At 41.6% G+C, this 72,089-nt stretch overlaps 1 protein-coding gene across 1 annotated transcript; it reads right to left on the bottom strand.

Moving 5' to 3' along the window:
* Positions 1-13,554: 13,554 nt before the first annotated feature.
* On the bottom strand, positions 13,555-47,380 carry LOC132118950 (LIM domain and actin-binding protein 1-like). The gene is made up of 15 exons (XM_059528703.1): positions 47,259-47,380; positions 40,603-40,648; positions 36,315-36,701; positions 35,933-36,026; positions 33,741-33,907; positions 32,042-32,099; positions 24,038-24,222; positions 23,259-23,330; positions 23,146-23,159; positions 21,959-22,082; positions 21,412-21,505; positions 21,134-21,211; positions 16,187-16,263; positions 15,725-15,858; positions 13,555-14,855 (listed from the first exon to the last, which is right to left on the bottom strand). Exons 1-15 carry the CDS (start codon positions 47,378-47,380, stop codon positions 13,679-13,681), a joined length of 2,829 nt encoding a protein of 942 aa, XP_059384686.1. The 3' UTR covers positions 13,555-13,678.
* Positions 47,381-72,089: the final 24,709 nt, after the last annotated feature.

The raw sequence follows: 72,089 nt of genomic DNA, 5'->3' as shown, positions 1-72,089 counted from the left end.
GTTCGCTCTTTCTCTCACTAATCAACTGATTCTGTTTTCCAGGCTGACATCAGGAGGTGAAAGAAGTGAATCCCTGTAAAAAAAACAATCTCTTTGTTACTGCCGTTACTATATATTTGAAACCGGTAACAAACTGTGGGGGCTCGTCCGGGATCTCTCCTCATCACAACCATTGGGGGAGCAGATCCAGAGATACAAGAACCACGCGACCAAGGTGACAAGACGCTGCTGCAGGCCAGGAGCCAACCCGTGGGTGTCCGAGGAGGGAGGCCAAAGAGAGAAGGGATCTCCGTTTCGCTTGGGAGCCGCACTGCTGATCCTGAGGCCAGCGCACGCTACTTGCCGTGGGGCCAGCGCACGCCACTGTCCGGAGGGCTACACGCTGATCCAGTCGTCATCGCACACCAGCATCAGAGATCTCATTTGTGATCTGGAGGTCGACACGCGCACACACACACATGCCACTTATTAAGACACTACATCGTTGATTTACTGAACTCACAAGCCACAAGGGGACATCAGAACTATACACCATGTCGTCAGCTCATAAAGAATTAGTGTGGGCCATCAAGAAACAACTATTCAGACTCTCAAGTAACGACATCTATCAGGTTGCAAAAGACATTGCAATCAACAACAGTAAAAATGAGGAAGAGCTGAATGCGAATGATGAAGAAAGCTGCATGGAGTATGTAGTCTCTTACATGCAATCTGATACCTTGCTAGGACTGGAGGATGAAGGTATGGGTCAGTTGTTGGTTTTAAATGATTTGATAGGTAGAGTAATTAATGCTGATGCTCCGGTTAATTTCCCAGTGGGTACATTGAGTGATGGTAGCACACACGTTACACCTAGTCAAAGTCCATCCACTACACTCCCAAACCCTACATCACAACTTCATTCTCACCCTAACAGTACCGCTATGCAAACACAACCTCACTCTAGCACTCATACCAATACAACAACACAGTCATTAGAAGAACTGAGAAAAGTCTATGAAGAGCTGGGTGAGAAACTGAGACAACAAGAATGTACAGTGACCACATCACCCACAACTTACTTCCACCAGGGTGAATCAGAGTTATACTACATGCCATCGATGAACTCAGAGAGACCAGTACTACTGAAAGACCTTTCCTACCTGCAGCGCAGAGACTTTAAAGTACATGGTGGTCAGGTTGGGGATCAGAACTTTAATTACAGTTACAGTCTAAATTAAAATAACATCAGTAAACAAATCGACGAGGGAGTGAAAGAGGGCTTTGCTGAAGCAGAAGTGGTGAGAGGGGTGTTGAGGATCATCAAACCAGGAGCTTTTAAAGATATGCTTGTAAACAAAGACTCAATTACAGTATCTGAACTCAAAGGCTTCCTCAGGTCCCACCTCGGAGAGAAAGCAACGACTGAGATGTTCCAGGAATTAATGTGTGCCAGGCAATCAGACCAAGAATCACCACAGCAGTTTCTCTACCGCATGATTGGGCTCAAGCAGAAAATCCTTTTCCAGTCCCGACAGGCCAGTGCAGACATTTCATATGATCCCAAGACCATCCAGGAAGTGTTCCTCCATACCATCTACCAGGGCTTTGGGACAAAACACGCTGACCTCCGACAGAGACTAAGACCTCTAATTTCAAACAGTCAAGTCACGGACGAGGAAATCCTTCGCCAGGTCATGAAAATACTAAGTGATGAGAATGAGCACCAGCGCCGACTGGGCCAACCCGCCCGACAAAAGGTGACCCAAGCACACAGCGCCAAGGTTGAGTTGGGAGACCTTAACAACAACAACAAGTCACGAGATACACCATCAGACAATGAAAATCGCCAGACAATACAACAGCTCACTTCTCAGGTAGAGACCCTGACACGCATGGTGGCTTCTTTGATGGAGCAGCAGACAGAAAATACTCGATTGCCTTACCCTCCTTCTCAGCCAACCTCTAACAGACCTCTCCAACCATAGCTGGGACAATCTATAGTCCAGGTGAGAGGAAGAACATCTCGATGTCCGAAATGTACAGAACAGAATGTGCAGGAGTGTAACCATTGCTTTGTGTGTGGAGAGGCAGGACACAGAGCAGTGGGATGCCTTCAACGAGTCAGGGTGCAGGGAAACGGAGCTCGTTCTTTGTCGAGGGACGCCCAGAGACCGGTGAGCAGCTTCAGTCTCAAACATTAACAAATAACAAACAAATAACAAGACACCCCAAGCAAAACAAACAGCAAAATTCACATGTATTGACCAACCAGAGTAACATCGCCTGCAAAGCACCCCTAATTGGAAAAAAAAGTCTGCTGAAATGTTTGATTGGCGGGTACCCAGCTACAGTCTTGTTTGATTCAGGCTCACAAGTGAGCATAATTGACCAACAATGGACTGACAATCATATTCCTACTCATATCTTGAGACCTCTTTCTGAGCTTTTAGAGGAAGAACTTGGCGTCTATGCAGTCACTGGCCATGCTGTCCCCTATACTGGATGGGTTGAGCTCACTGTTAATCTTGCCAGGAATGAAGACCCAAACATAACTATACAGGCCCCTTTCCTGGTCAGCCCGCTGCCATTGCCCCAGCCCCTTCTAGGAGCCAATGTACTCCAGGAGATCATCAGAAGGAAAGAGTCCTCAGGCGATAGAGTTGCAACAGTGGTCAGCCTTCTCCGCAGTGCCTTCGGAATGGAGGAGGAACAGGTGGAGGCCATTGTAAATTCCATCCAGGTGCCTCCTAAAACATACTGTGATCCAGTCACTATAAGAGTGGGCCAAGACCATTCCATCATTCCCCCTGGCAGAACAGTCGATGTATGGTGTAGAATACCACCAAACTTTGATGTCTCGAACCCCGTTGTTCTATATGAACCAACAGAAGGAAGCGCTATCTTAGAACAGTTGAGTGTAGGAGAAGGCCTCTTAGAAATTAATAACACCCGACGACCTTATGTTAAGGTGCCCATTTCCAATCACTCAAAGCATGAGATCACCCTGCCGAGGAGAACCACTCTAGGAACTATCCAAAACATTATCAAGGTCATTGAGGCTGATGCACCAGAGTCACATCAGGCTGATCCCACGCTAAGAAAGATGACATCGATCGAGGTCAAGGCTGTCGTTTCTCCCAGCACCTCTCCACCTGAGTCCTGGCTTCCTCCTGTTGATATCAGTCACCTCAGCCCTGAACATCAACAGGCAGTCAAGAAAGTGCTCTACGAGGAATGTGGAGCCTTTGCTCATGACAGTGACGACATAGGGTGCATCCCCTCCCTACAGATGGAGATCAGGACTAAGGATGACATCCCAGTTCAGAGGGCCTATGCATCCATTCCAAAACCGCTCTACAGGGAAGTGAAGGAGTACATCCAGGAGCTGTTGGTTAAAGGGTCAATCGTGAAGTCCCAGTCACCTTATTCAGCTTCTGTCATCTGTGTGAGAAAGAAGGATGGGTCCTTACGCCTGTGTGTTGACTATCGTCTCCTCAACAACAAATCTCTGGCAGACGGTCACCCTCTTCCCAGAATTCATGACCTCACCGACTCCCTGGGGGGATATGCCTGGTTTTCGATCCTCGATCAGGGCAAAGCCTACCACCAAGGCTTTATTGCTGAAGGATCAAGGTACCTGACCGCATTCATAACTCCGTGGGGGCTCTATGAGTGGGTTCGAATACCCTTTGGGTTATCGAATGCCCCAGCGGCTTTCCAAAGGAGCATGGAAGGTATGCTTGACACACTGAGAGATGAATGCTGCATCCCTTACCTTGACGACGTGTTGTGCTTCTCCAGGTCATTTGATGAGCATGTGGAGGTGTTACGCAGAGTCCTCCAAGCCTTGCAACAACATGGGGTAAAGCTGAAGCCGGAGAAATGCGAGCTCTTCCGCAAGGAGGGCCGGTATGTCGGCCGGCTGGTGTCAGCGGAAGGAGTCAAAATGGACCCCAAAGACCTTGAAGCATTGCGGGCCCTGAGAGACAAGACTCCACAGACAGTTGGGGACGTCAGGCAGTTGCTTGGATTTCTGAGCTACTATCGGACATACGTGAAGGATTTCTCACGTATAGCCAAGCCCCTGTATGACCTGCTCCAGTCAAAGCCCAGCACCCCTCCGACCAAACCGTCAAGAGGAAAAACAAAAGGCAATCAGCAGTCCTCCCGTACTCCAGTAGAGTGGAATAGGCAACACCAACAGATCCTTGAACACCTTGTGGACCGGCTGACCACACCCCCAGTGCTGGCGTATCCAGATTTCAACTGCCCCTTTACACTCCACACAGATGCCTCCCAAAAAGGTCTCGATGCAGTTCTTTTTCAGAACCAGGATGGGAAGATGAGGGTGATTGGGTACGGGTCACGCACGCTAACATCAGCGGAACAAAATTACCACCTACACAGCGGAAAGCGAGAATTTCTCGCATTGAAGTGGGCAATATGTGAGAAGTTCCGTGACTACTTATTCTACGCTCCACATTTCACCGTCTTCACGGACAATAATCCCCTCACATACATCCTGAGTTCTGCCAAACTGAACGCAGTTGGTCACCGGTGGGTGGGGCAACTGGCCGATTTCAACTTTGATATCAAATACCGGCCAGGCAAAACCAACATTGATGCCGACACCTTATCACGTTGCCCACTGGACATTGACATCTTCATGGCTGGATGTTCGGAAGAGATATCGGAGGAGGCAGTATGTGCTGTATGGGAAGGAAGCCGGAGAGCACAACAAGGAGACGTGGCCTGGGTGGAAGCCCTCAACCTAACATCCCAAAGCCAACCTCAAGTTGAGACTCTGCCGGAAGTCAGTCATGATGAGCTTGTAAGGGAACAAAGAAAAGACCCCGCTATTGGGAAAGTGATGGCGCTGAAGGAAAACGACACACCACCAACAGAGGATGACAAAGAGAGAATGGACACACATGCAAGGAGGCTGTTAAGAGAGTGGAGCAGATTACACATAGAGAATGACCTTCTCTACAGGAAGAGTGCAGGTCGACAACAACTGGTCCTGCCCATCACCTACAAGCGAACAGTACTCACCCAGCTGCATAACAACATGTGCCATGTTGGCGTTGAAAAAGTTCTGACCCTAGCGAGGGAGCGGTTCTACTGGCCTTTCATGAAAAGAGATATAGAGGAGTATGTGACCAGAAAGTGCTCTTGCATTAAGCAGAAGAAGCCAGCCACACATGAAAGAGCACCAATGGGAAGTATTACATCAAATTTGCCCCTTGAGTTGGTGTGTATCGATTTCCTTCACCTGGAAGCCTGCCGAGGTGGATACGAGTATATCCTGGTTGTGGTTGATCATTTTACCCGATTTGCACAAGCTTACCCCACCAGGAACAAGGCTGGCAAGACGGCTGCTGACAGACTTTTCAATGACTTCATTCCTAGATTCGGGTACCCGGCCAAACTACACCATGACCAGGGTCGGGAGTTTGAGAATGAACTCTTCAGAACTCTCAGGCACTTAGCTGGTGTCGCCCACTCAAGAACTTCCCCGTATCACCCCCAGGGCAATCCTGCAGAAAGGTTCAATCACACGTTGTTGCAGATGCTCCGCACCTTGGGAGAGAAAGAGAAAGAGAATTGGAAAGACCACCTACCCCATGTACTCCAGGCATACAATTGTACAAGGCACGAGGCCACAGGTTTCTCCCCACACTATTTGCTGTATGGCCGACATCCTCGTCTACCAGTGGACATCCTCTTCGGTCTCATAACAGATACAAATGAGAGCTGAAACAAATGGACCAAAAGGATATGCTGAGAAATGGGCAGGAAAAATGGTGGAGGCATACAGAATAGCAGACTCAAACAGTCGAAAGTCCAGCTCTAAAGGCAAGACATACTATGATAAACGAAGCAGAGGTGTTGTCCTTCAGCCTGGGGACAGAGTCCTGGTACGGAATCTGAGTGAACGAGGGGGGCCTGGAAAGCTTAGACCGTACTGGGAGCAGATTATCTACATTGTGAGAGAACAGGTTGGAGGTAATCCTGTCTACAAAGTAAGCCCAGAGGCGGGAGGCCGACCAGTTCGCACTCTACACAGGAACCTCCTGTTGCAAGTCAACGATCTACCTGTAGAGCCACCTCAGAATCCGACGACCAACACAGCTGAGTCACAAAAGCGAAAGAAGAGAGCTTCAGACATCTCAAAACCCATACACGAGACACAGGACCCAGAATTAAGTGACTCTGAGGAAGAGGAAAGCGTGCCTCGTTACTGGTTGCGAATGCCGATGGAAAAGCTAAGAGCTGGAAGTTACTTACCTGTGCCGCATGTGAATCCTGACTGCCAAAACAGATCCGACCAGAGTGAGACACACCTGGGAGAAATTAGTTATGCAGAACCTGAACAGGACAGGGAGAGTGTTAGAGACGAGGGACAGGAGACATCCAGTGAGGATGAACAGGGTGTGGAGCAGCAGCAACCTGGAACTGTTCAAGAGGAACTGTATGCTGTCCATCAAGAGAACGTCCCCACACCACAACCTGAACATCAGGTCCCACTGAGACAGTCTATGAGAGAGAGACGGCCGAAATGTGTGTTTACTTACCCATCCCTGGGTCAACCCGCTTATCACCCACAGCCCACTGTGAGCGCAGTTGAAATCCAGCAAGTACCGTGTACTTACCAGTGTCTCAGTAGACCATACCTCCACCACTTCCAACCCCTGTCCATGCCACCATACCCGTACCTACCTGTAGTGTACCCAGCTCACTGTGGATGAGAAGCCATGAAAGACAATTACATACATACATACATTCTATACTCCAATGATATCTAGCACACACTTTATTAGACAGATAGGATACATTTAGAGTTGAAATATTTGAAATATGTTGTGTTGAAAAAAAATAAATGTGTGAATGTTCAGAGTGAAATTGTTCAGAATACATGAAACATGGTTGCTGCAAAAAAATAAAACGAATAAAGGTCAAATGATAATTTCCCTAAAATATACGGCATGATTACATATGATAATGAGGCAAGAAGTCAGCTAGCTTAGTGATGAACATGACGTTATTGTAAGCTACAATCCTGTTTTATCTGCAATGCACAGGGTTTAGTCTGCATTACAGTGGATTTTCTTTCGCTAAGTTCAGATCCTCAGATGAGCGCCAGAACTAGCGGGATCAAGGTTTTTTTTTTTTTTAAGCCCCATGAAAATCACGTTAGCTATCTCACCAAACATGAAGACAAAACCAATGCATAGTCTCTAACTAATTCAACAGCAGGCAATTTTTGTGCATTAAATTCATTATCCTCGTCAGAAACAAAAACCATGGAAGATTTCAGTCAACAAGATAGCTACCTTCCAATGCTAGACCTAGCAGAAAGAAAAATCTAACATCCTCAGAAACGATACATGACACCCCAGCACTACTATTACTTCGAGATAAAACTGTTATTTATAATAAATATTGTGGCGGGGGAGGCGTGGTTCAGCGAGGTCTGCGACGGGAGAGCGAGTGAAGAGACGAGCGGTGGTAAGTGGTTCAAGTGAGAAACAAGTAACACCTGGTTCTCGTTATAGTGATTGGCGTGGGGAAGCACTATTTAAGGCGCCCGAGGATCGGCAGAGAGAGAGATAACCTGAGACTCGGGGAAGGACGCAGCAGCAGCGCTGAGAGTCGAAACTTAGTGGCGAGTGAACGCGTTCGTGAATGTCTCTCTCCTTCCCCCTACCTCACTCTCTCCCCCTTCCCCATAACCCGTTCCTTTCCCCAGGACCCAGTTCGCGGGGCCACCGAGGGCCACACCACGCTGGAGGACGGGGCCGGAGACGGGGCCCGGGTCGCGGGCTCCGGCCAGGGGAATGGGCTCCCCGTGCTGGGAAGGGGGCGAGGAACCTCCTGTTGCTTCCCCACACTAATCACCTGACCCACTTCCGGCCACTAGGGCGGCGAGGAGGCCTGGGCCGGCCTGCTGGCGTTGCGGGGATCCGGGCCATTTCATGGATAGGTGCCCGGTGATTGAGGTGGGGACGTTGGACTGGATCCCGGACGACCCGCAGGCTGCCCCCGATCAAGCCGGGTTGTACCAAATACCAGAGAGTATAAAGGGGGGTATCTATCGGGCTTTGGTGGATTCAGGTTGTAACCAGACCTCCATTCATCAAAGCCTGATACAATCGGGGGCATTGGATATGGGCCGCATGGTTAAAGTCAGGTGTGTGCACGGGGATATTGTGGAATACCCCGTAAAGGCCATAGCTATCAAATTTAGGGGTCAAAAGCATTATGTAGAGGTGGCCGTTAGTCCGCGCCTCCAGCACCCGCTAATTTTGGGTACCAATTGGCCAGGATTCGAACAATTACTGGGGTGTTTGACAGTGGGTGCCTCTGGGAATGAGAATCGGCAGGACAGGGGAGCGTGCGCTCAGGTGGGAGAATCTGTGCCAGGGCCCCGTGGGACGGTCCCAGGGGAACTGAGCGACTTGACGAGGCTGAACCTTTCCAGTTGCGATGACTTTCCCCTGAAACAGTCCCAGGATGAAACCCTCAAACATGCGTTTGAACAGGTCCGGGCCATCAATGGACAGGTCCTCCACCCTGACCGCGTGCTCTCTTATCCGTATTTTGCCATTATTAAAGACCGGTTGTATCGAGTGCCCCATGACACTCAAACAAAGGAGGATACAACCCAGTTGTTAGTACCTCGGAGCCGTCGGGAAATGCTTTTCCAGGTGGCACATTGTAATCCTATGGCAGGGCATTTGGGAATGACAGCGACACTAAATCGCCTAATGACCCATTTTTTTTGGCCGGGCATTCACGAGAACATGCGCAGATGGTGCGTGTCGTGAATGTCAGTTGGTAAACCCACGGCCACCCCAAAAGCGCCATTGCACCCTCTTCCTCTAGTGGCCATTAGAGCGATCGGCATGCGGACATCGGTTTGCGCTAGTCATAGTTGATTACACAACCCGATATCCCGAGGCAGTGGTGCTCCGCAACATCTCGGCAAAGAGTGTGGCGGATGCCCTGTTTTGTTTAATCTCCTGCGTGGGAATCCCAAAAGAGATTCTCACGGACCAGGGCACCGTGTTTATGTCACGCATGTTACGCGAATTGTACGAATTATTGGGCATTAAAGTGGTACGTACCAGCATCTATCACCCACAAACAGACGGGCTGGTCGAACGCTTTAATCGCACCTTGAAAACGATGATTCATAAATTCGTACAAGAGGACGCGAAAAATTTGGACAGATGGCTGGAACCTCTCTTATTCGCTGTGCGTGAGGTCCCCCAAGCCTCCAAGGGGTTTTCCCCCTTCGAGCTTCTTTACGGACGCCAGCCCCAGGGGGTGTTGGACGTCCTGAAAGAAACTTGGGAGGACGGACGCTTGGAGAGTAAAAACGAAACCTCTTGCCCTCGCAGCTCACTGACATTGGGCAGTCTGAATTTGCCGATGTGTTTTCGCCTCTACCGGATCGTACTAATCTGATTCAGCACCATATTGAGACAGAGCCGGGCATGGTGGTTTGCAGCCGGCCGTATAGATTACCTGAACACAAAAAAAAGGTAGTTCAGGCTGAATTAGAAGCTATGTTATGAGAGTAATCGAGGACTCCCACAGTGATTGGGCGAGCCTAGTTTAGTTTTAGAGATAGTTTTGGTGCCTAAAATGGACGGCTCGGTGCGCTTTTGTGTGGACTACCGCAGGGTGAACGCAGTGTCAAAGTTTGATGCTTATACAATGCCGCGGGTTGACGAGTTGCTCGATCGGTTAGGCACGGCTCGCTTTTACTCAAAATTGGACTTAACAAAGGGATATTGGCAGATCCCCTTATCTCCCATGTCCAAAGAAAAAACAGCCTTCACCACACCGTTTGGATTGCACCAATTTGTGACGCTTCCGTTCGGTTTGTTTGGGGCCCCGGCTACGTTTCAGGGTCTCATGGATCGGGTGCTAAGACCCCATGCTGCATATGCCGCGGCCTATCTGGATGATATCATCATCTATAGTGTAGACTGGCAGCGGTATGTGGAGCATGTGAGGCCCGTCCTTGGGGCGCTGAGATGGGCGGGGCTAACGGCCAACCCGAAGAAGTGCGCAGTTGGGCGGGTGGAGGTAAGGTATCTGGGCTTCCACTTGGGTCACGGGCAGGTGCGTCCCCAAATTGACCAGACAGCAGGGATTGCAGCCTGCCCCAGGCCCAAGACCAAAAAGGAGGTGAGGCACTTCCTGGGGTTGGTGGGATATTACAGGAGGTTTATCCCTGACTATTCAGACCTCACCAGCCCGCTGACTGACCTCACTAAAAAGGGAGTACCAGATACGGTCCAGTGGATGGAGCAGTGCCAACAGGCCTTCACCCGGGTTAAGGCTGCCCTGTGTGGCGGACCGCTCCTGCACTCTCCTAACTTTTCTCTCCCCTTTTTGTTGCAGACTGACGCGTCGGACAGGGGGCTTGGCGTGGTCCTGTCCCAGGAGGTGGAGGGAGTGGACCGTCTGGTGCTCTATATCGGAAGCTCTCGAAGAGGGAGACTAAGTACAGCACCATAGAGAAGGAGTGTTTGGCCATCAGATGGGCGGTTTTCACTCTTCGCTATTACCTCCTGGGGCAGGAGTTCACCCTCTGCTCAGACCACGCGCCCCTCCAGTGGCTCCACCGCATGAAGGATACCAACGCGCGAATCACTCGTTGGTATCTGGCTCTGCAGCTGTTTAAGTTCAAGGTGATTCACAGGCTGGGGGCACAGATGGCTGTGGCCGACTTCCTCTCCAGGAATGGGGGGGGGCTGCAGGCCAGATGGCTCCCCGGCCTGAGTCGGGGGGTGGGGGTATGTGGCGGGGGAGGCGTGGTTCAGCGAGGTCTGCGACGGGAGAGCGAGTGAAGAGACGAGCGGTGGTAAGTGGTTAAAGTGAGAAACAAGTAACACCTGGTTCTCGTTATAGTGATTGGTGTGGGGAAGCGCTATTTAAGCCGCCGAGGATCGACAGAGAGAGAGAGACCTGAGGACTCGGGGAAGGACGCAGCAGCAGCAGCAGTGCTGAGAGTGAAACCTTAGTGGCAAGTGAACGCGTTTGTGAATGTTTATGCGCATGTGGCGTGACTTTGTTTTCTGTTTTATTTCCTTTTTGAAATAATACAATCTTCCTCGAGCCTCAGTACACCGACTCTGGTCTCCTTCCTTCACACACGCAGAAAACGTGAACCTGATTACAAATATAAACTGTTATTATATAATTTATTTAACTGAATCATGAATAACCAGTGTTTTGAAGACATTTACCTCAGAGGACATGCTGCTCGACGAGGATTCGTTGCGACTCTCAGTCTTGAGGAAACATATGCCGCGAAGCTCCCGCGGAGTGAATAAAATGTGGAGTTATGAGACTTCTCAGACACTTAAAGTGTCCAATGGAGTTACGAGATTTGCTCTGAAGGTATTTTTAAGACTTTAGATTGGTTAATAATTTGTAAAATTAACATACCCATGTGGGGACTAATCAATAGCATCGATTTGTGAAAAAATATGAAATGTACAATTTTGGACATAGGAGGTTTCCGCCCGACAGCGACGATTGCAGTAGTAATAGCAGGATTAGTATTTTACTGTGTACTTCCTATTTTATGGTCAATAATTATCAAAGCCACAGCTAAGCAAATGGAAATTCTATGTCAAGATGATGAGAAATAGATTTTGAAGAATAACCAAAATGAACATTACCAGGTCTGGCCTTATACAGCCAACTGGGAGTCACAAACATTGACAAATGATAGGTACTCTAGTACCTCAACTGAGGATGAAGAAGATGTATAAAGATGAACCATACCCTGAGAGTAAGTGCCCATTGTTGGACCTCTACGTTGCGTAAAGTGTCTGGGCTGAAGATCAACTATGCTATTTTTGTGAGGTTACATGTTTTATGTTTTAAATTTTTATTTCTGTTGTATACTACATAACTGTGACAACCAGAAGCAAGCGCTGAACCAATTGCACACTCATGCTTATAACATTGTTTAATTTGAAATGATGGATTAAGGAGACAGGATCTTTTACTTCCTCCTAGTGTTGGGGGAGAGGTTGGGTCCTGCTGCTCTGCCAGAGTGTTGTTACACAATCTAGTCATTGGTGATAAAACTGTGTGACTTAATTCAGTCACTATGTAGTGATAACTGATGAGACTGAATTATGAAGCTGCACTCTGGGACAAGTAAAAATGAGAATTAGTAAGTCTCAAAGAGGGAAATATGTGGAAGATTTTTATTGGTCAAAATACAAATTGATCAAGCATAATCACTGTGAATGTAACCATTTATCTATCAAGTTACTTTTCTATTGTAATCATATGTATTTGCCTTTGTGTACAGAACTCACATGAGAATGTAATGAGCTTACATATGAAGTTGAGAGTGGAATGTGCTGACATACAGTTTATGGTAAAGCTACACCATGTATTTTGACATGAGACAAAAATATATATGATGGAGCCTCTTCCTTTAATGTAACATGAACAGGGGCCTTCTGTCTGCTTGCAGGAAACAGACTGGAGGAATAGCCAAAAAAGGTCAACAATGACAGTGTTGTGGCACATCAGAAGACATTAGATCCATTTGCAGCTTTATTGAGAATATTCAGACAATACAGGGCCAGATACCAGCAAGGCAGAACAATGGTGATAAGGCTTTGACAAAACCTTAACCAGGCGAGAGATCAGGGCAAAGGCGGTAGAAAGAAAGCTCAGGGAAGGGAGGAGGTGGTACGGAAACCTCCTCTGTAACAGACAGGATGTACGAAATGTATGTAACATGCCATAAAGGATAAAAAAAACTGTATAAAAGACTTTTTATAAAAGCGGATATCATCCTCTTTTGGAAGGCCAAGCAAAGTAGTTTCGCTTTCACAATGAAACACAGCATCTCCATGACATGGCGATGGCGACAACAAAAATACTACAGCGAGAATAAAAGTTGTTTTTGAAGTAGCAGCTGCTTATTTGTCTCGCCAGAGTTGGCAACAGTGCTGGTAGCTAGTCAGAGAGTGATGTGTGATGTGAGCTTTCTTGGGGATATTGTTGACGAGTTGTGCTGGGTTTTGAATCATTTGAGTTCATGCTGAGTAGCAATATGAATTTATATTTATGGCCAAAATCCAACCTTGCAGAAGTTACATTCTCAGTTATGAGTTCAATTCACCTTGTTTTGGTCACAATCTTGACTCGGACTTCAGGTCTTGCTTTTGAATTGGTTAAGGTGATCTCAAGCACAGAACTAGATGACAATATTATAAAGGATTTATAAGCTTCATATAACTGTGTTGACAACTAAAGATATCACCTTTTCATGTAATATTTATAATTACACATAAAACTATCAAAGACTTGACATTTATCATTCAACATAAAACTGAAATTATGTATTTTATTGGAAATTGGAATCAACCCTAAATATGTTTAGATTAAGAAACAATAAAAGTGATTTTTAAACCTTTTTTGTAAACAAGTCATTTCTTACAGCAATCAAAAGAAAACATGAATGTCAAAGTAAAAAAATACAGAAAAGTAGTGATAGTTCCATGTTTCAAGAATGAAGTTTAAAGAAAAGATGTACAGTACCATAGAACTTGGGTAAAATATTATAAAATACTTTTTTTATGTTGAATTTATACCAGCAATATTTTCAAATTAAATAATAAATGGAAGGGATTGAAGTTGTATATGATCAAACTATTGCCACTTCCTCCTCCTCCTCGTCTTCATCTTCATAGTAACGATTCCTCTTGATCATCTCCTCTACAGTCAGGGACTCCTCAGCCTCCTCTCCATCCCAGATGCCAACATCCTGAGATTTCCTAAGGGCTTTTTCTTCTACAGTTGGAGAGGATATGTCTTGGGAGGACTGGAGCTCAGGAGAAGTGCTTAAGCATTTCACCGTTTTTTCCTCATCTTCCACATGACCTTTTGGAAACTCATGTTGTTTTAGCTCAGGCTGCTTTTTTGTTAGTTGAGTCTGAGACTCTTTATTTGTTTGTTGTAGACCAGCTTCATTTTTTGTTTGTTGTGGCTCAACTTCCTCTTTTGTTTGTTGTGTCTGTTTGAGCATAGAAGGGGATATCTTGTCTTTCCTATCAAGTATGACTGGACTTTTAACATTCTCCTTGGATATGTTGTTGCTGTCCTTTGTCTTTTCATCTGGGATTTTTGCCTCCTTTTGCACTTCAGTTTTGTCTGTTTTCACTTTTGAACATGAACGAAGATCCTCCACCGAACCTTGTCTGACCAAAGCAACCTTGTGAAATAATGGTGACTCTTGTTTTGAAGCATTAGATAATGCTAAGCTTGGTGCCACAGAAAAGGGACGGCTCCGCTCTTTGAGTGAGGAACTACGTCGCAGACTTCTCAGTTCTGCTCTTTCAGGGATCTGCTGTGCAGGTGGAGCTTCTTCCTCTGGAGGCCACTTTGCTCTGAAAAGCTTGGATGAACCCTTTCCAACTTCAGTGGCTGGACTGGAGACTTTGGAGCTTCCATCACTGTCTGCAGGAGGTGGCCACACAACTCTCAGTTTTCTTGTTTCCACAGAAGTGGTTTGTGGTTTTTCTGTGAAACTGGTCATTTGATTTTTTTTCTCTAGAACTGCAGCCAGGTCAGTGAATTTGGCCAGTGGTGACTTCTCCACTTTAGGGCTCAGTTGTTCTGTTGGCTTCACTAACAAAGAGTCTTGACCAAATGGCTTTGAGTTTTCACCTTCCTCAGCTTCTTCCTTGTTTGTTCGTGGTGTCCACGTTTCTTTGTGTGGTCGATGGCCAAAGCCCTCATCATAGTTGCCCTTAGACTTGAATAGCTGGCTGAAGTGAGGTTTACAGTAGATATTGCCATGTAGAGAAGCATATGTCCCCAAACTGAAATAAACGAGATGCAAAAGAAGACATATTACTGCCATGTGAAGGGTATCTAAAATCTGACTTCAGTAGGTTGTTACAATTTACTAATATTGACTAAATCTTTTAATACATAGACCGAGGCTCTCAAAATGAATGTATTAATGTATGTGATTAATATGATTAAAATTAAATTATTAGCATTGTTTACACATTTATTCAGTATGCATTTGTATGTAATATTCAACAACATAATGTTTCATGGTAAATCCAACTTCACAGAACATTAACACAACAGTAGAAACAACAGGTAATACATGATGAAAATATTTTTCACTGAATATTTTTCATCTTCACTCTTCAGCTTTTAAATACCTTTTTACAAACCAAAATTATTGTTTGTGATAAAGTATTCTTTTTTTTCTTCTTTTTTTTTTTGGATGCTGTATTTTAAAGATAGTTTTGTATAACACCTCCTTGAACAAATCCTGCTACAGGGAGACTTAAAGACAGCTGACTGCCCTTGCTGTGACAAACCATGTGTAACCATATGACCTCTCAGAAATGTCTGGGAGCTTGTAAGTGCCTTGGTAGAAGACATTTCATGGAGTCACACCACCTGCAGGGACTGGCAAATCTGGTGCATTTTTTTTTGTGTGTGTCAAATGTCTACATAGACTAACAATGGAGGGACAGTAATCACACAGATTTCATTAAAAATATCTTCCTTTTTGATCAGGAGATGAACAAAACTCTTACGGGTTTGGAATGACATGAGGGTGAGTAAATGATGACAGAATTTAATTTTTTTGGATGAACTATCCCTTAAGTTGTATTGAAACCCCAGAATATTCTTTAAGAGATCAAAGTAATTTAAAACAAAAACTGACCTGAGCTTTGTACTACAAAAGGCACAGCGGAAGCAAGTCTTGTGGTAAATCTGCTGATTGGCAACATGTTTCTCTAATGGGTAAACAGTCTTCTGGCAGGATACACATCTTTCCTGGACAGGCAGATGAAATTTCTGTTCGGAGGGGAGGGGGGACAAGTATAATAACCATCTCATCAGCAAAGAAATTCAGTATTTAGTATAAATATTAGATTTTTATGGTATAAAATCTCGTATTCCATACTAACAGCAGATTGGCCCAAAATCTTTAAAAGAATTTAATGTTCATATTCTATACTCTACCACAGACAAACTGTATTATTTTTAATTTTGTATTTGACTATTAGCTATTATTAGCTAAATATAAAAGTGTTTTCTCCAGGTAGAATTAAATCTTTGTATGAACATAAAATCCATAAGCTTTTGTTTTAGATTAATAAAAATTAATGCATAGGCCACAGACCCTGGTCTCTTTAGGAGCGTCCTTGTTCTCTGAAAAAACTGTTGCTCCACTGGGACTTGTTGTGTGTACATGCTCTCCTGAAGGAAACACAAATAAATGACAGATCACTACATACCGTACACTATATACAGTACATCGTTCTGGCCTAACATTTTCTTCATAGTTTTTTTTTTTGTCAATCCATCCATCCAGCCATCCATCCATCATAAAACCCCTTAATTCACAAATTTACAAAAAGAAAAAAAAAGTAAGCTTCATATACTGCAAGACAATGACAATTCTAGAGGGAGGGCTGACATGTTAGGACTAGAGAATAATATTTTTAAGTCTAAAGGCATGTGTGCATATAACATAACTCAATATTTATAAAATCAGCTCATAGTTTCAGAATAGAATTGTAATAAAACAATGGACTCACCATTGATATTTGTGCAATTTGACCCAGGGAGTGTGCTCTGTATCAAATCAGAGAGAAAGGAGGAACAATCAATAAAGTAAATAGGAGTTTTGTTAAATCTTAAACAATTTACTATTTTATTATAACACCATGAGACATTCACTTTGACAAGTCTAAATAATATATTTAGACTAGATTTAGAAGGAAACATGGCTGTACCACTATCTGTCCATCACCAGCAGGTGGCGAAATATCCTTATGATCCATGCAGGGAACCTCTGTTTCTGACTGGTTTGCCTGAAACAAATGATAATCACTCCAAATCAGTGTACTTTAAAAAATAATCCAATCATGTATAAATAAAACAACATAATTTGTGTGTTATATGTGTTTTACCACAAGGGATTTACAGTTCTGCTACAATTACTATCTTCTAATTCTTGATTGTCTAATGCCCTTGACGATTGGAAGTAATTATTATTATTATTTGCAGTGTGATTTGTTGTTCTGGAAAGGATGATTCTGTGAAAGAAGTTTCTTTAACTCTGCAGTTACTGCACATCATTCCTATCAAGCAGTTAATTTTAATGAAACCATTATTGTTGTCATGAAAACTTTAGCATTGTAATGCACATTATATAGTTAATGTATTTAGTCTTTTTATTTAGTTAATTTAGTCTAGTATTTAGTCATAAATGATCCCTTCTAGTGAGCATTTCTCTCCAATCTCCACACATTGGAGAGAACAAACACGCACATCTGCCTGTTTCTAGCCTTCTCTAGGCTTACCAAGATGTGTGTGAAGACTTTCCGGTCATATTTGAAACCTAACATAGATGCATTGGCCCTTACATTTTATTTTGTAAAATGTAGTTTACTCTGTTTACATTGTTTACTCTGAGACTGTAAAAAGAATAGTTCACCCCAAAATGAACATTCTGTCATTCACCCACAATTTTAAGTTGTTTCACACCTGTATACACTATTTATTTATTCTTTTTTTTTTTTGCTTTACACAAAGGAAGAATATTTGTAACCTAACAGTTCTGGGGCACCACTGACATGTGTAATTTTTTTGCTGCCTCAAACTGTTAGGTTACAAAAATTCTTAAGAATATCTTCCTCTGTGTAGAGCAAAAATAAAAAAATGTCTAAAAGTGTGGAACAACGTGAGGTGAGAACATGACAGCATTTTGCTTTATTTCAGGAGCTTAGGGACCCACCCACAGGAAAAGGGGTAGAGGCCGGTAGTGTGACTGCTGCAACCTGGCAGTGGTACACTGCAATGGATGCTGCACTCCAGGGGCAGCACTCAGTTACTCTGCCCGTAAGTTGTTGCATCAAACCCACTGCCACTACAGGTGGCTCAGTCAGCACACCAGGTTCTACCCCTTCTGTGGAAGCCAGGAGTAGCCAGCAGTCAAGAAAGAGGCGACGGGACAGCCAGGATCTTCTTGAGTTTCTAAAAGAACAGGCAGAGAGGGAAGAGGAGAGGGAGAGAGAAGCATTGGCGAGAGAAGAGGAGAGAGAGAGGGCAGCAACAGCCAGAGCAGAGACATATCTGTCTCTGTTTGAAAAACTTAATAAATTCTAAATTAATGTTGTATTTAATGATAAATGATTTTATATAGATTATTTGAAAAAAAAAAAAAATAATAATAATGTTTCAATTTCAACCCTGGCAAATCATTGTTGTAGCAACAGTGTATTCTTTATATTTACAACAAAAACACAAATAATATAAAATAATGTAATATCCAATGTCTATAGTGGTATACAATTATTTACAATCATGCAGTTAAATCTCAAGAAGAACATACCAACATTAAGAAAACGTATAAATGTATCTATATCCATCTACTTGCACATTTATTCATACCTATCTTTCTAATTAATGTCATAGCTATTTTAACTGTTTATATTCCTCTTTTAATGAACATGACAACATCTGGAAAGGTTTACTGTCTAGATGTAGTACTGTTCAGTTAGACACCCAGGCAGTTCCACGGGAGAAGAAAGCTGAGCAGCCAGACGTCCTCTGAGATGGTTCCCTGATAGGTCCCTCTCACCCACTGCTGCATTCTCACCATCCTCGCTGTCTTCTTGTCCTTGGCTTTCCTCCTCCTCCAAGAGATAACCTCCCATCACACAGATGTTGTGGAGGATACAACAGGCACCAATCACCTTTGGGGCGAACAGTGGCCTGATCTCCAGGGCCCGCAAGAAAATTCCACACCAGTGAGTTTTTAACATCCCAAAAGTGCGCTCGAGGATGTTCTGTGCTTGTGCATAATGCCTGTTGTATCAGGCTTCAACTTGGCCTGTTAATCAAAAATCCTGTAGAAAATGTGTAGTGTATTGCAAATTCATGACGGTAACAATTTGGTTTATCGTGTGTGTGTGTCTGTCTGTCTGACATAAAAAAAGTGTTCTTACTCGCGACAGGCTGGCGGTATGGGGTCATGATTGCAATAGGATGCTGCAAGCAAGGGTATCCACCATCTCCCAAAAGATAGTATCCAGGTGGTGAATACAGAGCCTGCTGGTACATTGGTGATCTGCGCAGCACAATGGCATCGTGTACAGAGCCTGGATTGCCAATATACACATCTATAAATGTGCCTTTAGCATCACAGGTGCCCTGTAGAATGATGGAAGGGAAGATATTTCTATTTATGTAGCATCTTTTTTGTGAAATTGCAGGAGGAACAATCCTGATGTGGCACCAGCAGCACAGCGGAATGCCTCATGGCCAGCAAGGTGAGCAAAGCCACCCCCCACCTCATCCATTTCCTCTGCTTTTGGAAAATGAATAATTTTGTGGAGGATGGTCATCATCTCCTCCACAACATTGTGAACAGTCCTACAAACTGTTGAAAGTCGGTGGCATGCTGAAGTTATCTGATGTGACCCTGTAGGATGCTCCACAGGCAAGCCAATAAACCGTAACAAGTACTTCATTTTCACGGCTCCATCCATGGGCTTTTTGACGGGGCAGCATCTGTACCAGCATGTTGATGCTGTTCCTGGAGAGCCTGAAAGCTGGCTTTAAATCCTCTCCAGAAAAAAACTTGACCAGGATTGGTACCTGGTCATTGATCTGTGAATACCTGCGAGTGGGACTTTGTTCCTGTTAAAATATATAGATAATATATTAAGAATGTTTTTACTTTTGCTGTATTATGTATTTGTTATATGTATTGCTTTTAAAAAGTTTTTACTATATGTACTGTCGTTGCATTATGTATTTATTATATTTTTGGATTTTTAAAATGTTTTTACTTTATTTAATGTATTTATTAATATAGGCTATTTATTCAGTTGTTTTAAGGATTTTGTGTTGGTCTTAATGAGCATTCATTCATTTTGTGTTTCTTTAGTTATTTGCAGTGCGTTAACGCCATCTACCGGACACTTGTGGTAACGGCAGGTTTGGAGTACACTTTCTATTTTTCCTGTTGTATTCTCGTTTGGAACGATATTAGTGTTCAGTTAGTACATGACTTTTCCAGAGCGAGTTGCACTCCGTGTTGTGTAAATTCTGCAGTCAAGTTTCTTCAAACTACATTCAGTTGTGTTTCCCTTCGGGGGCAATGCCGGTGAGTAACACTGTGTGTAATATAAGGCGTTTTATATTAGTCTTTTCTTTAAGATGTGGAGGAAGAAAATTAACGTGTTGCCACGAAGTGTAGATTCCTCTGTTTCCCGTGTAATGGTAGCCCATGCTTAGTAGAAAACGATGTATGTGTTGCATTTGGTTTTGGAAATGATTGAAGAAGGCAATTTGAGTTAATAGGTACTTTTATTTGTGTTTACAGTTTTACAGCTTGTTTTTTGCACTGCTGTGTGTAAAATAAAGGAGAGGAGAAAAAAGACTTTGGGATAAAGCATCATCTCTTTTCTTTGTTCACCTCACCTGGCTGTTTATACGCGCTGGATAGCTAAATACGCATACGTTTAGTGAGGCCAGTACAGTAAAACGGCAGACCCTCGCCTGTCGAGAAGACAGAACTTCAACTGCCAGATAGAAAACAAGCCTGCATGTGACTTGCCCAGATTCCCCTGCTCCATAAGACATGGATTCTCCGACCGAAATGCAACTTCCCACTGGTGTGACTGATGCAGAAGCTGGTGACTGGGAGGTGAGATCAGAGCTATTTGCATCAAGCTCTGTTCGGGCACGATCTCAACACGGATCAACATGCAGCTCACGAAGGAGCACTGCGCTAGCAACCGCTAAAGCCAGAGCTCAAGCAGCAAGAACCAAAGCAGCCTATTCTGAAAAGGAAATGGCACTGAAACTTCAGAAAGCTGAAGCAGAACTACGAACTGCCAAAGCAGAAGCTGAATTGGAGGCATTGCGGTGTAGAAAAGAAATGGAGGCTGCAATAGCTGAAGCAGCAGTTCTTCAAGCAGAATTAGATGAAGACAACAGCCTCGGGGAACCGGAGTCAGAACTGAACCAAAGGTATTTCACTGCAAACAGCGTGCCACCGCAGAGAGATATAAAACAAGAATGCTATAATACTCTGCCCAGCCTGCACAGCCACCCGCTTCCACCTGCACGTCCTCCAACGCAGCCAGCCATAAGACCTCCAGTACAGCATCCAGCAACATCGCTTGCAGAGCTACCGACACACCCACCAGCAGAGTCACTGAGACCGACACCAGCCCCAAGACGGCTGCCACCGCCGTCACAGGTACTACTACAGCCACAGCAGCCATCCATGTTACCTACTAGTCTGTATTACAGCCCACACCAAGCCAGCAACCAAGCATGGCAGAGAGGAAAAGACCATGGGCTACCCAGTCCTGCTCCAAGCCCTACCTCGCCTCGTCACACGTCTGCTCAAGATGGACACAGCTCCCCGACTGTTGACCTGGCGAAGTTCATCACTAGGAACCAGATCGTCTCCACAGGGCTGATGAAGTCCGACGATAAGGCAGAGAATTACTGGGCGTGGAAAGTTTCATTCTGCAATGTCATAGACAATATAGGCTTGTCAGTAGCAGAAGAGACTGACCTTCTGATTAAATGGCTCGGCAAAGAGTCGTCCGAACAAGCACGCAGGCTCAGAGCAGCCTACATCAGAGACCCCCAGGGGGGCCTCCGAGCTATCTGGCAGCGCATTGAAGAGTGCTATGGCACCCCCGAAGCTATTGAAGGGGCGTTATTTGCCAGACTGGAAAGCTTCCCGAGAATCTCCAACAAAGAGCCAGCCAAGCTACGCGACTTAGCTGACTTGCTACAGGAACTGTACGCAGCAAAGCAGGATGGATTCCTTCCAGGACTAGCTTACCTTGACACTGCTAGGGGAGTAGCCCCAATCATAGAAAAGCTCCCGTATAATCTACAAGAGAAGTGGATGTCCTACGGCTCTCAGATAAAGCAACAGCATCAGATTTCCTTTCCCCCATTCGGCGTGTTCGTTGACTTCATTCAGAACCAAGCCAAAGCAAGAAACGATCCCAGTTTCAGAGTCACCATGCCACTTCTGCCTGCCACAAATAGAGACAAACACAAAAGCATCCAGAGTAGAGTCAACCAGTCTGTTGCAGTCCACAAGACTCAAGTCGCCGAGTCCAGCCAGAAAGGTGAGCCTGAAGCTGACTCTCTAGATCTCACCAAGCAGTGCCCAATCCACAAAAAGCCCCATTCATTAGGAGCATGTAGGAGCTTTAGAGACAAACTGCTAGCTGACCGTAAACAATATCTCAAAGACAATTCCATCTGCTACCGCTGTTGTGCTTCAACCACACATATTGCAAAGAACTGTGACAAAACCATAAAATGTGCAGAATGTCAGAGCATCAAACACGTCGAAGCCCTCCATCCAGGTCCATCACCATGGAAAGCAAAGCCACCCCCATCTACGTCAGAGAACGGCAGGGAGGGCAGTGAGAACCAGCAGCCTCCAGAGACGGTCTCCTCCAAGTGCACTGAGGTATGCGGTGAGGGTATGAGTGCTAGAGGCTGCTCCAAAATATGCTTAGTTAGTGTCTACCCACAAGGCCAGAGAGAAGCAACAACTAGAGTGTATGCTATCATTGATGAGCAAAGTAATAAATCCCTTGCACGTACAGAATTCTTTGAGATATTCAGCGACAATAGCACTCCATCTTCGTACACGCTCAAGACGTGTGCGGGCAGTATAGAGACTTCTGGAAGGAGAGCCTGTGGCTACATGCTGGAGTCACTGGACGAAAAGACCTGCGTCCCTCTTCCCGTCCTCATTGAATGCAATGAAACTCCCGAACAACAGGTCTGAAATCCCAACTCCCAGTGCAGTTTTACATCACCCTCAACTGAGATGCTTAGCCAGTGAGATTCCTCCATTAGACCCCAGTGCCCAGATACTGCTGTTGCTAGGGAGAGACATTTTGAGTATACACAAGATCAGAAAACAGATCAACGGCCCCGACAATGCCCCATTCGCTCAAAAGCTAGACCTAGGCTGGGTGGTGATCGGCGATGTGTGCCTCTGCACAGCACACCGCCCCTCCTCAGTCACTTCCCTCAAAACATGCATCTTGGGAGATGGCCGCCCCAGCTATCTCACACCCTGCTCCAGCCACCTGCATGTGAAAGACCCTCCACACAGTCACTCAGTCCTTCATGATCCTCCATCTCAGCAAGCCGCCGTTCACACTGCTTCTCTGTTGCACGGGGATCACCTGAAGTTCTCCGTCTTCCACTGCACCGACAAAGATCACCAACCTGCTCCGTCCATCGATGATCTCAACTTCCTGAGGATCATGGATACTGAGGTATATCAAGATAGCACTCAAAACTGGGTCGCACCTCTACCTTTTCGGACCCCGAGAGAACGTCTGCCAAATAACAGAGACTATGCCATGAAAAGACTCAAGTCAGTCTGCCGCACACTAGAGAAGAAACCTGACATGAAAGAACAGTACATGCAGTTCATGCAAAAGATGATTGACAGTCAACATGCAGAGAATGCCCCCGTCCTCCAAGAAGGACAAGAAAGCTGGTATTTGCCATCTTTCGGCATCTACCATCCCAAGAAACCTGAACAGATTCGAATAGTGTTCGATTCAAGTGCTCAGTATGAAGGGATTTCACTGAACAGTGTCTTGCTCAAAGGCCCAGATCAGAACAATGACCTGTTAGGCGTCCTCATCAGGTTTAGAAAAGAGAAAATTGCTGTGACTGCAGATATTCAACACATGTTTTACTGTTTTGTAGTCAAGGAGGAGCACAGAGACTACCTGAGGTTTCTATGGTTCCGCGACAACAAATGGGACAGTGACATAGTAGACTATAGAATGCGTGTGCATGTGTTTGGCAACACACCGTCTCCTGCTGTAGCAATCTACTGCCTCAGGAGGGCAGCGAAAAAAGCAGAATCTGAATTCGGCTCTGATGTCAGAGCGTTCATCGAGAGAGACTTTTATGTTGACGATGCTCTGAAGTCGTTTGCAACAGAGACCGAGGCCATCAACTTGGTGAAGAGGGCACAGGAGATGCTCTTCCACAACAGCCTCCGGTTGCACAAGATCGCATCAAACAGTGCAGCTGTCGTGGCTGAATTTCCCCCGAAGACCTTGCAAATAGCATTAAAGACCTGGACTTTGCCACGGATAACATCCCTGTGCAGCGTAGCCTGGGTATCAGCTGGAACATAGTCACAGACACATTCACCTTTCAAGTACAGCGTGACGACAAACCTTTCACACGCAGAGGCGTGCTCTCAACCATAAACAGCATCTTTGATCCGCTCGGCTTTCTCTCACCTGTCACTATACAAGGGAGATCGTTGCTGAGAGAGCTGACCATAGAAAACCGTGAGTGGGATGCGCCATAACCTGGACACCTCCAAGCGGAGTGGGTGAGTTGGAAGTCCTCCCTTCAATGCCTTCAAGACATACAGATCCCCCGCTGCTACACATCTCTCTCCACCTCTGCAGCAAGCACGAGAGAGTTGTGTGTGTTTGCGGATGCTTCAACCAAAGCAATCGCAGCGGTTGCCTACTTGAAGGTGACCGATGAAAATGGACGCTCCGAAGTCGGATTCGTGCTTGGCAAAGCAAAGCTGGCACCAGTGAAGGAGACTACAATCCCCAGACTCGAACTCTGTGCTGCAGTCCTTGCAGTTGAGATAGCTGAGACTGGTGTGAGTAGCATGGACTCGCACATGAACTCTGTCACTTTCTATTCTGACAGCAAAGTTGTGTTAGGTTATATTAACAATGAGCAGAGAAGATTTTATGTCTATGTAAGCAACAGGGTCCAACGCATCAGACAAGCAACGTCACCTCAACAGTGGAAGTATGTCCCCTCAGAGCTCAACCCGGCCGACCATGGCTCCAGATCCGTTACTGCTGCATCATTGAGAGACACCAACTGGCTGACCGGACCCGCCTTCTTGTCTGGTAAGCCTCCAGCTGATCATCAGTCACTGTTTGAGCTAGTTGAACCAGAATTAGACTCTGAGATCAGACCTCAGGTCGCAACGCTAGTCACTGAAATCACACAGCCCAGCTTAAGAACTGAACGCTTCGAGCGCTTCTCAAAGTGGAATTCTGTGTTAAGAGCACTTGCGGTCCTGATTCACATAGCCCAGTGTTTCAGACTAACGGACAAAGACAACACATGCAGAGAGTGGCATACCTGTAAGAAAGCAATCACGCCAGAGAACCTGGAACAAGCAAATAAACTGTTGATCAAGAACATGTAGCAGGAAAGATATCCTAGTGAATTCAGTAACACTCAGAGTAAATCAGGCATTCCAAAACAGAGTAACATTGCAAAGCTGTGCCCAATGGTTGACAGCTTTGGACTTCTCAGAGTGGGCGGACGCATCTCTCAGTCTGGCCTTGAGATAAACCGCACCAATCCCCTCATCATCCCAGTTCAGCACCACCTAACGACTCTCCTTGTGCGCCACTATCACGAGCAGGTAAAACACCAGGGCAGACACTTTACAGAGGGGGCCATCAGGGACGCTGGACTGTGGCTGGTGGGCGGAAAGAGATGTATCAGAGGCACTCTGTCCCAATGTGTCACCTGCAGGAGACTGCGTGGCAAGCAAGAGCTTCAGCTGATGGCAGATCTGCCTGCAGACCGGCTACAAGCTGCCCCACCGTTCACGTACGTAGGCTTGGACGTGTTTGGCCCATGGGAGGTTATCAGCCGTTGGATGAGAGGAGGACAAGCAAACAGCAAAAGGTGGGCGGTAATGTTCACTTGTCTGTGTGTGCGTGCCGTACACATTGAAGTGATAGAGACACTGAGTGCATCTAGTTTCATAAATGCTCTACGGAGATTTTTCTCCATCAGAGGCCCTGCCACACAGATTAGGTCTGACAGAGGCACTAACTTTACTGGTGCTTCAAAAGAATTGAATCTGGAAGATGACACAGACATGCAACGTTACCTACAAGACCAACAATGCACATGGATTTTCAACCCCCCGCACGCCTCCCATATGGGAGGTGCCTGGGAGCGACTTATCGGGGTGGCCCGTCGCATATTAGACTCCATGTTCCTGCAGCAACTCTTCTCTTCATTGACACACGAGGTCCTCGTCACACTCATGGCAGAGGTGTGTGCAATTATGAATGCGAGACCCCTGCTGCCTGTGTCAACTGACCCCGAGAACCCTCTCATACTCACCCCCTCCATGCTTCTGACACAAAAGACAGAAGCCCCATCGTCACCTCCGCCTGACTTTGGCAAGGCAGAGATCATCCGTCACCAATGGAAGCTGGTACAACATCTCGCAGAGACATTTTGGCACAAATGGCAACGTGAATACTTGAGCACCCTGCAAAGTCGTGCCAGGTGGCAAGACAAAAGGCCTAACTTGCGAGAAGGAGACGTCATCTTGATGAGAGACAATGCAGTGCCAAGGAACCACTGGCCAATGGCAGTGGTTATCAAAACTTTTCCCAGCAGAGATAATGTTGTCAGGACTGTAGATATCAGAGTGATTCGTCACGGCACTCCTAAAGTGTTTAAAAGACTTGTAACTGAACTTGTCTTACTTTTCTCCCCTAAACAGGATGTTACTTGTGTTTAAGTAAAGTGTGTGCATTTAAAAGGTAACAGATGTGGTATCCTTAGGATACCAGGCAGGGAGTGTGTTGGTCTTAATGAGCATTCATTCATTTTGTGTTTCTTTAGTTATTTGCAGTGCGTTAACGCCATCTACCGGACACTTGTGGTAACGGCAGGTTTGGTGTACACTTTCTATTTTTCCTGTTGTATTCTCGTTTGGAACGATATTAGTGTTCAGTTAGTACATGACTTTTCCAGAGCGAGTTGTACTCCGTGTTGTGTAAATTCTGCTGTCAAGTTTCTTAAAACTACATTCAGTTGTGTTTCCCTTCGGGGGCAATGCCGGTGAGTAACACTGTGTGTAATATAAGGCATTTTATATTAGTCTTTTCTTTAAGATGTGGAGGGAGAAAATTAACGTGTTGCTACGAAGTGTAGATTCCTCTGTTTCCCGTGTAATGGTAGCCCATGCTTAGTAGAAAACGATGTATGTGTTGCATTTGGTTTTGGAAATGATTGAAGAAGGCAATTTGAGTTAATAGGTACTTTTATTTGTGTTTACAGTTTTACAGCTTGTTTTTTGCACTGCTGTGTGTAAAATAAAGGAGAGGAGAAAAAGGACTTTGGGATAAAGCATCATCTCTTTTCTTTGTTCACCTCACCTGGCTGTTTATACGCACTGGATAGCTAAATATGCATACGTTTAGTGAGGCCAGTACAGATTTTGTCAAAAATTTACTAAAATCTGCCATAATTAAATTTCCCTCTAACATTTGCTCTTTTTGTGAAGTATTTCTTTATAGTCTATTTCGGTTTCATTCATTTATTGATAAGCTCTAGCACAACATTCATCCCAGAGTCTAACCCCCGGTTTCACAGACAAGGCTTAAGCCTAGTCCTAGACTAAAATGTAAATCTGAGCTGTTTTATCGAAAAGAAACTTGCACCGACTGATCTTAAAACATGTCAGTGCTTTTATTTTGTCTTAAGATGCACACCAGTAATACTTTTTTCGAAGGAATGTTTATAAAAAATACTTAAATGTCCTAATTGAACTATGGCCTAATCCTGGTTTAGGCTAAGCCCCGTCTATGAAACCGGGCCTAAAAGTTGTAGCCTATATGATTATTATAGATATTAAATTGTCCTGTTTGTGTTAATGCAGTAATATTATGTGCACCTAACTATATAAAGATGATACACAATCAACTTATTTGAGCACCACAAAGACAAATAAAAGGTGTGTGAAGTGTAAGCTAGTTAATTTAAATGTTATCAACTGTCAGACCTATTGTACTTGTCAGTTTATTTGGTACACTGAAAAATCTAATGTAGTCTCATTACATCCCTGCAATAGTTCACATAACGTTTTGTGAGATAGTACTTTGTAGTCTGTTGATAGGGTGCCTATATGATACATTATAATAAATTTTTATTATTACTTTTCATTTGGATATACCTAACTAAGTCCACATAAGTATATGGGCAGTTTATGAAGAAAGAATAATTAGAAAAATGTACAAAGCTGGAGAGACATGCTAATATGGCACGTCTCTTCACCATTCTCCGCTGCATCCTGGCTTTTCTTTGAAGGATTTGTCTCCTCCATTTGGCAGCCTCCTCTTCAGCATCTTGATAAATAGCAATTGCAATGGCAATCCTAAGCTGTTCCATTTTGATTTACACTTATTTACAATTGATTTACACCTTTCAACCGTTTTTCCCGTTTTTTTTATTTAAATTGTAGCTGAGTGGGTTTATTGCTAGATTGTTCTTAATGAAAAGAGGCAGTTGTTTCCACATATTTTATTAATTTTGAACGACGTAAATATAAAAAAGGAGCTAATTCAAGTAAAACATGCATGCTGAGTGACGCTATCAAGTACGCTGCCGTTCCATTTGTAGAATGACTCGTCCTCGAGAGTTCGTTCTTCTGAGTCCAACTTGGCATGTCCCAACTCGGAATGACGGAAGTCCAGACTCTGCGAACTTTGTATTGAGAAACCCCCGGACTGTCTGTTGTTGGTCTCAAGTTCGGTGTCTATTCCCGCCGTTCCCCCTGGCTGTAAGCCAAAACGTGCTACGATTGGTCAGCTCAATGTGGCCGTTATTTGATTGGCTTGAGTAAACGGTGGGTGGAGTCCACTTATTTGTGGATTTATCTGCACGTCGACGCTAGAAGTGTTTCAAATCCACAAATGCACAGGAACCGATCCACAAATGCGTGCAGTGATTTACAAATGCACAGACAGCGGTTCACAAATAAATGCCAGGTAGAGTTGTGTTTGTGACATTAAACACATTTGTTAAAATTTTTTTTTTTGCAAATCTCATTTTATTTATTTGTGAGTTTTATGTTTTTTGTGAAACTCTTTATATTTATTTGTGAATTTGATATATTTTTGTGAATCTTGTTACATTTATTTGTGTATCATAATCTATTTATTTGGAATAATGCAACAATTCTAGCCCCATACTGGAGGGCCAGTGCGCTGTAGAGTTTAACTCCAACCCTGATCAAACTTACCTACCTGTGATTTTCTAATGATCCTGAAGACATTGATTAGCAAAGTGGATCTTGTGGGCCAGATTTGAGGATCCCTGATCTAGAGGCTTTAGTATATAGATTTGGTGTTGAACCAGTCTGTTTGTGGGAGTGTCCCAACTAAGGGGTAATGAACTGTGGTATTATTCTGTGTCTCTAGGCACCAAGTTCTTGGTCACATCAGTATGGTAACTTAAGCTACATTTAATTTCAAAGCAGGTGAGCAGGCATTTATTCAGTATAGCACAGTGTGAATTAATGTTCCCATCAGTGTTGGGGAGTAACTAGTTACATGTAACGGCGTTACGTAATTTAATTACAAAATAAATGTAACAGTAATCAGTTACAGTTACTAAGAAAAAATGAGTAATTAAATTACAGTTACTTATGAAAATTGTAACGATTACAAAGAGGATTACATTTGAATATTTACACACATCCACATACAGCTTATTTCTTTCCCAAATTGCACTAAGACATATGGCCCATAATCTCCGAGACGCGGAAAACACATTCGTAGAATCCAGTCATAAAAATGGAATTCAGCCTATAACGCGGACGCAATATGCCACATTTTGGACGAATAAATCAAAAGTAGGTCAGTACACTTGAATCAAACCCGATATGGACTGATGTCTGTGAATATTAAGCCGCAAAAAGACTGAATATGAATCATACACATTCTGCGTGTCTGTGGAAATCAGGCGCTGACTGGAAATCGGGAGAACCGGGGCCTGGCAGACGATTTGGCCTTCTACTTTAATATTGTTATTGTATAATTGCAGGCCGAATATACTAAAGCGATTATTTCCGAATCCGCCATTCGATAATTAAATCTCTAATAAATCATGAATCGGTTAGTCGTGACTGGCAATGGTTGGGCTCGCGCGTTCTCTGCACCTCCGCCGAACGGTTTGGATCAGACTCCGAGTAATCAATGCGAGAGAGAGAGACCGGAGTGAGATGTGTAAGCGCACAGCTGGAGCAGAGAAGCAACACTTCTGTTCAGGGTTTCAGGTGCAGGTCAGTTTCATCTGTAAATATGCTAATGTAGTTTTGTCTTTGTTTACTTAGTCAAGCAGCAGCAGCACATTGCTCACAATCACTCAAAATACTGTATAAACTACGTCATTATTATCTATTGTAATGTTACAGTAGTAAGTTAGCAGACAAATCATCATATTTTATCATAGGTTTAGGGGGAGCTAGTGCATACAAAAACACAACGCTTAGGAAAATTAATGTAGCCTATGGTATGACACTAACCGTGGTTTAACTATGGAATTTGTAGTAAAAATAAATACAAGTGGTAATTAATTTGCCAAAAAAAACAAAATTGCACTTACAAAACATGGTAAAAGTCAAATAAAAATCTTCAGTATTAAAGTCATGAGAGATGGATGGACAATGGAAGTGAAGGTGCAGTTCAGGAGAGAACTCTTAATTACGTTGCAAGTCCCCCAACCTAAGGATTCAAATCTTTTTCATGTCAGGTCCAAAAAAAAATAGGGTTGTCCATGTATCAGAATGGGTTGTGGGTGTATGAGTGTGAGATTTCCCAACCTATTTTTTTTCCCAGTCCGCCCCTCATGGAAATTAATCTCTAGAAAAGTCACTTCATGAGCATTTTTTACTTATTTTGAGAAACTATCATCATATCATATACAAAGAGACAGCAGTGTTTCAAAAAAACACCAATGTTTCAGGAGTTTAGTACACAAAATAGGACACATGCTTATTAGATAACCGTGTTTGAGTTGATGTATATGCTTTTATTTTTTTATTAACTATTTTCCCCCAAACTATTGTTAGATGCAGTTAGATGCCTGTAGTTATGCAAAGATTTGGTTTCAAAAACAGTATCTATAAACTATTTCTTTTGATTTTAAATCTGCTTTGAACTTCAGATCAATCTCTAAGTAAAAGGCAGTACTAAAGTCTGATTGTGTGGTGGATGTGTTCAAATGTGATCATCTTAATTCAGGTGATGAAGGATGGTGAAAGTCTGACAGTATTGAGCACTACTTTAAGGTTAAACCTGCATGGTGTAAAATGGTTGAAGATGATTAACAGTTGCAAATTAACATTCATTAGAAATTTATAAAAGTAATCAAAATGTACTCAAAAGTAATTAGTTACATTACTTTATTAAAGTAATTAAAAAAGTTACACTACTATTACATTTTAAATAGGGTAACTTGTAATCTGTAACCTATTACATTTCCAAAGTAACCTTCCCAACACTGGTTCCCATAGCATCAAGACCATGACAGCATCAAAGTTCCCTTCGAAAGGGAACATCTTAGGTTTATGTATATTTCAGATGGAAGATGGGATACTGTGTCTTATTGCCATACTTCAGGCATGACTGCGCATCTTCCTTCAAACAATTCAAAGTTGATGAATCTTTATATGGGCCTTTTATAGTTTGCTGGTGCACTAGTGATACCAAATGACTGCTGTAGCCAAACAAAATTGGTGTTTATATACCTGTGATTTGTCCTGTTCCCATCTCAGGGAACCCGGTAATTTACATAACCCCAAAATGCTTTACAGACTCTAGTAAGCCAACATATACACATTCAGTTCAAGGTGTAATGTAGGACCAAACAACAGACGATGCTTAAATAAATTCTACATGCACAAGAATAAAAACTTCATGGTATTAAATGTACTCACAGAGCGCTGCACAATAAAAGAAGCCTGTCTGGTGACCGCCAATTGATATTTCACCATCCTGTCCTTGATAGAGGCGCTGCGCTTCAGACTTGGTGTACCTATGAAAGATTTTATTTATTTATATATTCATTTATTGACTTACTTTCCTTCAGCAACTAGACATCATACAGACAGATGTATTAGTCTTTGTTTTTGTTTTCTACTATTTACCTTTGTTGTCCATTTGTGTGTCCACATCCTCGGAGCTGCTTTTCATGTCTGCTTGCACCTGAGGAATTAAGTACAAACCATGTAAACCAGTGACAGATTGAAAACATCTGCATATAAAATTTGACACAGAATTTGTAGTGAGCATACAACAATGGTATTCACATGTAAGTGTAGAAGGTAATAGCACAAAGTTGACATAAACTTTACTATGCATCCACTGAAACATCAACTGTAACGTCTTCTAGAACCTCTGAAGCTTTTATAGGTAGTGCCAATCCTTTTAAGATAATTATCTTCGCAGTGAACAAAAAATAATAAAATAATAAATAATTTATAATATAAATAATTAAATACATTTTAAAATTCAACGATGGATACATTTAGAACATGAACATGTTTAAATAAACCAGGTTACATCAGCAAGGGAAAAAAGCAAGGAGACAGATGGATAAAGAAACAGTGTGTAGTCTGTTGAAGGCTTTGTACTCCTGCAGAGATCTGGTTGGGTTTAAAGAACATGCTTATGTGCATACCAGTGCCATGACATCATCAATGGCATACAACACAAGCATGAAGCAAACAGATGGGGAATACTATAGCTGAGTTTGGCATAACGTGTTTTGGGTGTACCAAGTACACATGACAGTACACATATAGAACTAAAACATTTTTGTAAAGCTTCTTTTTCGCTCCATCTGAATACTAGCAATTAACTCACCACACATTGTGAACAAATTTAGACTGATTCCATGGTTTATAAAACAGCACAAAAATAGTAAGTGAATAAGTGTAAACAATTAAAAGTCTAGTGCAAAAAAACATACTGTATACAAATATGTAAGCACAGAGATAATAACTGCTAATGTAGAAAAAAAAAATATCTTTCCATTATCAAAAATGGTTTCAGCACAGTCTCTGTGAATCTACCAGCAGCAAATGGGAAAAAGCATAAAAAAATAAAAATAAAATAAAAAGTAAGTAGATTTGAATGAATGAAAGAACACTACACTTGACAAATTATCTTTTTACTATAGATACAGATATTTTTTTATTAAATTTAATCAAAATGTCCAAATGTATGCTTATTATGGTTTTGCAGCACAGAAAGACAGACTTTGAAAAAGGTTTAACTGAGTTAATTAGTAAGAACCATACCATCAGATAACACTAAAGCATCAGTTATATTCTTATAGAAAAAAATGATGTTCTTTAAAAAAACATTTGAGAACTACTTAAGAATTTTTCAAGTATTTCAGTAAGAAAAAAAATGCATCCTGGACCTGTAATATGCTACAAAAATCCTACAGTATATTGAACATTACTCATCTCCCAAAGTCAAATAAAACATACATTGTCTGTAATGGCACAGTTTGTGATGTATGAGTCCATAACAGATGTTCCCCTTCAGGAACTCAAGCTGCGTCGAGAAATGCTTTGGGAATGCCCCTGCGTGACTGCGTTCTGAATTAAATGTAAAATCAGTCCAATGGAGCAGTGAGACGTCACGAGTGGGATGACGTGAGCAACCAGGAAGTATAAAAGTACTTCTGGCAGAGCCCAAGTTACCTTCTGCTCTTCAGCAGCGTATGTGACTAGTATGTGTCAGTCCTATTAATTGTTGTCTGTCAGTCCACAAGCACTTCATTAAGTATGTCTAAAGCGATGTCAAAATCTATGGCAAACAAATGGCATTTCAGACGTTGTGTTCCTCCCTGCCCACGATATCTGGCAGCAGGAGATACACATGATCTATGTGTTGTTTGTTTAGGAGCTGAGCATGCACGGTCAGCACTCGTGTTTGATGAGAATGGCCAGGCTCGTGATCCCGCTGGTAGTGGTCCCGCTGTTGCTGAGGCACAGCGTAGACTGTTGTCATTGGGATCACAGGTGGATTTATGGAGGGATCCGAGACAGGCTCGTCCTTTTCTCTGTCCTCATCCGCTAGATCCACGGCTCCCTCTCAGAGATCGGAAGCCCGCACTGCGGTTTCTTCCCCCCGGAAAGAGAGTCAGGCATTTCATCTATATTCCTCTGAGGAGGTGGATGTGATTAGTGACTTGCCACCACAGTATGTCGAATACGAGGAGCTTGTGGATGTTGTGACTCGTGTTGTAGCAAAATAAAATATTGATTGGCCAGCCGAGAAACAGGATGCTTGTCCTAAAGGTAAATTAGATGAGTGTTTCCTGAGAGCTAGATCACAGCCTTCATGACAGAAATCTGACGTGGTAGCCGAACTACGTCAGGCCACAGATTTGTCCCTCTGGGCCACCAAAGAAGCAGCCAGAGCCATCGGTCATTCAGTGGCAGCAATGGTGGCCACAGAGCGACATCTGTGGTTGAATCTGTCCAATATACAAGATAAGGATTCTTCAACCCGCACCCCTCCGCAGAAAGTATGGTGGTCGGGGCGAGGATCTCAGTCAGGGTCTTCTAGACCGAAAATGGATCTGCAGACCGTAAATTTTTAAAATTGGCCCTTGACTACAAGGTTTAACTGAGTTGATTAGTAAGAACCATACCATCAGATAACACTAAAACATCAGTTATATTCTTACAGAAAAAAATGATGTTCTTTAAAAAAACATTTGAGAACTACTTAAGAATTTTTCAAGTATTTCAGTAAGAAAAAAATGCATCCTGGACCTGTAATATGCTACAAAAATCCTACAGTAACAGGATGCTTGTCCTAAAGGTAAATTAGATGAGTGTTTCCTGAGAGCTAGATCACAGCCTTCATGACAGAAATCTGACGTGGTAGCCGAACTACGTCAGGCCACAGATTTGTCCCTCTGGGCCACCAAAGAAGCAGCCAGAGCCATCGGTCATTCAGTGGCAGCAATGGTGGCCACAGAGCGACATCTGTGGTTGAATCTGTCCAATATGCAAGATAAGGATTCTTCAACCCGCACCCCTCCGCAGAAAGTATGGTGGTCGGGGCGAGGATCTCAGTCAGGGTCTTCTAGACCGAAAATGGATCTGCAGACCGTAAATTTGTCAAATAGGACCTTGACTTAAATAGGACCTTGACTAAGCGCTCCTGATGCCAAAAGCGTCAGGTCCCTGAGGGCAGCCGCTGGAGATTTCGATCAGGAAGGACCTCCTCTCTCAGGCGGGGGGCACCATTCTTCACCCCAGACCAGAGATGTGGAAGCTGTGGGCATGCTTCTGGTCTCTCAACTGAGGTTGTTGAGACTATACTACAGAGCTCCCACCACAAGAAAACAGTATGTCCTCTGCAGGGTTATCTCCCTCCACTCTGAAAGTATACTCGGCAGCCTTATCTGCTTACCACACCCTTCTGGTTGGCAAATCATTGAAAAGACACCCACTTGTCACTCGTTTCCTACATGGCACCTTGAGGGTGAGGCCAGTGCAGTGCACTAAGGTACCCTCATGGGACCTGGCAGTGATGCTGGAGGGCTTGTGCAATCCCCCCTTTGAACCAATTTCAGTCAGTTCAGTCAAGTTCCAGTCAAGTTTCTCATGCTCAAGACTATTTTTTCTTTTCAGTACTTCCTCACTAAAATGTATGGGGCATCTTCAGGCTCTTTCTGTATCGTGCCTGGAATTTGCTCCAGGCAAGGTTAGGGCATTCCTTTACACGAGGGTGGGGTATGTCCCTAAGGTGCCTACTTCTTCGCCAGAGTCCATAGTACTTCAGGCATTCTGTCTGTGTTCCAGGAAGTAGGGCCAAAAAACGCTAAATCTGGTCTGTTCAGTTTGAGCACTGGACGCTTACGCACACAGAGCTGCCCCATGGCGTAAGGCAGATCAGCTGTTTGTTTGCTTTGGTCTGGCAAAGAAAGGATCTCCGGTGACCAAGCTGACTGTGAGTAGGTGTGGTCGAGACCATCTCGCAAGCCTACGAGTCCTCTGGCCTCCCTTCACCTATTCGGGTCAGAGCGCACTCGACCAGGAGTATGGCGGCCTCCAAATCTTTTAACTTGGGTGTGGCCTCGCAGAATATTTGTGCTGTGGCGGGCTGTAATTAGTAATTTGCATGGAAATTGTGTTCAATTACCATAAAATAAAATTTTAAATGAATTGTCCTAAGTAGACTGCATCTTCTTTATGCAATACAGTTTTAGATGTATTTTCTTTGATTAAGTGGTAAAAAATTACCTGGACATTTCTTCATATAAGATTTGCCTTGTAAGAGTAAAAATGCAACTAATGTGTTTTTTTTTTTTTGCTTTTTTCACAAAGAACCAGGAAGTTAAATATACAGAGGGCAGAGAGAGGTAATGACATTCATATGTAACTATCTCACCTTGCTTTTGCCCTTTTCATATTTCATTTTTAGGTTTTTGAGGGGCAGGGCTGGTTTCTCCACAGGGGAACATGGATCGGTTGCAGTCATATTTTTTTCATCCTCTTTTACACACTTTGTTTGTTCAGTCTCCATTTCTGGCTTTATTTTTGTAGTTTTCTCATGGGAGGTTGACTCTTGAGTCAGGCTGGGCTGTCGCATGAGTTTGCTGGAGGAAGCAGGTGGTTCTGGAGGACTGCTGGGTTTGCAGGAAGCAGACCGAGCTGTCAGGCTCACAGGTGCCACACTCAGCTGAGGAGCCGATTTCTTCTGATGTGTCTGTTCCCAGCGTTTCTTCAAAACACTCAGGTTTCCTGATCGCAGGGACAGAGGCACACTGTCAACAGACTGAGGAAGAGTGCAAGTTATTAATTTATGTAGAGATCAATTACAAACATACAATGAAAGAACAAACAAACAAACAAACAAAAAACCTGTGGTGAATTACTTTAATATGTTCTGTAAGAAAATATGTGGTGCTTGTCACAATGTTAGGGTGTTGCTAGAGTTTTGCTATGTGGTTGCTAGGGTATTAACAGAATTCTATGGCAAAGAGGCCTGATTTCTTAGAAAGGTTATAAATTACATACTCTCCTGCTCTGCATGTATCATTCATATTTTATGTTGTAAAACTGTATATTCTTCATAATAACCTAGATCAGGGATCAGCAACCTTTTCGGCATGACGTGCCATTTTTTATTTTTATGGTTAACCACTGTGCCAAGTGTGCACAGCCCCCCCCCCCCCCCCCACACCCCGATATAATTCTGTATTTAAACGGTACATACACAATTTTTTATTATACGATAAAAAAAAAGTTTTTTTAACGTTTAATCAACGTTAATGCACTGCTTTAATTGATGAACGTGCACACACAGACACACACACACACACACACACACACACAACACACACCACTCGCACACAGAGATCTGAGATCGTGCTGTGCAAAAAGTAGCATTCAGAAGCTCATAAACCTATGAGTGTTGTCACGCTACTTTTATTAATCGATACTGAATTGCTACATTATATTTCTCAACAACAAAGGGGCAAAATCGCTTCATCGTCTGCAGAGAGAGACAATTTACCCCCCCCCCCCCCCCCCGCCCCCCACTTTCTTTCTCTCAAAATGGCCATATTTCAGAAAATTTTTCATCACTGGATATAGCTTTAGGTCATTTAACATTTCTATGGTAAAACGTATTATTAAAAGTTGACTAATGTTAATTGATTTGCAGCTTCATCTTACCTCACTCTCTTTAACGTTAAACTGACGCTTCGCGCTCTGCTTCTGTGAACAGTAAACCCCGCCTACTTTGATCTGATTGGCCATCTCAGTCATTTTGACATTGACGAGTGCTGTTAGACCGAGGCTTTGATCTGAAGCACCTAGTATGTGCAGTGTTTGCACGTGCATCCATGCAAGTTAATTCTCACACTTTAATAGTATTTGTCGCTCCTAACAGGCTGTGTGACTATGAGAAGTTATTACATCAAACTGTTCGTCATTATACAGTTTTCCTTATTGCTTGCGTGCCAGCGATTATCCCTCTGCGTGCCACTGTTGGCACGCGTGCCGTAGGTTGCCAACCCCTGACCTAGATAATGGATAATTATAATGGATAAACTGGAGAACTGTTATCGAGGTTGGTTTTATATAGTCTACAAAGCTCCTTTCAAGAATTTAAACATAACCATTATAACCACTGCATAAACAAATATAATCAATAAATAGTTAGTTAGTTAGTTAGTTAGTTAGTTAGTTAGTCAGTAAATTGAAATATAGCTGAAATAAATACAAATACAGTATGAGATCAAAAAATTTAACTAAATTAACATTTTAAATGTTACCTTGACAACTAACTGAAATAAATTTGTTAAAGCAATGTAAATATTTTAGGATATTTTGTTTGGAACAGAAGTGTCAAGGTAATTCAACTCCACAGCAACAGGCAAATGTTTGAACATGATGAAATATGGGACAATACCTCCACACAAGACTACGACAACAATCCAAGAAGACAGCTGTTTAAAACATCTCCACATAAACACAGTCAGGGTTTAATCACTAGGACGCTCGCCAAATAACACCCAATATTGACACACTGCCCCCAAACACTCTCATTTCATCAAACTACCAGACATTGTTACATCACCGGCTTAGTACAAGAATCCATTAATCAACTTATTGATAGTTATAGTTATTGTGTTTAAAGGTGCCATGTGCAAAAATTGAGGTGAAAATATCCAAAAAATGACCTACACGCATCAAAAGAATGAGAAGAAATAAGGGCGATGATGTCATTAAAAAAATATCAAGTTATAGTGCTGCAGAGATATCAACCTTAATTAGCATTAGCATTACTAGCCCCGGCCCGACAGGTGTCGTAATACCAGTTTCGGCCATGGGAGGCGGTATGCGGGCAACATAACCACCAGCCAACCTGCAATACACGATTAACTTGCACGGCTTGTGGGCGTAATCTAACCTGATGTCAATAGTGTGGAAAGTACAGCCCACTACTTCATTTCAGTTCAGGGAAGAGAGCGGAAGGATGACTGAAGCCCTTGGCAAGAGACCACCACCCGCTACAGGGAAACAACCGCGCTCAGAATCACTAATCAAATCCGATAAGAAAAGGAGCCGAACCAAAGTAAACATCGGCACTGCTTTCAATCGCTGGAGACAACTGATGGACCTGAAAGAAATGAGGTTCGACACCGAACTTGCTACATTTCTTTTGGATTGGTAAGTTAGATGCTGTTAGTATTTCGCTAGAAATTTGTTTTATTTGTTTGTGTATTTTTTTTCGGGAAGTTATAACATAGAAATGTATCGAAGGCTGTTCGATAAACGTGCTAATGTTAGCGATGGCTAACCGTAGCTGCGTTCGATAATTAGCTAGCTATAGCTTACCCATTTTTTTATATCATAAGTAACCTGCTCTGTCTAGTCTGTTGGTCTCCGTGTCCTCTTTGCTTTGTGGTTTTTCTGTACGTGAGAAAATTGATGTGTTGCATGAAAGCGTGTGAAAAGAGTCAATTGCCTGAATAGAATAGAACAAATGTCTGAAGCGCTAAGAGAAACGTTCAAAATGTGCAGAGCAGTGGGGCACAAGGACTGCAATTGAGAACCGCTGTCTTATAGGCTTCGGCTATGCTCTAGGATTGTTGTGAAGGTAGGGGCGGAGCATAGAGACTATGCCGTTTCTCGTTTGTTACTCTGGAGTAGACCAATTCACTTTATTGAGGCATACTGCCCCCATCTGGTATGGAATGTGGAGTATGACTTGATTTTTTTTGCCAGACATGACAGATGGCACCTTTAAAGAGTTAAAACTGTCAAATAGACAAATCAAACAAAGAATGGCTGTTTTCTTCCGCAAAATGTCTCGCTTAAGTATACTCCAAGTCAATATAGGCTTAGTAGATAGAGGACTGCATTCATGCAACAGTCTTCGTGAAACAATGCTGAAACAAGACCCCAGAAAGAGAAGTTGTAGGAGATGAGAGGAAAGGCCTGGATGGACAGGGCGCTCTTTATGTTTTTTCTCTGTTCTGCTTTCTCCGAGCTCCTTGGGCGCTGGACATCAATTATAAAGCTCTACTAGATGTGCAGCAGGCAAGAAAACTGTAAGAACTAGTCCAGCTCAACAGAACAGCCCACTTGAAGGAAGGAAAGAGAGAAGTGAAAGGAAAGGGGGAAGTGTGAGATAGAGGGGCGGGAGATGATTAACAGGCGCCTGCAGTGAAACCTGCATACAGGAAATGACGCATGTGAAGAAATGTAACTCTTTTCGGACTATTTTATGAGGATACATAAGGCTGTAAACTCATAGGCAAAAAACAAAAAACTAAAATTAAAATAAAAGAAAAAATATATTTAAGGTAAGAAAAAACAGGAAAACATTTAAATCAGGACATAAAGACTGCATATAAACCAGATGACTAACTACTGGGAGTTAACAGTAAACCACCGATTGACTAGCCTTGAGTCATGGTTCTGTTTGCATGTTTCTGATGTTTTAAAAGTTAAATGTGTAAAGAAATATTTAAACCAGAAATGGAAATTCATACCTCATATAATGTCTTTTGAATTTATTATCTTTTTTATATAACAAAATGTCTAGAGACGTATGGGTTGGACATCCAAGAGTGTATAGTAAAATCACAAATAGTTTCCATTACATTAAATTCTAGTAAGTAAAAAAAAAAAAAAAATAATAATAAAATGTAAAAAAACCTTACTGATTTTTTCTTTTCTGCACTTGTTTCCTCTGCGGCTTTCTGATATCTGAAAAAGAAAAAGAATAGTATAAGTAAATGTCAAGTTTCATAATCACAATCAAGCTAAACATTTATTTATTTATTTATTCATGTTTTATCAACATTAGAATAAATTTTCCACTTTTGGTTTAATATGCACAAAAATAATGTATATTTCCCTGAAAAGTATAAACACTATGGCCCAATCAAAACATCTATGTTTGTTGTAGTATCTTGACCCATCTGACGTAGAGTTTTGTGTGGGATTATATTTGTCTGCTCAGTATCAGATGAAACCTGGAAACCTCTTTGAAAAATACTTTGATGACACTAAAGGCAAAGAAATACACACTTGAGAAAAATACTAAGAACTGCCTAAGAGGTGGAAGGTCACTAGAGAATTCTTACAGCTCAAAAATCATTTACTGATATGATATCAATACAAGTTCATTAAAAACAAATACATTGAATGGAAACAGATTATTTACGCAGCTTAACTGTTCAAAGCTTAAGGCCCTGAAATGAAAATCATAGACAGTAAAAGAAATGGACACAGCGACCCCATTGGAACTCAATTGAGAAAAGTGAATCCCATTTTTAGCGATTTTTAGCACTTCCGTTTCTGACGCGCAGACTCAAACTAAGCTTGATGATGTCAGCAACCTGTCTGACAGATGTAAATCTTCTAGTAGCTGTGCATGCAAACTGCCATCGTTAATCTTGCAGAGACGGCGAGCTTGAGCGGGGAGTTCTTTGGCGTGAGTGAGCAAGAGTAAGTATTCTGATTAATTACTTTTTTATACAAATTTACGTATTTTGTATAGTATTTTAAAATGTAACGCCAGGGCTTGTATCTATGGCCTTCTCTCTTGACGTCTCCCCGATTGCCTGCGAGCTTCTCCTCCTGTCTGTACGGTAATTTCTCTACAGTGCGACAGAGAGTCGAGTGGTTATGACGCAATTGTTAGACTATTTTTACAAAAACTGTTTCTACGGGGCCATAATGTAACATAGAAGGTAATGGAGCCCTTTATACATTGTTGTGTATCTTTAGAAATAAATAATGGAAAAATGGAGTCTTTAAACGCCTCAGATGTAAAGTTATTCGCTGTCAAAGTGACGCCAAAATGAATGGGAGTCAATGGGATGCTAACGCAAGTGAAGTTCTGCTACAAGATTGCGCCACGCGGCCGACTTCCTTCCCGCCTGGTGAAAATAAAGAGAAAAAAAATAAACAATGTTGGCCCAAATCTATATGGTAGATTGCTGCCCCCTACTGGCACTAGCAGGAAGCAATTTTCAGCTTTCCTTTCTTTGCTTTCATTTGAAGGCAATAAGAATTTTGTCAGCAAACCAGTGTTGTAGATAAACAGTTTTCACTATAAACTGAATGTATTATTTATATATACATTTTTTTTTTTTGCAATAGTAAGAGTTACTCATATTATAATTAATGTTTCAATGTAATTATCTGTGTACTTGCCAGTGTTATGGGAGCTGTCAAAATAAAGAAACTTCAGTCTGCAAAAATCTGCCAAATATCCCAGCTACCATGGCAGTTATGATGTTTTCTCATATGACATTTGTTATGGTATTTTTTTTTTTTCATTTTGGAGTATTATCACTTAAATAACTAAAAATTATAATCTTTGCCCCAGTCTTTCGGCTAAAACTTTTATATATAATATGCATATAGGCTTCATGTTGAAATAAAACAATTAAAACCATACTTGGGCTCACTGCTTTGAACCATTTTGACAACAATACAATTCATTCCTTAAAATACATGTTTAACATAAAATCAAGTTTCAGTGGTTTTGTTGATATTTAAATGTTATGACATTAAATGGTACAATTTTTAAACTTGTTGTACCATTTTTATTATATTTCTAATTAATAAAAATCCCAGTAGCAATGCAGGTTGTCTTTTTATTTTGTCTCTTTTTAATTAGCATCACCCTGGATTCCTCAACAAAAAGTCAAAAAGATTTTTCAGTGGCTTTTAGATAATTGTAGAAAATAATCAGTTTGAAAATAAAACCATCAAAAACTTATTATTCCTACATTTCATGAGTTCACGCTTACATATAATTAGCTGAGGTATGGTATGCGTATTTGGCGTGCTGTCTGGGGAAGGGCTCCAAGCTTGGGAATGGCCCGAACCTAGAGTACCCCCCCTTCCCCGTCTAATTATAAAGTGAACTCGAAGTGAGGAGATGGGGTGGAGGAGGGATGCTGATTAACCGTCAATGAATAGAGGTAAGTCAGCGATATTTATACTGTGGGTTTGATTACTAGATTGTGGTCCACCCGTGTTGATTAGGCTAAGTATCTGACGCGCTCCTCCCGAACCTTGTTAACGAGAACATCATTTCATGAGTTCACGCTTACATATAATTACCTGAGGTATGGTATGCTTATTTGGCGTGCTGTACGGGGAAGGGCTCCAAACTCGGGAATGGCCCGCACCTAGAGTACCCCCCAAAAAGCAAATGGACAAGAGGACAGCCGCCAGATTAAGGACACCCCCCAAAATAGCATTGAGTACTGGCGGGGGCTGATTTTATTTTCTGAGAAGTCATCTCGTTGGCGGGCCGGAAGAGCCTACGTACTCCAATTGGAGCGACCTAAGCGTTGGGAAGGTAGGCCCTACCGGCTGCAGGTACTGGACTATGTGGTTAGAGGCGCCGGTCAGTAGGGCTCGAGTCGATGCTCAACGGGGGCTCACAGCATTGGAACAGTGAGTCCTACCGGCCGAGGAGGAGGAGCGGCGTGGTTGTATAGCCCGACCGGGAGGGCCCGAGTTGCCTCGACTGGAATAGGTCACGGTGTCGGCGTACGGGCCCTACTGGCTGATAAGCCACTGCTATTCAGAGGCCGAAGGGCAAATGGCTGACCGAGAGGGCCCATGAAGCCTCCGACTGGAGATTAAGACTCAGGACGACGGACGTCTGGGTCCTCTTGGTTTGGCAGATAAAAAGGTTTTTTGGGCTGACCGACAAGGAGACTCTTGCGACATCCAATGGGAGGTCGATACTCATGACATTGGATGGATGAGACTCGCTTGAGGCTAGCAAGTATGGAACCTGACCGGGAGAACTCTCGCCGATGTCTGACGGGAGCACACGCATCAGACGGGTAAGCTTTGCCGGATGGGGAGAGGAAAAGAAAACCCATGCTGGGAGGCTCTTGCTGCATCCGATGGGGTATCAACTCAGAACATCGAACGGTAAGCCTCGCCAGGCGGGGGGAAAAGATGTGAGGGTAGCGGAGGGGGTTTTTTTTGTACAGAATTTGACGGGAGGTTGAGATTTGTGTCATCGGACGGTTAAGCCTCGCCTATCGTCAAATGGAAAGGTAAAATCATGTGGCTGGGAGACTCTCGCCGACGTCCGACGATAGCACACACGATCAAACGGTTAAGTCTCTCCGACCATAGATTGGAAAATAAGGTTGTCTGACCAGGAGGCTCTCGCCGACGTTCGACTGGAGCACACACGATCGGAATGGATGCAAGATGGTAAGTTTGGGTGACCGTGGGGCTATCGCCGTTGTCTGATGGGAGCTTGTACTCGCAGCATCGGACGGGAAAGCCTCGACGACCGTAGAAATGGAAGAGGGGGTTTTTGCCGGCCTCCTGCGGGATCTGGATAGTGCATGGTGGAAATGACAGTTTGCGGCTGTAAGGAGAAAGGAAAGGTAGTCTTGCCAGGAGGCTCTTGCCGCCATCCGATGGGAGCACACGCATTGAATGGGTAAGCCTCGCTGGCCGAAAAATGGAAAAGGTAAGTTTGTCTAGCCGGGAGGTTCCCGCCGACATCCGATGGGAGCTTCCTACTCGCGCCATCGAATGGGTAAACCTCTCCGGGCGTAGATGGAAAGGTAAGTTGTGTGGCCGGGAGGCTCTCGCCGGCATTCGATGGGAGCACGCGCTTCGAATGGGTAAGTCTCGCCGGCCGTAGGACGAAAAGGTAAGGTTTACCTAGCCTGGAGACTCTCGCCGACGTCCAAAGGGAGCACACGCATCGAACGGGTAGCCTTGCTGGCTTTGGAGTAGAAATTCTCGCCCGCATCTGGTGGGGGCTCTATACTCGCGGCACCAGATAGGTAAGTCTCAACAAATGTAAAGAGGAAGTTAAGGATGTAGCTGGTGGGCTCTTGCCGACGTATGATGGGAGCACATTGCACCGGACAAGTAAGCCTTGCTGGCCATAAAATAGAAGATATAAAGTTGTCTAGCCGGGAGGCTCTCGCCGGCATCTGGTGGGAGCTCAATACTCGCCGCACCAGATGGGTAAGTCTCGACGACTGTAAGGGGGAAGTTCGTTTGTTTAGCTGGGAGGTTCTCGTCGACGTACGATGGGAGCGTGGCATTGAACGTGTAAGCCTATGCTGGCCGTAAATCGAAAAGGTAAGGTTGTGTAGCCAGAAGGCTCTCGCTGGCATTCGGTGGGAGATCAATGTTTGCGGCACTGAATGGGTACACCTGTAGTCGGCCGTGAAGGCCAAGGATGCTTGACCAAACTCTTGCAGCCTTTGGAGAGAGTTCAATATTCGCGCACGGACGTGTAAGCAATGCTGTTAGTTGGAGGGAAACATCCACTCGACCGGCACAGCACTTGCGGCATCTGACGGGATTTAAATACTCATGGCATCAGACGGGTAACTGCTCCGGTAGTTTGTCGGAAAAGGCAAGGTTTGCTCGACCGGGAGGCAATCTGGCGGGAATTCAATAGTCACTGTATTGGATGGGTGAGCCTTGCCGGTAGTTGGAGAATGTATTTATTTTGTTTTATTATTATAATTTTTTTTTCTTTCTTTTTTTTTTTTTACTGGGAGCGCTTTATAGCACCTGGCGGAGATTTCAATACTCAGAGCAATTTGAGTTGTCTAAAGGGGTTGCTATGAGGGTTAATTGCGTAGTGGTTTAGCAAATCCAATACACTGCTTCTGATAATGTCAGAAAATCTTTGATCAGCTTGAATTCGAAGTTAAGTGTACGACGAAATGGAATTCCCTGTCCTGTCAGTGTACCTCAAATGAGTGCCATCAATCTAGATGCATGGGCATAGCTTAAAGCAGAGGTGATGTCATCCTTCCCAGCTGAGAGCTTGAGAATTATTATTTATTTATTTTTTATTTTTTTTAATTTTATATTTTTTCTCTCTCTCTCTCCATATTGATTGCGTGATCATTGTTCTACAGTTGTGAGAGAGAATTCATCAAGAGCCATGGAGGTGATTGTGCTTTTAAATGGCAAATTATATGGATCTGACGGATTGATTAAGAGTTTTCAAATTCTTGGTTGAGAATTTTCAGATTAACCACTCCAGTGGGCTAATGAGAAAACGAGAAGGCAGGGCATCAAAAGGGTTCATGAGCAGCTTTTTTTTTTTTTTTTCGCCACCTATAGGGGAAATCTGAACAGATTATTTTGGAGGAGAATAGCTAAAACGTATAGCAGCATTTGAGGTCACAACTGCTCCTGCGGGAGCAGACACTGCTGTGGCAGTGGGGAGATATAGATAGGGGGTTTGTGAGCTTCTTTGATAAGGAATTGGTCTGACCGCTAATAGGCCTTAGAATGGTTAGGGTGTGGCGGAACATAGAAGTAAATGGGAGCATGAGAGGTGGAGGGATAGCTTCTTGAGCCGCCTGCAGCTTGAGCTTGCTTCGGCTGCTGTAGTTGTTGGCTGCAGGAAAAGTAGAATGGTTAGTAACAATTGATGGGGCAAGCTTAAAAAATAAAAGAATAATAAAAATAAAAAGTGCCTGGGTAACCTACGGTTGTTGCCAGCTTAGCAATTGGTTGCCTGGTTTGACAATACCTCAAGCCTTGTCCACATTAGTACGTTCCTGCTAGAAGCATGTTTTCCGCTCGTTTTGGCCTACTGGCCTTTTTAAACGGTCTCCAGAGCGGATAGATTTGGAATGCTGTTTTTGTGTTGTAGGATGGACTGTGGAAACAGGGGCTTTGAAAACGATGAAGCATGTTTAGTCTTGTAAAACATTGTACCAACCGACGTGGTTATAATGGTAAAGATGATTGCGGCCGGAAAAGACGCGGTGAAAAGGCTGAGGCGCGACGAGAAGCGAGAGAGACTTGCTGCGGTGAGAACTGGGGTGTGGCCCGGTCTTGAGCGGGAGTGAGGGGAGCTCGGGCTCTGGCTTTGCACGGTCTATTGGCCACAACGTGTGGCTTTGCGAGAATAGCAGCTGTCGCGATAACGCTTAATGGTGTTCGCGGCCGTGTTTGGCGAGGTAGGAGTGATCGTGGGTCCGGAAAAAGTGGCAGATCTGAAAAATCTCTGGTACAGATCTCTTTGTTGGAAGGAAGATTGGGTCTGTGATAAGATGACAGACAGAGCGAATCGAATGCTGATTAACCGTCAATGGATAGAGGTAAGTCAGCGATATTTATACTGTGGGATTGATTACTAGATTGTGGTTCAGCCGTGTTGATTAGGCTAAGTATCTGACGCGCTCCTCCCGAACCTTGTTAACGAGAACATCATGTTTTGTTCATAGACAATCAAGACCATCTTTACAAATAAAGAAAAATTTTCCCTCTTTAAATATTCCCCATAGCCATGTAATAAGCACTGATAATGTGGAGAGAAAAAGTGAATATCACTTACTTGGAAAAGCGCTCAGTTATGGCATTGTTCTTGCCACGACTCCCAACCAATGAGAGCTCTTTGGCTGTGATTCTTAGCGATTGTGATGCCCACTGTTTCCTGCTAAATGGCCCCACATCCATCTCTGCCAAACAGAAAATCAAATATGAAACACAAAACAGTTAATGGAACAGCAAACATGTAAAAGGTAGCATTTATAAATCTGAAACTAGTGTTGTGTACAACAAACATTCTAACTAATAGTTTGGCCTAACAAAGGTTCTAAACAATGTTTTAACATCTAAAACATGTGACAGCTTAGCCCATGACACACTTGTCCATAGATCGTAGTTTAATGTTTCCATTAAAACCTCTTCTTTACCAGCTTCATTATGTAGCTGACCTACCTGAATGGAAAATACTCAGATGTGTCGCTAATCCTAAATCACATTAAATAAATTAATCTTTTGTCCCTGTTGAATGGTCTTTCCCATTGCATTGATACACTTATGGGGAAACTCCTGTTTACTCTTATACTTAATCATACATTTTTCACATCCGTGTAGCTGCATGATCATATGGCGCTTCAGCCCAACAAAAGAGTTGGAGCCGACTGCTATATAAGTCGGCTTTGAGATTCATTTCATCACAATTTTCTCCTTCAACTCGAGAACATCATCTCCCCCCTGGAAGCGAGGAGCTTGAAGCCTGGTACTCAGGGTAAAAGAGCTCCAGCAATGGAAGGACACCCCTCATAAGCGATCCCCATGCCACCATCTGGGGATCTCAAAGAGCATTTCATAAGAGCAAATTTCCACAGCAACATTATTTTACATTTTGTGCCACTAGTGTGGCTCAGAGGGGCACAGTGAATGCGTTGTTTGCGGGGGCAGTGCCCATGCTGAGGCTGTGCTCACTGGGATAGAGTGCTTTCATTGTGAGAGCATGAGTCTCACCCTGATTCACTCATGGATCACCTTCTTTCATGAAGGCTGTCCTCCCCTGTATCTCACCTCCCAGAAGCGAAACAGCTTGGCAACGGGACAGATTTTTTTGGGGACTTACATGCTAGCACAGGTCCTGCGTGCCTCTCTCCTACTGTAGCGCCTCAATTCCCCAGTGTATTTCATCCATGAGGATCAGCATCCCTTGTCAGTAGCAAGCAACTTCAACTCTATCGGTGGATTAAAGTAGGTAGCTGTTGCCATTGAATGCATTTCACTGACAGCTTCGGATGCAGAGGAGTGGGTACGCTCCAGTGAGGATCCTGGCAGCCCTCCTCCCAAAGACTCAACAAGGGCTATTGTGGACAGTGAGTTGATTCACATTCTCACTAAAGCCATGGAGGAACTTGCCTTGGATTGGTCAGCTCCAAATGAGCCCACCGCTACTTTGACAACTGAGCAGCTCGACTGTAATTAATTTTCAAAAAGAAACAGAAATCTGTCCAAATCTGTAGGCTACAGCTGAAATCACGTTGCTGTTGTGCACAGTGGAGCTTTATAAATATGATAAAGGATAAATAAGTGTTTCTGTGGCTCAGTTGTAGCGCATTGCATTAGCAGCACAATAGGTTGTGGGTTCAATTCCCAGGGAACACACATAGTGGTAAAAAAAAATGATAGCCTGAATGCACTGTAAGTTGCATTGGATAAAAGTGTCTGTTAAATGCATAAATGCAAATATCTAGGCTACCTGGCAAAAAAAAGGGTTTTGGATGTAGGCTACATATTTAATAGATGACACTAGCCTACACTTGGTCCACATGTGTTGCCACCGCTTTCTCTCTCATACACACAAACATAACAGTAGGCTTACTCTACCGCGACACACCATAAGCTTCAGAAGCGTGTGTCGGGCTTTTAAAGTCATCAGCAGCGAGTTGTTCATGTCCGTATAGTTTAACTTGTTTTGATGACATTTATAGATGGACATGAGGGTGATTTGCATGTGGAGTATTGATGCGGCTCAGGTGGAGGGCGGCGCTGGAGCATCATTACTATGAAGCAAAGGTAATTTACTGTGTCTGCTGCAGATGCGAGTGGCGCGGCGCAACAACATACTATTATAATAGAGCTAGAAATAAGTTATTTAATATTATTAACTTATTATAATAAGTGATGCTATCTATGAGGCGTGGCGCAGCACGACATGACACAACACGACAAATCCCCGACAGAAGCCTTGTTTTATTTATGATGTAGCTACTGACACAGAGGGAAATTTATTTGCAATGTTCACTTTGTCACGTCCAGTGTAGACAGTATTTAAATGTTGCGGAGTGACACAACAATTGTCACGCCCGTTGTAGAAATGGTGTCAGAATGGGGTGATAGTCTGTTGATAAGAGTGCAATAATTCCAAACGAATGCCCAAAAGATAAAATAAAATGTCTGTCCTTTTTTCTGCCCTGGCTGTGCTGCCACCCTAGGCAGCTGCCTAGATCACCTTAATGCTCGTGCTGGCCCTGGCCTTGCAGCACCACTTCTGCTCTAGCAGGCAGGGCTTATTTCGTGGCTAGCTCAGCACGCCATACAATGATGGTGCCTTTAAGGTGCTGTGCACAATGACTGAGCCATCTCTGCATGCTACAAAGGCCTGTCACAATTGTTTCCCAAACAAGGTCACATCTTCGTCATTTGAACTGCTTTATTTCAACAATTTAGGTCCGTTGTAATTGACATTACATTACATGTGGCGGAACTTTTGCTAATTAATTGATTCAAGATCTCTGAGATGCTGCTATATTGTAGTTGGCTCCAGATTACTAATTTACTATGTTTTGTTCCCTGTTATTTTGCTTTATTTGATGTTTGATTCATCGCGTGTTTCCTCTTACATCATACTCTGGGGTTCTCTTAGGCCTTTATGCACATGCACACTCTTCAAAAACTGCACTTATTGATGCTTTAAAATGTATTGATCAAAATGTATACATATATTTAAATAGAATGGAAAGCATAGAGTGTACTGCATGATAGCGTGATTATTGTGCCCAAGAGCATAATTTATAATTTAAGTCCATAATGTCTTAACAAGAAACTCTGCTTCCAACCACAGGTGGAGAAGTGTAGTTCCTACCACGTACTGTAAGTTTGCAATGCTGTTTGTGAATCTTCGTTTGATTTATGGTTTCAGGAAACACTAAATAGTTGAACTATGTTGGTAACGACGGAACATGTGACCATTGTTGGCTAACAATGCTTTTGGGAAACATCACCTTTGGTTGAATTTGACAAGGTTGCTTTCCTCAACTCCTTTGTAACCACCACACGATTATTTGGCCCTGACATGGATGGTTTTGCTGAGTGCTTCATGGTGGAACAGAAGTCATCACAGGTTATGCGTCACTTTCTGCCAAAGCATTCTAGCTCGACGGCTGTTTTAAGTTGCCAGAATGCTCCTTGTGTCAGAAAGTATGGTGAACAGTGATAAATGTAGGGGGATTTATATCACAAGTGTATCAACGCAATGTTCATTCCCTTATTTGCAGGGAGCCGAAGTTACGTCAGTAACCACAGCATTTTCAACTTTCATCTACTCTCAATAAGTGAAATTGTTTGTGGTATTTAAGCCATATTTATCGGTTCTTTCGAGCTCACGCGCCAGAGAACGCAATGCCATTTTCACAAGTGCTAATCTGGTCTGTACTTTTCGGAATTAATTGTTTTATCACTTATTTGCTACTATGCTATATTGCTATTATGTTTAAGTATAAATATTATGTATAAGTAACAGAGTGAGTTAATATTTCATTATTAATTGGTTATTGTTATTAATGTTTGTTTTAGGGATGTAAACAATTAATCGATTATCGATTAAGGCTGTCGATGGTCGGTAAACCGATTTAATGGTGGGCTGCATGCGGCTCGTGCGCAGAACAATTGCAAGCGGCTATGAGTGACGGTGATGTATATAAATGCATCATCATTAATTCACAATGTACTAATTAAGCTTTCAATGGGATTTAAACTTTAAAAGTACATTAAAATAGAAACAACACAAAGTTATTCAACATGAAAGCAATTGAAATGTAGTAGAAATGTAGCCACAGGACAGATAGACTATTCATTCCTACAACTTGTTATTTCGTTCCTACGACTTATTAATTTGTCAACAATTGTGACAATTGTCCATGTTTCATTAATTTTGTTCCCTAAATGACCCATGATTTAACTGAAATGAGGGAACAAATTAATAAATTGAACGAATTTTTAATTAAGGAAATCTTTAATTTCCCTTCTCATGTTTACCACACCCAGTAAGAGATGCGATTAAAAGTGAAAGATAAAATAAACCTGCAAAATTAGAGGGTTAGACTGTGAAGATTTAAGAAAAGAAACCGGCAAACCAGAACAAAGCCACATTAATGAAGGCTCTATCTCGAACGGCATCCAGAGGCATGGTCATTTCTAACATTGAGAAGAGGATCATCTTTTCTGTCTATGTGCGAATGTGTAAGTAGTTTATTGGGACAATAAAGCCCCCCTTACACCTACCCTAACCGTACCCAAAACTTTAATTTCAACTATGATTCTTTCCTTCATTTTTATTGAAAATAAATACCTTTCCACAGTGATATGATATTTGAAAAGGGAGAAAAAAAAGTTAGGCAAAAGTTGGGTTTGAAAAAAGCATGCGCTTTACCATCTAAGCAACTGAAACTGCTGTTTTATGAGTGTTTTTTGTAGTGTGGACTACACCGATCACATGTTAGTGGAATTACATTATAAATAACATTCAAATACATTGCGAATATGGAAACATTTGGATTTGTGCCGAATTAGACATGAGCAGTAATCTCCAAATAAATTGTCTGCAAGCACGCACTGTCACGATCTAATGCACTGTATGTCGGATTTTTTAAAACAAATAGGCTAGGCCTACCGGAACGCAAAAATTCCAAATCTGACATTTTCTAGAACAGAATCAAGCAGGATCAAATTAATGTGAGCAACAGTGTGTTTTGCTGCAGCAGCGCCGATGAAAGCAGTTCACTTACTGCGCAGCACAGTCACACGCGTGCCACATTAATAATTTTATTTTAAATGCCATAATGTCAGTTGAAAACATTGCAATTGTGTTTTAAAATACAACAACGAGCACCACAAAACCATTTAAAGAGGCTCGTTCAGCAGTCTCCGTGCCAAAAAACAGTCAACAAAGTTAATTTTCTCAAACATACACAATAGTCTACCTCACAAATGTTCCTTCGAGCGATAGAGGAGCTCTCATAGACAATGATGCATCAGAGTGATCCAGATCCTAGACCTGACCTTCCTGAGCCCAAAGTCAGACCTAGATGAGTTTTGCAGCTCCCTAGTTACCTGTCAGATTTCGAGCTCACTGATCATCACCAAACGTTACAGTCAAGACAGAGAGTAGATACTTATTCTGAAATGAGTGATGATTCAGATTTGCTGGGAGTGACTGCACCCAAACTCACCAACACCTCCACTGAGTATGGAACAGGTATGCAGCCATAGCAGCCACAGACAGTGTCCCAGTATAGAGAATGAACAACAGTAAGCACATACTTCACCCCTCCCTAAGCTGTCATCAGAAATTCTAGCAGATTTCCAACAGTTGCTGGAAGGAACTGTGACATCGTTCCTGTGAGCAGATAAGGAGACTGAAGGAGAAGGATTAGGCCCTAGAAACTCGCAGTGAGTGATTGGCCCAGTCATTATCCACAGAGTACTGTACATCTTCCCCTGTTCCTCAACTCCGCACCAATATTCCACCTATCTCTACATATGCCAGGCCCATCCTTCTGCCTAGATCTAAGCTACTTCTGAGACCAATTAAGAGTGCAGCAGAGTCACTCAGACAAGATCACCTGCATGACTTAGAACAGAGGCTTCAGCAGCTGGAGATGATGATATCACCGCCAACTAATGCACGACCCTCACAGCACCAGTCTTTCCCCCATAGGTCTTATGGCAGAGCTGATGATCGTAGAAGTGGCTACAACTTGACCCAGTTACATGTTCCTCCCAGTCAAGAGAGTACATACAAGGGACTAGCCCCAACCATCCCGAACTTTATGAAGTCAGATCTGAGAGAGTTATCCTGTCTGTGCATTGCTTTGGAGAACATTCTGCCAGTAGATGCTACTGAGATATCTAAGTACCAGATTCTTGTCGATCACCTGGGAGGAAGCCCTGTTAATTGCAGACTCACTCAGACTATTGCAACTCATTATACCCCTTCTCGAATACAGTGGAGGCACTTAACCAACAGTACGGACAGCCTCACCAGTTGGCCCTTCATAGAATAGCCGAGCTAATGGACGGTCTGAAAATCAGCCAAGGGGATGTGAGAGCCTTCCGAATGTTTGCACTGAAAGTTCGCTCTTTAGTTAGTATGCTTCAGCAGCTAGGGAATAAAGGCTACATGGAGTTAGAGTGCATTTCCCATTTATCAAGACTGTTGTGTAAGCTTCCACATGAACTGCAGACTAGTTTTAGACGGTCTGTCTATCCCCAACAAGTTCCCATCCCTACCTTGCTCAATCTCTCAGCATGGTAAGAGTTTGAGCTGCAAGTTCAAGAAGACAGTACTAGGTTCTATCATTCAATGGGTAAGCCAATGTCCGTACACAAGAAGGGACACCAGAGAGACACAAGACAGCCAATGAAGGCCACGAGTATCTTCCTCGTTACAGAGACAGACAGCAGTGACATGTAAGGTAAAGCTTCCAACCCTAAGCCTATAGACAGGAAGATGTTCTTCCCATATTGTGATGCTCAAGACCAAGACTTGAATGGGTGTGTCAGTTTCCAGATATTTAACAGAGATCAGAAAGGGCTTTGGATACATTCACACAAGAGATGTTGGCATTGTGGAAGAACCCATCAAGCCGCAAACTGTAACCTCAAGACAACCTGCAAGATTTGTAATCGCCGCCATATGTACATCCTCCATGAAGTTAACGATCGATCCTTTGTGAAAACGCCTGAGACACCTAAGGTCGGACCTTCAGAAAATTGCTTGGTGACCACGACCACAGAGATACTGTATCTAGATTGGCCCACTGACAGTCAACATGTCTTACTAAAGATCTGTAAAGTACTCAGAAATGGCAGTCAGTGCTAAGAGACGTGTGCCCTCTTAGATGGGTCTGATGGGTCAGAACGCACCATCCTCCTTCATTCAGCGGCCCAGCAGCTCAGATTGAATGGTCGACCTGAAGAGCTTGTTCTACCTACAGTCAGACAAGACCTTCACATACTGCATAGTGCTTCAGAAACCTTCATAGTGTCACCAGCGTCCCAACCCAAGACTTTATTCAGGATTCGTCAAGCCTTTACAGCTGAGACATTGGGATTAGCTGAGCATACATATCCAGTAGATGAGTTACAATGCAGGTATAGCCACTTACAAGCTCTACAGTTGCCACATGTTGAATACGTCCAACCACAACTCCTTATAGTGTCAGTTTACCCTCACCTCATTACCCCATAAGAGCCAGTTCGTCTAGGCCCACCTAACAAGGTTGGACCCTGCAAGGACCCACTCAAGAGATCAAGTATTGCCTTCCAAGCCAGCAGTGTCTCTTTACGGCTATTTCAAGTTCATATACCAACCTGTACAGACAAGCTGAAAAAATGTGGCAACTAGGCTTGCTCCCATACTGCAGTGAGAAGCTCATTACTCACTGGGTAGTTTCTGTTCTTTGAAAGTGAAAGTGTCATTCCCACTCCCTGACTGCAGGTGTCGCTGTGGGACAGTGTTTTCTCTACTTCCTGTTGGCCTTCTGTTGGTAATCGTAGCTCCGTGTAGCTGTTTTTATTTATCTTATTTTATTTTTCTCTAGAATCTTTATCTTACTATCACTCTCTCTTTTTTAAAGTGATAAAATATAACTTTATTCACACCATATTTCTGATATTATCGATCAATCTTATCAGATTAATTTTGATCGTTCACTTTTATATCCGTGAGTGCAGTACACCTGTAAAGTGTTAGCACTCGTTAGCTTGTCATTAGCGTTTTCATTCAAACCTATCACTGTTTTCTTTTCTCCTCTCCTCTCTCTTGTTTCAGTTTTTTACAAGTTCATCAAACAACCGCAGAAAGAATATTTCATCAAGCACGGTGAGTCATGGCTTCTCCTGCTATTGTTATTTGCACCTCTTGCCACATGTACAGTTTATCTATCTCTGTCGCAGATGAGGGATTTACATGTGATAAATGCAGGGAAATAGTTAGGCTGACAGAGAAGATTTCAGAATTAGAGACACTCATCCAAACTTTAATTGAGGACAGTAAGAATGTTAGGGCTCTAGATACGGCTTTGGATGCGTCTAGCTCAGAGATTCCTGTACATTGTCCGGTTCCGGCAACAGAGCCCATGCAGCAGGGCAACTGGGCGACAAAATTTAAAAGTGTTGGCTAATGCTAAAAGTAAATACAGTAAGATTGTTATTCAATACAAACGTGTGTGCAAGCACGATGTCAGACACTGTAATATGCTCTGGTCCCCTCCCTGCTTACCGTGGTGACGAGATGCATAGCAGATTGTCATCACTCAATGACTGGATGTCTAAGTGGTGCCCAGAGAATAACATAGGTTTCATAGACAATTGGACGAGCTTTTGGGGCAGACCTGACCTGTTGAAAAGAGGTGGTCTTCATCCCTCTTTGGGTGGCGCCACTCTTCTCTCTAGAAATATGGCAAATAGTCTTAGTGTTTATACTTGACTAACTGGGGCCCAGGTGACGAAGCAGACAGACTGGCTAAACCGACCGTCTGCTAGCTGCCTCACGTCACAGAGGTCAGCTAATTCTCAGCACATAGAGACTCTTTCACCTAGATATCACACTATAGAGACTGTGTCTGTTCCCCGAACTAGAAAATACAAAAAACGTCCAAACCAAGTTAAGATTAACAATTTAATTGAGGTTCAACAAATAAAAAACAGATGCAATATGGATAAACAAATGATAAAGCTTGGCTTATTGAATATCAGATCCCTTTCTACGAAAACACTTTTTGTAAATAAAATGATCACTGATCATAACATAGATGTGCTCTGTTTGACAGAAACCTGGCTAAAACCTGATGATTACATTATTTTAAATGAGTCCACCGACCAAGATTACTGTTATAAACATGAGCCGCGTCTAAAAGGCAAGGGGGGGGGCTGCTTCAATTTATAACAACGTTTTCAGGATTTCTCAGAGGGCAGGCTACAAGTATAACTCGTTTGAAGTAATGGTGCTTCATATAACATTATCCAGAGAAACAAATGTTAATGATATATGTTTGTACTGGCTACTGTATACAGGCCACCAGGGCACCATACAGACTTTAAAGAGATTGGTGATTTTACATCCGAGTTAGTTCTGGCTGCAGATAAAGTTTTAATAGTTGGTGATTTTAACATCCATGTTGATAATGAAAAAGATGCATTGGGATCAGCATTTATAGACATTCTGAACTCTATTGGGGTTAGACAACACGTTTCTGGACCTACTCATTGTCCAAATCATACTCTAGATTTAATACTGTCACATGGAATTGATGTTGATAGTGTTGAAATTATGCAGTCAAGTGATGATATCTCAGATCATTATTTAGTTTTGTGCAAACTTCATATAGCCAAAATTGTAAATTCTACTTCTTGTTACAAGTATGGTAGAACCATCACTTCTACCACAAAATACTGCTTTTTAAGTTATCTTCCTGATGTATCCAAATTCCTTAGCATATCCAAAACCTCAGAACAACTTGATGATGTAACAAAAACTATGGACTCTCTCTTTTCTAGCACTTTAAATACAGTTGCTCCTTTACGCTTAAGGAAGGTTAAGGAAAACAGTTTGACACCATGGTATAATGAGCATACTTGCACCCTAAAGAGAGTAGCCCGAAAAATGGAGCGCAGCTGGAGGAAAACAAAACTAGAGGTATTTCGTATTGCTTGGCGGGAAAGTAACCTATCCTACAGAAAAGCATTAAATACTGCTAGATCCGATTACTTTTCTTCTCTTTTAGAAGAAAACAAACATAACCCCAGGTATTTATTCAATACAGTGGCTAAATTAACGAAAAATAAAGCCTCAAAAAGTGTTGACATTTCCCAACACCACAGCAGTAATGAGTTTATGAACTACTTTACTTCTAAAATCGATACTATTAGAGATAAAATTGCAACCATTCAGCCGTCAGCTACAGTATCGCATCAGACAGTGCACTATAGACCCCCTGAGGAACAGTTCCACTCATTATCTACTATAGGAGAGGAAGAATTGTATAAACTTGTTAAATCATCTAAACCAACAACATGTATGTTAGACCCTATACCATCTAAGCTCCTAAAAGAGGTGCTTCCAGAAGTCATAGATCCTCTTCTGACTATTATTAATTCCTCATTGTCATTAGGATATGTCCCCAAAACCTTCAAACTGGCTGTTATTAAGCCTCTCATCAAAAAACCACAACTTGACCCCAAAGAACTAGTTAATTATAGACCAATCTAGAATCTCCCTTTTCTGTCCAAGATACTAGAAAAGGTGGTATCCTTACAATTATATTCCTTCTTAGAGAAAAATGGTATATGTGAGGATTTCCAGTCAGGATTTAGACCGTATCATAGTACTGAGACTGCTCTCCTTAGAGTTACAAATGATCTGCTCTTATTATCTGATCGTGGGTGTATCTCTCTATTAGTTTTATTGGATCTTAGTGCTGCGTTTGACACAATTGACCACAACATTCTTTTGCATAGACTTGAACACTTTGTTGGCATTAATGGAAGTGCATTAGCATGGTTTAAATCATACTTATATGACGGCCATCAGTTCGTAGCAGTGAATGAAGATGTATCATATCGATCACAAGTGCAGTATGGAGTACCTCAAGGCTCAGTACTAGGGCCACTACTCTTCACGCTTTATATGTTACCCTTGGGAGATATCATCAGGAAACATGGTGTTAGCTTTCACTGTTATGCTGATGATACTCAGCTCTATATTTCTTTGCGGCCCGGTGAAACACACCAATTTGAAAAACTAATGGAATGCATAGCCGATATAAAAAACTCGATCACGAGTAATTTCTTACTGCTAAATTCTGAAAAAACAGGTGTTAATTATAGGACCTAAAAACTCTGCTTGTAATAACCTAGAACACTGTCTAAGACTTGATGGTTACTCTGTCAATTCTTCGTCATCAGTTAGGAACCTAGGTGTGCTATTTGATCGCAATCTTTCCTTAGAAAGCCACATTTCTAGCACTTGTAAAACTGCATTTTTCCATCCCAAAAATATATCTAAATTACAGCCTATGCTCTCAATGTCAAATGCAGAAATGTTAATCCATGCATTTATGACCTCAAGGTTAGATTATTGTAATGCTTTATTGGGTGGTTGTTCTTCACACTTAGTAAACAAACTACATCTAGTCCAAAATGCAGCAGCAAGAGTTCTTACTAGAACCAGGAAGTATGACCATATTAGCCCGGTCCTGTCAACACTGCACTGGCTCCCTATCAAACATCGTATAGATTTTAAAATATTGCTTATCGTTGACTTGATTGTAAATAAATGCACAGACACTATTTAACTGAACAGAGATGACATCACTGAATTCGATGATGAACTGGCTTTAACTATCATTTTGCATTATTGACACTGTTTTCCTAATGAATGTTGTTCAGTTGCTTTGACGCAATGTATTTTGTTTAAAGCGCTATATAAATAAAGGTGACTTGACTTGACTTGAGAGCCAGAGAAGAACTTATGTTTAAATATTAAGTATAAATATTATAAAGTAACAGAGTGAGATCATATTTCATTACCAATTGGTTGTTATTTCTGTTTGTTTAGAACCACTCATTCTAAGCTACACTCAAAACTACTCTGTACTACTCTGCCATACTCTCTGCTGCCAGTACTACAATCATTCACTCAACCAAATTCAAGATCTGTAAACCCTCTACAAGTGTCCAACCATTAAAATCTACTTCGTCTTTGACCAGACAATTTATGACTGCTCAATTTCCTCCAGCACCCACAACAGTCTACCTCATAATGCATTTAAAAAAATACAGAATTATAATAAAATATTTTTGCATGTGTATGCAAAAAAAAATGTGTTGTTGTTGTTATTATTATTATTATTATTATTTTACTAAAATGTAAGCGATCCATCCAAATGTACTTTTCATTTTTTGTCCTGCTGTTAATATATGCAATGTCCTGATATTCTTCACTTTTCAAGGTGATTTTATGTCTGACTTTCCTGGATTCAAAGCAGTGAAAATACTTTCCAGTCTCACTAACTTGCTCAGTCTTAAGCAATGGCCAAGAAAAGCATAACAAAGAACAGAATTAATACAAACTACAAGTAATTTTTATCCTAACAATATCAATTTATTAAGTAAACTGAATGATTAATAATAATAATAATAATAATTTGATTAAGAATTATAAAAAGACCCAATTGTGGATTACATTTTGTCGCAAATATACATATACTGCATATTTTGCATATCAGATGTCAAATTTCCTTTAGTGCTGCAAATAACAACCTTTGATCGTACACTTTGATACACTTCCTAAGCAATTATTGACATAACCAAAGCAAAGACCTATACACTAAATCATCAAAAACACAACAACCTGAATACCAGCGTATGATGTCATGTGCATCAAACAGTAACCAGGGTGGAAAAAGCAAAATATTCCTACACTCCCAAAAAAAAGAAAAAAAAAGAAAGAAAGAAACCAAAGCTGTCAGTGGGATCGTACCTTTTAGGTAAGGGACCAATGGACTAATATGTGCCATGTAGATACATACCCTCTAGGGGTAAATATGGTACAAAGGTATACAAAAGGTATATATTTTGAAAGTGTACTGGTCACGTGGAAGCTTTTTTTTTTCTGGAAGTGTCCAAACAAATCCTCCAGACAGTGCTTGTACAGCCACTTATAAACACTAAAAAGACTAAAGGTTTATTGTATATACAGTAGATGTTTGTACATGTTGTTAATATTATAGTTAGTTCGCTTTACCCACATGCAATTTCAAAAGTAATTACATAGTGACCTTACTCTGAAAATTGTGTAATTTTATTTACCCATGAGTTAACTTGATAGATTTCTGTCCCTCCATTGAAAGGTCTTGCAACCAAACTTCAAACATAAAAAAATTACAATAAGTCATTGTAAAAGTAATCATCACTTTAATCTACTTCTGAATAGGGTTGGGTACTGAAACACGGTGGCAATACGGTACCTATGTAACTGGTATGAACTGAACCGACTCAGAATGCAGAATTTAGTGCCTTATCTCGATGCCACTTAAATCTCTGAGGGATCGATTTAAATATTTGTCATGGTTATCCGAAATTCAATAAGCATGGGCGTCGCTAGGATTTTTTAGCGGGGCTATAGCATTTAGCTCCATAAACTGTACACAAATTCGCGATCGCCTCAGAGTCAGTCCCATTTAATTTCATATGAAAACGGCGGCAGACCTGTCTCCTCCCCATCTTTCACCACACTCTTCAATCAGCGGAGAAGCATGAGCAGACTCAAACAGAAACAGAGGACAAAAGGTGTGTTTATCGACAGATTGTTAGAATATCTGTATCTGTACAGTTCTTTGTCATAATTAGTTTACAAAAATTCACGAGGGAGCAATCGATTTCCCATCAACTGTAAAGTTTTCGCTCTGTTCACCGGTTATCACACCACAGCTGTTTCCTCCAGCTAAAATCTAGCCCTTAACACATATGAACGCATACTTTAATTACACTTATTTAAATATACGTAATTTAATGATACTTACTTTATACATTCACTACTGTGCAAAAGTATTAGGGACATTAGTATTTTCAACCCCAAAAAATGGTGTTTGGCCAGTTATTTATATATTTTGCCGTAGTGTGCCAGTAAACATTCATTTTAATAATAGTATAGTGAGATTTTTGAATTCACAAGCATTGTCTGTGATTACATGAAGAGACAGATGACTGAGAGACTGAGACAAACTAAATCCAGAAGAACTGTAGCAATGTCTTCAAGACATTTTAAGAAACCTGCCTCCAAAGCTACAGTACTGTGAGAAGTGTTACAGTACTTCTCACAGTACTGTAGCTTTGTCTCAGTTTCATCTGTTTCTTCATGTAATCACAGACAGATGGTGAGATCAGATCTCCATGTGGAGCACCGGCTGTTTTCAGACTGCTTGTGCATTCAAAAATCTCACTAGAATTTAATTAAAATTAATGGCAAAATGAATGTGATGTGCGGAAATGTAAACTGATATTTCCTACTGACATAATACAGCAAAAGATACAAATAACTGGCTGAAAACCTTTTTTGGGGGGGGTGAAAATACTAATGCGCCTAAGACTTTTGCACTTTACAAACAACATTGTTGCAATTCAGTCATTGCAGTCATTCACAGAACTGATTAAAGACAGCAAGACTGATTATTGACAGACAGCACTCATTTGAACTAAATATCAGAGTGTTTGACATAGATACGGTAAAAACATTATGTGTGGTTTTGTACTAAACAATGACCCAGATCATGAAATACATTTATTAGCCTTAAGAGTAAGGCAAGCACAACTTGGGAAATGACAGCATCCAAGGAGCGTGTGAAAGCTATAGATTAATTTGAAATATTTGTAATGTTCTTTAATGTTATCCATATTTTTTTGTGGCTCCCCCCCCCCCCCCTGGTTTAGGCACCGGTACCATTTTAAAAGTATATCGATATCATAAAAAAAAAAAACAATCGAAACCCAACCCTACTTCTGAAGAGGCACAATCACAAGCACAGTTGAGCTTTCTAAATATTTTTTACCATATTTAATGTGCTCTATGTATGTATATTGATCAGTGTTCACATATGAATAAAGCCTAAATTAAATCTGCTCATCATATAAAACAGTTGTCTATTTGGAAGACTTGGATTAAACCACTTGATTAATATTTACTATGTCTTTTTTGTATGCATGAAAATTTTGCTTGCGTGAACAGTTAAAACATCTCATTTATATTGTATCATAATCTTAAAAATCATATGCCTTTAGAATGGTATTAAGGTAAGTAAATGTTGACATCATTTTAATATCTGGGTGAATTATAAGATTATTAAACTCAAAATATAAATGTTTACAAGTGCATATGAACCTTAGTATTCTATGCACAAAATTATTGGTATTCTTGGCAAGTGAAAGAATTTGACATGAATGTTAAAGTGAAATAACTTTTATAAGATCATTGACATGACTTCATATTTTGTGCTCAATTAAATATAATAACAAAATAAATAAAATAAATAATAAAAATAAAATCCAAATAATATTCTTAAAACATCATTATTTTTCTCTTATTCTTATTCTGTTTTTCATGTTTGTCTGACCAGTTTTGTGACATTCAACAATACTAAGATATGACATGCCACAAAGACTTCCTTCTTCCTAGAAAGGTCTGGCGGTCAAACTGGATCTTCACCCGACATGGTGAGCACCAGCAGACAAAACATTTGCTAAATTCCCTCTTCAACTACTACATCTGTTTACAGCTGACAAATACTGTGTATAAACCAAAAGTATGATCTTATGAATTTGTCAATTTAAAAGCTGCCTTTTTTGTCCATGAAAAACACAATCATCTACATTCATCACAGGTCAATGAGTACAGACCCACCTTTATAATTCAAATGCAGCCCTTCCTGTCTTCAAAGTTTTTGCACTTCAAAATATTTTCTTAATGTAGCCAACAAGTTTTGATTATGAATAATCACTACAGACTTCCAATGTGTCTGAAAACTCTATGATATCTGACACTCCTTGTGGTTGTGTAGGAGTTTGTCCCATGTGACTTTACAAGGGGTGGAGTCTGGAGAAAGGTCTGCCAGCAATGGTGGACCTGTTATCATGTGACAATACGCACCAGTGCACCCAAGCATTGTATGTCACCTGGCAGGTGTGTTTTGAATGGGTGTGTGTGTGTGTGTGTGTGTGTGTGTGTGTGTGTGTGTGTCTGTGAAAGTTTAAACTTTCTATATGAGGGTTGAAATGAACAGTGGTGTTTTGCCTTTTGTTGCTTTCAAATCAATATATTAAGCTCACCAAGAAAAAGACCAATAATCCAATACATATTTTTGTACACTATCCGTTGTAAAAGCAGGGCCTCAAAAATCTTTACTTAGAGTATGTTAGAATTGGAGCTGGCAATTTAACGTGTTAATTAGATTAATTAATTATGGAAAAAAAATTATGCGTTAAAGCATTTAACACACTTGCCCTGCCCCAGACCTATGTAGATCATCTGCCATTTCATACAGTCGATTGATGAACAATATGAGGCAGGGCAACAACTTACTGCATGGTGGAGCCTAGAAAATATCCCTAAAATTCAAGATATAGGGCAAAATGCCCGTTTGAAATTTTGTCTCATTACATCACATAGTTAAGAAATATCACACGAGCAGTAGGCTAAGTGTAATATCACACAAGTGCAAAAGTGATACTCATTTGCATACAACAGTTCATTAAGAAGATAATATTGTGTTATTATATACACATTCCTAGAAGCATTAACTATATCATGAAATATCTTGATTCTCACCTTCATAGATTAATGTTAGATAATATGCGATGGTCAAAGTAGCCTAATAATGTAATCTATTAACTAATCATAAAAAACCTGTCTGTTTACTTAAGTAACTGATATGGGTGTCATGCCATAATATATTTTTAATACGACTGACTTTATATTAAATGTGAATTTATCATTGAAAGTTAATGTGATATAAAAATGGCAATTAATCTTTCATTGTACAGAAAGAGAGCAAATAACATTTACATTATCAAAAAAAAAAAAAATTCGCTGACAGTCTAGAGTTCAATCACTCTCAAAAACTCCCATAAAAATCACTAAAACTGTTAACAATGTGAAATCAATATCTTATTTACAGATTCATACACACATCTGCACTTTGTTTCTGATGAGAGAATTCGCCAGAAAGAGTTATTCAGTCAGCAGGCGAGTGACTGAATGGCCTTTCAAGATTTGCTTTCAATTCAGTGCAGATCCAAAGCCACGTCTTCAATGCTCTTGATGTTCTTAAACTTTCTGTAAAAACTCTGAGTGCGATCCGGTTCAGATGGCTCAGCGCGTTAAGCAGGGAACTGAACAAATCATTTAAACTGAATCAGGAACGAATTCACTGGTTTGCAAAATGGTTTGATCAAACCTTTGAACAGAATTGACTCAAAAAAACTCCTTGTAAAGTTCACTCAAATTCTTGAATCCAGTTTGCTTGACAATCCTCATAAGGCTGCGGTTCTCTCGGTTGGTTGTGCATCTTTTTCTTCCACACTTTTTCCTTCCACTCAACTTTCTGTTAACATGCTTGGATACAGCACTCTGTGAACAGCCAGCTTCTTTGGCAATGAATGTTTGTGGCTTACCCTCCTTGTGAAGGGTGTCAATGATTGTCTTCTGTACAACTGTAAGATCAGCAGTCTTCCCCATGATTGTATAGCCTAGTGAACCAATCTGAGAGACCATTTTGAAGGCTCAGGAAACCTTAGCGAGTGTTTTGAGTTGATTAGCTGATTGGCATGTCACCATATTCTAATTTGTTGAGATGGTGTGAATTGATGGGTTTTTGTTAAATGTGAGCCAAAATCATCACAATTAAAAGAACCAAAGACTTAAACTACTTCAGTCTGTGTGCACTGAATTTATTTAATACACGAGAATAATTGTATTTTATTATGCCGGAACTTTTAATTTTCTATCGGTCTCAGTCAGGGCTCTAGACTAAATTTCTGCACAGGTTGTACTGGTGCGCCTAACTTTTTTGCTTAGGTGCACCATCCCAAAAGTTAGGTGCATCCAAATTTTCAACTGCATCGCATTTAACACTCCATTTTTACAAGTTCACATATTTTCTTTAAATTGCTGTCCATATACAGTAGGCAATATTGACTTGCAGCCTAAGTTATCTTTATTTGAAGCACAATTCTACAAGAAAGATAACTTACTGAAAAAGTGTTGGTGCTTAAAGTGCTTGTGTATAAAGAAAAAGTTGTAACCCTTCTTAACCCTTTCATGTTTAGTATTACTGCAAATGGCTCAGCCTCTTATACTATGAGAAAGATTGAAGTCTTTTAAAGAATTTTGTTCTGCTGCTGAGAGGTGTCTCCCCCAGGGTCTCATAGAATACACTTTATAGTTGTTTGTGCTACATGTGCACATAGACTAGCCAAGTTTATTCTTTAAAACTCTTGATCGCTTTGCTGTAAGCATTATTTTAAATTCTTAGGTAAAAGGTTGTAGATGCTATGCATTCTTGACTATGTGTCTTGTGTCAAATTAGAATAACTAACACTGAGATTATTCAGCAATTTCAAGTTGAGTGTTTGACTGTTGAATTTGTTTGTCTCTGATGTGGAACACTTGGCTTTTATCATATAGCTGCAGTAATCAATGGACAGAATAGGGGTGTGCCCGAAGCCAAATACCTTATTCGGAAAGGCATGGACAATGGCTTCAAAAATGAATAACGTTAACTAATAATTCTGCCCAAATATTCGGATGAGGCTTCAGAACAGTCTGGTGTTTGCTAGATTCACAGGTGAGCCAGGGGATCAGTGCGATATTGTACATAAACCTCTAAATTCACGCAATAATGTGTGTGAAGTGAATGGATGTAAACCTTATGAATGAAAAGAGCTCAAATTAAACACTGCATTGCTGTTGCCACTCCGTGCATCTTTCCAAAATCAGAGCTTGGCAAAAGTACGCCTAATATTACCTAAAATAAAATTATACACATTCTATTTGTGTACAAACCCGATTCCAAAAAAGTTGGGACACTATACAAATTGTGAGTAAAAAAGGAATGGAATTATTGTAAGAGAAACAGGTCAATTTAGCTCAAAGGGAATCATTTAAGATTTTAAAGGGAATTTGAACAGAATCACTGTTTCCACAGCTGATCACTGAGACGCCCTGCGATTCACTGAATGAGCCATTTAACATCAAATCTGCACTGGATATTAATATCCAAAGTATAGTGAAAACACTATCAAATAGCACAGTAACAAGATCGGCAGTTTAAGACATTAACTTGTAAGCACAAAACACAAGATACTTCTCTTTTCAATATGAATAAGGCTTTATTAGATAAATCTAAGACATATAAACTAATCTAGCACATAAACGCACGCACTCACAAATTCACACAAGTTGCAGGAAGATCGAAAGTTAGGGAAAGATGAGTTTAAGAGAATGGAAATGTGGAATCCCAAGTTTACAGCAATACGTGAAATAGCATAGACATGAACAACCATCAATCACTTAATTAACCCTCGCATTGAGTTCCTCAATGAGGTTAAAATTATATTAGATACACCAGTACAAATGTCTGAAGGTACATTGCCTGTGTTCCCTTTGTTGTCGTTGAAAGGGGGTTTCCCAATGTCGCTGATTGGCTGGAAGTTCAGTAGTCGCTGAAGTGACGTCTTGGGAAGCCCGTGGTTGGGCGTTGGCTGAAGACGCGGAGTTGTGTGGCTGGTTGAAGTTGAACGGGCACTCGAGGTCAGACGTCGGAGACTCGACGTTACAAAACGTAACTCAGAACATGAAACTCTCAAACGGAAAAGAAAAGAAATAAAGTTTGGCGAGGCTAGGTGGTGTTTCTTCTCATCGTGGCTAAGTAGCTGCAGGCCGAAGCACGCTGGAACCACGCTCAAAGAACAGTGATGACTAACAGCATGGCTTAAAGCTAAAGCTAAGCTTCCAGCTCTTGCAGGGTCTAATTTTGGACATGATTCCTATAATAAGAATATGATACATTTGACAAATAACTGATTGTCATGACTGTTTCAAGCTAACAGATTCGAACACGTACACACTAAACATGAACATGTATCCTTAAGCTATCCAATAGTTATTAAAAGACATACACAATAAGTGATTATAACATGATAGTCAAATGTGTGGGTTACACATAAATGAATATTTAGTGAAGCGATGGACTGATATTCATTTATAAGTCCTTTTGAGTTCATTTTGGTCAACATCAGTGGTGTCAAAAGTATTGACATTCATTACTTAAGTAGAAGTATAGATACTAGGGTTTAAAAAGACTTTTGTAGAAGTTGAAGTATCAACTCAAGCTTTTTACTCAAGTAAAAGTGTAAAAGTACTGGTTTAAAAAACTACTTAAAGTATAAAAGTAAAAGTAATGTAAGGGGAAAAAAAAGCCATTTAGAACAAAAGCTTAGGCCGCACCACAGTGGCCTATTGTGCACTACCCCACCTCCTCAAAAAAACATTATTCTAAAAGCCATAGGCCATAATGACTATAATGTTATATTAAAATGTTCATGTTGAAAAATTTGGGATGCACTAGGCTACCTGTTTCAGCCGCATATTACCCATTGAAAATGAACGTACTTTAGTACAATGCAAATACATTAAAGAACTAGAGATATGATGACTAGTTGCCTAGGGTGACCATATGAGCCATTTTCCCAGGACGCGTCCTTGCCAGAATTTCTATATTGCCTAAAACATCCAAAGTAGTTTGACCAATAACATGCAGGTATGTTACATAATCAACCAGTTGTGTCGTGTGATAAGGTGAGATCTACAGAGAACGATCAGAGTAATGCAAATACACGTACATGTTAGGTGTTTGTTCGTTCATTCAACTTGAAGCGTCGCTGCACACCAATCATTGTATGACACTTATGAATGCCATACAATGATCGATCTGCAAAGCACAAACAGCCAAAATCTGGATATTTTAGGCAATATAAAAATCCTGGTAAGGACGTGTCCTGGAAAAATGGCTCAAATGGTCACCCTATAGTTGCCTATAAGTATTGTTATGGTGCAAAAAGTCAAACTTCAGAGGCATGTCATCAATAACCTTTAATGGAATGTAAATGTACATCCAAGTTTAGCTGCAGGAATCTGCGAGGGCAATGGACAAGAATATTGGTGGAGGCTAAAAAAGAATTAGCCTTGTATGGTTGTCTATATACAAGAAAGATTATAGTGCTGTCAAAGTGAATGATTAATCCAAGTGATTAATCAAAAACTAAAAATGAAAAAATAACTCATAATCCTGATACCTTCTTGATTGATAGCTTCCTGTATTTGCTATGTCCAGTCTGTGTGTGTGTGTGGGGGGGGGGGGGGGTAACGAGTTACAAAGTTGGTATAGCCTACTTATCACAACATTGTCAATCGCGTCGTCAATCGCAAACGATAATTTATTAAAACGTCTCGCTACCGAACTACCTACAGTAGCTTAATTTGTGGAGGACGAAGAGAAAGCACCCATTTGGTAAATGAGCCAGTGAGAAATAATCCAGTGCCATTTCAATACTTTTAAAACGGTACCGGCGCCTAAACGGTGCCTGAACCGATACTTTAAAAAAAAGACCCACAAAAAAACTATGGATAACATTAAAGAACATTACAACTATTTAAAATAAATACATAGCTTTCACTTTGGATGCTCTTTTTTCCCAAGTTATGCTTAATCTAAGGCTAATAAATGTATTTCATAATCTGGGTCATTACTTAATACAAAAACCACACATAATGTTTCGACTGTATCTCTGTCACTCACTCTGATATTTAGTTAAGATGAGTGCTGTCTGTCACTGTCTTTAATCAGTTCTGTGAATTACTGTATGCTCATTCTTTATAAAGTAGCAACAGTCGTTTGTAAAGTAGAGTACTGTGCAAAAGTCTAAGGCACATTAGTATTTTCACACCAAAAAAGGGTTTTAAGCCAGTTATTTATATCTTTTGCTGTAGTGTGTCAGTAGGAAATATCAGTTTGCCATTAATTTTATTAATAATCTAGTGCGATTTTGAATGCACAAGCAGTCTGACAACGGCGAAATGAATGTTTGGAAATTTAAACAGATATTTTATACTGAAACAGCAAAGTATATAAATAACTGGCCGAACACCATTCTTTATAGTTTATGGAGCTAAATGCTACAGCCCTGCTAAAAAAGCCTAGCGATGCCCGTGCTTCTTGTGTACATTTCGGAGAACCAGGACAAACATTTCAATCGATTGCTCAGGCATTTAAAAGGCACCGAAATCTGCTTCCTCTTATTCAGTAAGGTGCATACCGGTTCCATATCCAACCTTACTTTTAAGAAATATATTTTTTGATAAACGAACCCAAAACTGGCTATGTCCTGGCTGGAGTGTGACGTGATTTGTGTCATGTGCAGGTGCGATGGATCGCGTACAAACCAATAGGGTGTCGGAATGGTATCTGTTTATACTTCTCATCCAACCACAATCAAATTCACTCCATCCTGATGGCGGGATTTATCTGGATAAGTTTTTTTTTTTTTTTTTTTTTGAATGATGACAAGCCGGAATGAAAACAAGCCGAAATGAAATAGCAGTAACGAAGCTATTTTTAAAATGTAAGGAGTAGAAAGTACAGATACTTGCGTGAAAATGTAAGGAGTAGAAGTAAAAAGTCGGCTAAAAAATAATTACTCAAGTAAAGTATAGATACCCCAAATTTCTACTTAAGTAATGTAACGAAGTATTTGTACTTCGTTACTTGACACCTCTGGTCAACATATATGTAGAAAAGTCTTTTTGAGTTCATTTTGGTCAATATATATGTAGAAGATAATGTGTCATTATCTGACAAAGATTTCTGTGGAGACCAGAGGCCCCCCCCCCTTAGGAATTTCAGTCTGGTTCTGCTAGGTGGGGGAAGTGTTTAAGGATATTGTGTATAACTCTCATGGGTTTACATGTGATGTCCGGCATTGCATCTCAATTACTTACTCCAAATTTGACAATCTCTTCTCCGAATTGAAATTGTCAATAATTGTTCTAGTGGTGTTAATGTTGAAAGCTGTTCTGTGAAAGAGTTGGTTGGTTGGTTATCTTGCTTGGGACTTGTGGCACAGAATGTTTTATGATCTCCAGTTGCCTTCCTGAGGAATTTGGCTTATGTTTCAATCAAAGCCCTGATCGACTCTTTAATTTGTCTGGTTCGAGTCAGATACGCTACAGTATCAAATTTTGAAAGTGAAACATTTTGAAATGTCATGCCAAATATTGGCTCATTTTGGATTTCATGAGAACTACACATTCCAAAAAAGCTGGGACAGGTAGCAGTAAGAGGCTGTAAAAGTAAAATAAACATATAAGGAACAGCTGGAGGACCAATTTGCAACTTATTAGGTCAATTGGCAACATGATTGGGTATAAAAAGAGCCTCTCAGAGTGGCAGTGTCTCTCAGAAGTCAAGATGGGCAGAGGATCACCAATTCCCCTAATGCTGCGGCGAAAAATAGTGGAGCAATATCAGAAAGGAGATTCTCAGAGAAAAATTGCAAAGAGTTTGAAGTTATCATCATCTACAGTGCATAATATCATCTAAAGATTCAGAGAATCTGGAACAATCTCTGTGCGTAAGTGTCAAGGCCGGAAAACCGTACTGGCTGCCCATGATCTTCAGGCCCTTAGATGACACTGCATCACATACAGGAATGCTACTGTAATGGAAATCACAACATGGGCTCAGGAATACTTCCAGAAAACATTGTCTGTGAACACAATCCACCGTGTCATTCACTGTTGCCGGCTAAAACTCTATAGGTCAAGAAAGAAGCCATATCTAAACATGATCCAGAAGCGCAGGTATTTTCTCAGGCCCAAGGATCATTTAAAATGGACTGTGGCAAAGTGGAAAACTGTTCTGTGGTCAGACGAATCAAAATTTGAAGTTCTTTTTGGAAAACTGGGATGCCATGTCATCCGGACTAAAGAGGATAAGGACAACCCAAGTTGTTATCAGTGCTCAGTTCAGAAGCCTGCATCTCTGATGGTATGGGTTTGCATGAGTGCGTGTGGCATGGGCAGCTTACACATCTGGAAAGGCACCATCAATGCTGAAAGGTATATACAAGTTCTAGAACAACATATGCTCCCATCCAGATATTGTCTCTTTCAGGGAAGACCTTGCATTTTCCAACATGACAATGCCAGACCACATACCGAATCAATTACAAAATCATGGCTGCGGAAGGATCCGGTTACTGAAATGGCCAGCCTGCAGTCTAGATCTTTTACCCATAGAAAACATTTGGTGCATCATAAAGAGGAAGAAGACCTAAGACAGTTGAGCAACTAGAAGCCTGTATTAGACAAGAATGGGACAACATTCCTATTCATAAACTTGAGCAACTTGTCAGTCCCCAGACATTTGCAGACTGTTATACAAAGAAGAGGGGATGCCACATAGTAGTAAACATGGCCTTGTCCCAAATTTTTTGAGATGTGTTGATGCCATGAAATTTAAAATCAACTTATTTGTCCCTTAAAATTATACATTTTCTCAGTTTAAACATTTGATATGTCATCAATGTTGTATTCCGAAAAAAAATATTGAAATTTTAAACTTCCACATCATTGCATTCTGTTTTTATTCACAATTTGTACAGTGTCCCAACTTTTTTGGAATCTGGGTTGTATAATAAAAGGCTTGATTTAAATGATTTAAACCTTATAGGCTACGATAGATACACGAATGAATAAGCACAGCATGATTGCCAATCAAACAGCCGCAATGCTATCTCTGCACATCTCTGTCTCTCAAAAACCAAACCAGCTCTCTGTCAAGAGTAAGCTAATAATCAACTTAAATACAGATTTTTTTACAAGGCCTACATGTTTGCTTCCTTATCTTTTTATGGTTTGCGTGGCACATGGACATGCACATTTGTTTAGTGAAGTTCCAAAAAGATTTGTTTAAGATGTTTGCCATGAAATCTTCCTACTTGTATGATAAATATATTTTTATAA

The sequence above is a fragment of the Carassius carassius genome, chromosome 38 (genome assembly GCF_963082965.1).
Source record: "Carassius carassius chromosome 38, fCarCar2.1, whole genome shotgun sequence".
In the NCBI taxonomy this organism is placed as follows: Eukaryota; Metazoa; Chordata; class Actinopteri; order Cypriniformes; family Cyprinidae; genus Carassius; species Carassius carassius.
Note: the sequence above shows the minus strand (reverse complement) of the source record. Positions and strands in the feature narration are given on the sequence as shown.

What these genes read in the sequence shown, in the direction of transcription:
- LOC132118950 (XM_059528703.1), bottom strand. Translation starts at nt 47,380, where the DNA reads ATGGATGTGGGGCCATTTAGCAGGAAACAGTGGGCATCACAATCGCTA. An exon ending in ATAACTGAGCGCTTTTCCAA is followed by an intron (nt 40,649 to 47,258) that starts GTAAGTGATATT and finishes TTTCTTTTTCAG; the next exon opens with ATATCAGAAAGCCGCAGAGG. An exon ending in ACGCTCCTAAAGAGACCAGG is followed by an intron (nt 15,859 to 16,186) that starts GTCTGTGGCCTA and finishes CCCTCCGAACAG; the next exon opens with AAATTTCATCTGCCTGTCCA.